Here is a 72,089-nt window from a genome sequence, read left to right on the forward strand (position 1 = left end):
CCCCACCTCCTATGATCCAGACAGAACAGGGATTTATGACTCCTCTCTGATAAACACCCGGTCAGGAAAAAGGAAATGAAAACTGTGCAATGCAGGACTGTCTGTGCTATGAGAAAAAGCACGCCAAACTTGTAAGATGCACAGATCTCAAAGTGAAAGTGAAACCTGTATAGTCCATAACAGCCTATGAGCCCATAACATCTCACATAAAAGCAGCATAAAATCAAATAAACATAAGATTATTCCTCACTGTTCAATAATCCCCCTCAGGAGATATTAACCCTTAATTCTATACAGATAAAAGGAGTTATACTGTGACCCTGTCTTCTTGCGTTATCATACATGTATAAAAAAAATGAAACTATCTTACCAGAATCTATGCCGTGGAACAGAAACACGGCCTTTCAAGTGTGACAGGGTTGTAGCATCGCTCCCGACATGGACTTGAGAGCAGAAAAGCAGGCAGCGAAACTCGTCAACACTGATTGCTTATGGAGCTGTTAATCTGAGTCCGGATGGTTTCGCAGAAAGACTCTCCCTGCATCTCCGGACTCTAACATTCATCCATGCTCTCACTGAGAGGCTGACAGGACTACTTAAAACTCCAGTCCCATTTTGAAGAGTACTACCCTTCATAAGAGACTATTCCGAAATCTTCTGACACTTCTCTGCCAACCTCCTGTGACGAAAGGCAAAGAATGACTGGGGTTATGAGGAAGTGGGGGAGGTATTTAAGCCTTTGGCTGGGGTGTCTTTGCCTCCTCCTGGTGGCCAGGTTCAGTATTTCCCACAAGTAAGGAATGCAGCTGTGGACTCTTCCCATATTAAGAAGGAAAAAGCAGCTTTTTTTCTTTTTTTATGACACGATGAGTCCACAGATCATCTTAATTACTAATGGGATATTCACCTCCTGGTCAGCAGGAGGAGACAAAGAGCACCACAGCAGAGCCGTTAAATAGCTCCTCCCTTCCCTCCCACTCCAGTCATTCTCTTTGCCTACGTTAGTGATAGGAAGAGGTCAAGTGAGATTCTTCAATCAAGAGATTTTTTATTTTTAAAGTAGTGCAAGATTGTGCTGCTTTGTTCTAGGGTGTAGCCGTAGTCCATATCAGTCTCTTTAGTAGAGCTCTTGGTGGCTTTAGAGCAATGGAAACAGGTGGGACATAATTCTCACTGCGCCTCCCATATATTTATGCTGCCCTTATCCTGATGGCCTAAGTAAGATAACTCAGGCTTTATCTTTATCCACAGTGCTATGGGAGAGGATCTCCTAAATCTGCTGAGCTGCCCTGCTCAGGCAGGCAGATTTTAAAGGTAAGTGCTGACTTTTTTATTCTGGGTCTGAAGGAAGAGAAATTCAGGACAGAAGAAGTGTGGCACTTTAGTGGGACATATATCTCCTATTTATATATGTAAAGGGGATCATGTGACAGCATAGTTTTACCCGGCACTGGGGCTGAGGAGAGTGGCTTATCTGGGAGCTTTAATGAAAAGTATGTCATTCCTTGGACCGGGCTGAACAGGGCTCAGGAGGGGTGTTTGCTTGGTGTACTGACATCAAAATAACATAATTTATGTAAGAACTTACCTGATAAATTCATTTCTTTCATATTGGCAAGAGTCCATGAGCTAGCGACGTATGGGATATACAATCCTACCAGGAGGGGCAAAGTTTACCAAACCTCAAAATGCCTATAAATACACCCCTCAACACACCCACAATTCAGTTTAACAAATAGCCAAGCAGTGGGGTGATAAAGAAAGGAGTAGAAAGCATCAACAAAAGAAATTTGGAAATAATTTTGCTTTATACAAAAAATCATAACCACCATAAAAAAGGGTGGGCCTCATGGACTCTTGCCAATATGAAAGAAATGAATTTATCAGGTAAGTTCTTACATAAATTATGTTTTCTTTCATGTAATTGGCAAGTGGGAGTCCATGAGCTAGTGACGTATGGGATAGCAATACCCAAGATGTGGATCTCCACTCAAGAGTCACTAGAGAGGGAAAAAATAAAAACAGCCATTTTCCGCTGAAAAAATTAATCCACAAACCAAAAAAATAAGTTTATTTTCATAATTGAAAGAAAAAAACTTAAATCAAAAGCAGAAGAATCAAACTGAAACAGCTGCCTGAAGAACTTTTCTACCAAAAACTGCTTCCGAAGAAGCAAATACATCAAAACAGTAGAATTTAGTAAATGTATGCAAAGAGGACCAAGTTGCCGCTTTGCAAATCTGATCAACTGAAGCTTCATTCTTAAAAGCCCACGAAGTGGAGACTGATATAGTAGAATGAGCTGTAATTCTCTGATCGGGGTCTGACCCGACTCCAAATAAGCTTGATGAATCAAAAGTTTCAACCAAGAAGCCAAGGAAATAGCAGAAGCCTTCTGACCTTTCCTAGGACCAGAAAATAAAACAAATAGACTGGAAGTCTTCCTGAAATCTTTAGTAGCTTCCACATAATATTTCAATGTTATGTCTTTTGGGATTTAGATAATTGGGTCAAATTGAAATGATAGCTGTTCATGAAATAGTTAATCAGTACGATAGAGACAGGAACTTCCTGTAAAACCGCCCAATAAGACAGGTGTATGTAAGGTATTTAAGGTGAGATAATGTTTTGTAAAGCACAGCCTGATGAAACGGCCATCCAGCCGAGAAACGCGTTGCTATTATTGTTTTTAACAATAAATCACCTTTTTATGATATACTTTGCTGCCTTGTGATTCTATCACTTATTTGCTACATTTATTCAATTGGAACTACAGCGTCTCATCCACCCGACACCAGTTACTATTACCTTCAGTGACGTACGGGTGATCGGAGCTCTACAGAACCACTCGCCTGTGATTGGAGTATTGGAGATCACGTGTACCGGCTCCTGGGCGTGTCTGTCGGGCAACTCCTAACAGTCCCGACTTGCGGTTATAGGCACCGAACGTGTGCCGCATCGCTTGTGAGTATATCCATCACGGGGAGACACCAGTGTTTCAACGATACTGTTTTATGGTTGGCGCCTCTATTTTTCTTCTTTGTACACATAATATTTCAAAGCTCTTACCACATCGAAAGAATGTAAGGATCTTTCCAAAGAATTCTTAGGATTAGGACATAAGGAAGGGACAACAATTTCTCTATTAATGTTGTTAGAATTCACAACCTTAGGTAAAAATTGAAAAGAAGTCCGCAAAACTGCCTTATCCTGATGAAAAATCAGAAAAGGAGACTCACAAGAAAAAGCAGATAGCTCAGAAACTCTTCTAGCAGAAGAGATGGCCAAAAGGAACAACACTTTCCAAGAAAGTAGTTTAATATCCAAAGAATGCATAGGTTCAAATGAAGGAGCCTGTAAAGCCTTCAAAACCAAATTAAGACTCCAAGGAGGAGAAATTGATTTAATGGCAGGCTTAATACAAACTAAAGCCTGTACAAAACTGTATATCAGGAAATATAGCAATCTTTCTGTAAAATAAAACAGAAAGAGCGGAGATTTGTCCTTTCAAGGAACTTGCAGACAAACCCTTATCCAAACCATCCTGAAGAAACTGTAAAATTCTAGGAATTCTAAAAATGCCAGGAGAATTTATGAGAAGAATACCATGAAATGTAAGTCTTCTAAACTCTATAATAAATCTTTCTAGAGACAGATTTACGAGCTTGTAACATAGTATTAATCACTGAGTCAGAGAAACCTCTATGACTTAGTACTAAGCGTTCAATTTCCATAACTTCAAATTTAATAATTTGAGATCCTGATGGAAAAACGGACCTTGAGATAGTAGGTCTGGCCATAAAGAAAGTGGCCAAGGCGGGCAACTGGACATCCAAACCAGATCCGCATACCAAAACCTGTGTGGCCATGCTGGAGCCACCAGCAACACAAATTATTGTTCCATGATGATTTTGGAGATCACTCTTGGAATGAGAACTAGAGGCGGGAAAATGTAAGCAGGATGATAACACCAAGGAAGTGTCAGTGCATCCACTGCTTCCGCCTGAACATCCCTGGACCTGGACAGGTATCTGGGAAGTTTCTTGTTTAGATGAGAGGCCATGAGATCTATCTCTGGAAGACCCCACATCTGAACAATCTGAGAAAATACATCTGGATGGAGAGACCACTCCCCTGGATGTAAAGTCTGGCGGCTGAGATAATCCGCCTCCCAATTGTCTATACCTGGGATATGCACCGCAGAGATTAGACAGGAGCTGGATTCCGCCCAAGCAAGTATCCGAGATACTTCTTTCATAGCTTGGGGACTGAGAGTCCCACCCTGATGATTGACATATGCCACTGTTGGGATATTGTCTGTCTGAAAACAAATGAACGGTTCTCTCTTTAACAGAGGCCAAAACTGAAGAGATCTGAGAATTGCAAGGAGTTCTAAAATATTTATTGGTAATCTCGCCTCTTGAGATTTCCAAACCCCTTGTGCTGTCAGAGATCCCCAAACAGCTCCCCAACCTGAAAGACTTGCATCTGTTGTGATCACAGTCCAGGTTGGCCGAACAAAAGAAGCCCCTTGAACTAAACAATGGTGATCTATCCACCACATCAGAGAGTGTCGTACATTGGGATTTAAGGATATTAATTGTGATATCTTTGTATAATCCCTGCACCATTAGTTCAGCATAGAAAGCTGTAGAGGTCTCATGTGAAAACGAGCAAAGGGGATCGCGTCCGATGCTGCAGTCATGAGACCTAAAACTTCTATGCACATAGCCACTGAAGGGAATGACTGAGACTGAAGGTGCCGGCAGGCTGCAACCAATTTTAAACGTCTCTTGTCTGTTAGAGACAGAGTCATGGACACTGAATCTATCTGGAAGCCTAAAAAGGTGACCCTTGTCTGAGGAATCAAGAAACTTTTTGGTAAATTGATCCTCCAACCATGTTTCCGAAGAAACAACACTAATTGATTTGTGTGAGATTCTGCAGTACGTAAAGACTGAGCTAGTACTAAGATATCGTCCAAATAAGGAAACACCGCAATACCCTGTTCTCTGATTACAGAGAGTAGGGCACCCAGAACCTTTGAAAAGATTCTTGGAGCTGTTGCTAGGCCAAATGGAAGAGCAACAAATTGGTAATGCTTGTTTAGAAAAGAGAATCTCAGAAACTGATAGTGTTCTGGATGAATCGGAATATGAAGGTATGCATCCTGCAAGTCTATTGTGGACATATAATGTCCTCGCTGAACAAAAGGCAGAATAGTCCTTATAGTCACCATCTTGAAAGTTGGTACTCTTACATAACGATTCAAATTTTCAGATCCAGAACTGGTCTGAATAAATTTTCCTTTTTTGGGACAATGAATAGATTTGAATAAAACCCCAAACCTTGTTCCTGAAAAGGAACTGGCATGATTACCCCTGAAGACTCCAGGTCTGAAACGCACTTCAGGAAAGCCTGAGCTTTTACTGGATTTGCTGGGATACATGAGAGAAAAAATCTTCTCACAGGAGGTCTTACTCTGAATCCTATTCGATACCCTTGAGAGACAATGCTCTGAATCCATTGATTTTGGACAGATTTGATCCAAATATCGTTGAAAAAACTTAATCTGCCCCCTACCAGCTGAGCTGGAATGAGGGCCGCACCTTCACGCGGACTTAGGGGCTGACTTTGGTTTCCTAAATGGCTTGGATTTATTCCAATTTGAGGAAGGCTTCCAATTGGAAGCAGATTCCTTGGGGGGAGGATTGAGTTTTTGTTCCTTATTCTGATGAAAGGAACGAAAACGGTTAGAAGCCTTAGATTTACCCTTAGTTTTTTTTATCCTGAGGCAGAAAAAACTCCCTTTCCCCCGGTGACAGTTGAAATAATAGAATCCAACTGAGAACCAAATAAATTATTACCTTGGAAAGAAAGAGATAGTAATCTAGATTTAGATGTCATATCAGCATTCCAAGATTTAAGCCACAAAGCTCTTCTAGCTAATATAGCTAAGGACATGGATCTAACATCAATTTTGATAATATAAAAAATGGCATCACAAATAAAATGATTAGCATATTGCAGTAAGCGAATAATGCTAGATAAGTCAGAATCCAATTCCTGTTGCGCTAAATTCTCCAACCAGAAAGTTGATGCAGCCGCAACATCAGCCAAAGAAATTGCGGGTCTGAGAAGATGACCTGAATATAAATAGGCCTTCCTTAGATAAGATTCAAGCTTCCTATCTAAAGGATCCTTAAAGGAAGTACTATCTTCCATAGGAATAGTGGTACGTTTAGCAAGAGTAGAAATAGCCCCATCAACTTTGGGGATTTTTTCCCAAAACTCTATAGATTTTGCTAGTAAAGGATACTATTTTTTAAACCTTGAAGAAGGAATAAAAGTAGTACCTGGCTTATTCCATTCCTTAGAAATCATATCAGAAATAGCCTCAGGAAAAGGAAAACCCCTGGAGAAACCAAAAGAGGTTTAAAAACAGCATTTAAACGTTTATTAGACTGAACGTCAAGAGGACTGGTTACCTCAATATCCAAAGTAATTAACACTTCTTTTAATAAAAAACGCATATACTCTATTTTAAATAAATAAGTAGATTTGTCAGTGTCAATGTCTGAGGAAGGATCTTCTGTATCAGATAGATCCTCATCAGAAGAGGATAAACTATTATGTTGTTGGTCATTTGAAATTTCATCAACTAAATGAGAAGTTTTAAAAGACCTTTTATGTTTATTAGAAGCTGGAAATGCAGACAAAGCCTTCAGGATAGAATCAGAAACAAATTCTTTAAAATTTACAGGTATACCATGCACATTAGAAGTTGAAGGAACTGCAACTGGCAATGTACTATTACTGATGGATACACTATCTGCATGTAAAAGTTTATCATGACAACTATTACAAATGACATTCGGTGAAATAATTTCTACAATTTTACAACAAATGCACTTAGCTTTGGTAGAACCGATGCCAGGCAGCAATGTTCCAGCAGAAACTTCTGAGGCAGGATCTTGCAAAATGTAAGAGAAAAAACAACATATAAAGCAAAATTATCTATTTTCTTATATGACAGTTTCAGGAATGGGAAAAAATGCAAATAGCATAGCCCTCTGATAGAGAAAAAGGCAAGAGGCAAACATCAATGGGGTATTGAAATAATGAAAAAGTTTGGCGCCAAATATGACACACAACGTAACAAACTTTTTTGGCGCCAAAAATAATATTATTTATGTAAGAATTTACCTAATAAATTAATTTCTTTCATATTGGCAAGAGTCCATGAGCTAGTGATGTATGGGATATACATTCCTACCAGGAGGGGCAAAGTTTCCCAAACCTCAAAATGCCTATAGATACACCCCCACCACACCCACAATTCAGTTTAACGAATAGCCAAGAAGTGGGGTGATAAGAAAGGAGCGAAAGCATCAACAAGGAATTGGAATAATTGTGCTATATACAAAAAAATCATAACCACCACAAAAAGGGTGGGCCTCATGGACTCTTGCCAATATGAAAGAAATTAATTTATCAGGTAAATTCTTACATAAATGATGTTTTCTTTCATGTAATTGGCAAGAGTCCATGAGCTAGTGACGTATGGGATAGCAAATACCCAAGATGTGAAACTCCACGCAAGATTTACTAGAGAGGGAGGGATAAAAATAAACACAGCCAATTCCGCTGAAAAAATAATCCACAACCCAAATCAAAAGTTTTAATCATGTAATGGAAAAAACTGAAAATATAAGCAGAAGAATCAAACTGAAACAGCTGCCTGAAGTATTTTTCTACCAAAAACTGCTTCTGAAGAAGAGAAAACATCAAAATGGTAGAATTTAGGAAAAAGTAAGCAAAGAAGACGAAGTTGCTGCTTTGCAAATCTGATCAACAGAAGCTTCATTCTTAAAAACCCAGGAAGTGGAAACTGACCTAGTAGAATGAGCCATAATCCTCTGAGGCGGGGAATTACCCGACTCCAAATAAGCATGATGAATCAAAAGCTTTAACCAAGATGCCAAAGAAATGGCAGAAGCCTTCTGACCTTTCCTAGAACTGGAAAATATAACAAATAGATTAGAATTCTTCCTGAAAACTTTAGTAGCTTCAACATAATATTTTGAAGCTCTTACCACATCCAAATAATGTAAGGATCTCTCCAGAGAATTCTTAGGATTAGGACACAAAGAAGGGACAACAATTTCTCTACTAATATTGTTAAAGTTCATAACTTTAGGTAAAAATTTAAACGAAGTCCGCAAAAACCGCCTTATCCTGATGAAAAATCAGAAAAGGAGACTCACAAGAAAGAGCAGATAAAACAGAAATTATTCTAGCAGAAGAGATGGCCAAAAGGAACAACACTTTCCAAGAAAGTAATTTAATGTCCAGAAAATGCATAGGCTCAAACGGAGGAGCCTGTAAAGCCTTCAAAACCAAATTAAGACTCCAAGGAGGAGAAATTGATTTAATGACAGGCTTGATATGAACCAAAGCCTGTACAAAACAATAAATATCAGGAAGTTTAGAAATTTTATGTGGAACGAACAGAAAAAGCAGAGATTTGTCCTTTCAAAGACCTTGCAGACAAACCCTTATCTAAACCATCCTGAAGAAACTGAAAAATTCTAGGAATTCTAAAAGAATGCCAAGAGAATTTATGAGAAGAACACCATGAAATGTAAGTCTTCCAAACTCGATAATAAATCTTTCTAGACACAGATTTACGAGCCTGCAACATAGTTTTAATCACTGAGTCAGAGAAACTTCTATGACTAAGCATTCAATCTCCATACCATCAAAATTAATTATTTGAGATCCTGATGGAAATACAAACCTTGAGATATAAGGTCTGGCCTTAATGGAAATGGCCAAGGTTGGCAACTGAACATCCGAACAAGATCCACATACCAAAACCTGAGCGGCCATGCTGGAGCCACCAGCAGCACAAACAATTGCTCCATGATGATTTTGAAAATCACTCTTGGAAGAAGAACTAGAGGCGGAAAAATATAGGCAGGTTGATAACTCCAAGGAAGTGTCAATGCATCCACTGCTTCCGCCTGAGGATCTCTGGACCTAGATAGGTACCTGGGAAGTTTCTTGTTTAGATGTGTTGCCATCAGATCTATTTCTGGAAGCCTGCACATCTGAACAACTTGAAAAAAAGACATCTGGGTGAAGAGACCATTCTCCCGGATGTAAAGCTTGATGACAAAGATAATCCGCTTCCCAATTGTCTATACCTGGGATATGGACCGCAGAAATTAGACAGGAGCTGGATTTTGCCCAAGCAAGTATCCAAAATACTTCTTTCATAGCCTGAGGACTGAGAGTCCCACCCTAATGATTGACATATGCCACAGTTGTGACATTGTCTGTCTGAAATCCAATAAACGTCTCTCTCTTCAAATAGAAGCCAAAACTGAAGAACTCTGAGAATCGCACAGAGTTCCAAAATATTGATAGATAATCGCACCTCTTGAGATTTCCAACCCCTTGTGCTGTCAGAGATCCCCAGGCAGCTTCCCATCCTAAAAGACTCGCATCTGTTGTGATCACGGTCCAGGTTGGATGAACCAAAGAGACCCGTAGAACTATACGATGGTGATCTAACCACCAAGTCAGAGATAGTTGAATAATGGGATTCAAGGATATTAAATGTGATATCGTAGAATAATCCCTGCACCATTAATTCAGCATTAAAAACTGGAGAGGTTTCATATGAAAATGAGCAAAGAGAATCGAATCCAATGCTGCAGTCATGAGACCTAAAACTTCCATGCATATAGCTACTGAAGGAAAAAAGAGAGACTAAAGGTTCCGACAAGCTGAACCCAATAAAAATAGTCTCTTTTCTGTTAGAAACAAAGACATTGACACAATCTATCTGGAAACCTAAAAAAGGTGACCCTTGTCTTGAGGAATCAAGGAACTTTTGGTAAAATGATCCTCCAACCAAGTTGAAACGTATGAGATTCTGCAGAACGAAAAGACTGAGCAAATACCACGATATCGTCCAAATAAGGAAACACTGAGAACCTTTTGAAAAGATTCCTAGAGCTGTCGCTAGGCCAGAAAGGAAAAGCAACAAATTGGTAATGCTTATCTAAAAAAGAGAATCTCAGAAAATGAAAATAATCTGAATGAAAACAGAATATGAAGATATGCATCTTGTAAGTCTATTGTAGGCAAATAATGCCCTTGCTGACTAAAAGGCAGAATAGACCATCATATAAACACCATTCTGAAAGATGGTACTCTTACATGACAATTCAAAAAGATTTTCTATCTTTGGGACAATGAATAGTTCTGAACAAAACCCCAGACCCCGTTCCTGAAATGGAACTGGTATGAATACCCCAGATAACTCCAGGTCTGAAACACACTTCAGGAAAGTCTGAGCCTTTACTGGAATAGCTGGAATATGCTAGAGAGAAAAAGACTTCTTACAGGCGGTCTTACTTTGAATCCTATTCTGTACCCCAATTTAAGAAGTTTGGACCGATTTGAACCAAACAAATTTAGAAAAGTCTTAACCTGTCCCTTACCAGCTAAGCTGGAATAAGGGCCGCACCTTCATGCGAATTTGGGGGCTGACTTTGATCTTTTAAATGGCTTGAATTCATTCCCTTTTGAAGAAAGCATCCAATTAGAAACATGTTACTTGGAGAAGAATTAGGATTCCGTTCCTTATTAAGAACAAAAACTAATATAAGCTTAAGATTTACTCTTAGAACTTAATCTTGAAGCAAAAAAAAACCCCTTCTCCAGAGTAACAGTTGAAAGTATTGAATCCAATTGTGAACCAAATAATTTATTACCTTGGAAAAAAAAAGAAATCTGGATTTTAGAAATCAAATTAGCATTCCAAGATTTAAGTCAAAGTTCTTCTAGCTAAAATAGCTAAAGACATAGATTTAACCTCAATTGTGAAAATATCAAAAAATGACATCACAAATGAAATTATTAGCATGGTGAATCAATTTAACAATGCTAAATAAATCATAATCTGATACTTGTTGCGCTAAAGTATCCAACCAAAAAGTTGAAGCAGTTGCAACATCAGCCAAATAAATTGCAGGCCTAAGAAAAGGACCTTAAAATAAAATAATTTTCCTTAGATAAGACACAAGTTTCCCATCTGAAGGAACTTAAAAATAAATACTATTTTCCATAGGAATAGTAGTATGTTTAGCAAGAGTAGAGATAGCCCCATTAACTTTGGGGATCTTTCCCCAAAACTCCAAATTAACTTCTGGCAAAGGATACAATTTAAAAACCTTAAAGAAGGAATAAAAGAAGTTCCAGGCCTATTCCATTTCAGGGTTAGGGCAGCATCAATATATGGGAGGCACAGTGAGAATTATGTCCCACAAGTTCCCATTGCTCTAAAGCCACCACTGCTCTACTGAAGAGACTGATAAGGACTACAACTACACCCTAGGACAAAGCAGCACCATCTTGCACTACTTTAAAAATAATAAACTCTTGACTGAAGAATCTAATCTAACACCTCACGTTACCACTTCCTATCACTAATGTAGGCAAAGAGAATGACTGGGGTGGGAGGGAAGGGAGGAGCTATTTAACAGCTTTGCTGTGGTGCTCTTTGCCGCTTCCTGCTGACCAGGAGGTGAATATCCCATTAGTAATTAAGATGATCCGTGGACTTATCGTGTCATTAAAAAGAAAGTCAATTTTGAAGAAAAGACAGGTAAGAAAAAATAACTTCCTAAATATGTTTTCCCAATTTTGAAACCGATAGTCTGCAAAAGGAAATATACATAAACCTGACTCATGGCAAATATAAGTATAATACATATATTTAGAACTTTACATTAATACATAAAGTGCCAAACCATAGCTGAGAGTGTCTTAAGTAATGAAAACATACTTACCGAAAGACAACCATCCACATATAGCAGATAGCCAAACCAGTACTGAAACAGTTATCAGTAGAGGTAATGGAATATGAGAGTATATAGTCGTTCTGAAATGGGAGGTAGGAGATGAATCTCTACGACCGATAACAGAGAACCTATGAAAAGATTTCCTACGAGGAAAACCACAGAATTCAATAGGTGATACTCCCTTCACATCCCTCTGACATTCACTGTACTTAGAGGAACCAGGCTTCAAAATGCTGAGAAGCACATATCACAGAAGAAAATCAAGCACAAACTTACTTCAAAACCTCCATAGGCAAACAAAGTTTGTAAAACTGAATTGTGGGTGTGGTGAGGGGTGTATCTATAGGCATTTTGAGGTTTGGGAAACTTTGCCCCTCCTGGTAGGATTGTATATCCCATACGTCACTAGCTCATGGACTCTTGCCAATATGAAAGTAGTACGTTTAGCAAGGGCGAAGATAGCGCCATCCCTTTTAGGAACGGAACCTCACAACTCCATAGAGAGTCCAGGACCGGGAACAATTTGTTAGAAGGGAGAAGAGGGGAAAAAAGAATCCAATCCTGTCCCAATCATTCTTAATAATGTTTGCCATCTAACAGGAGCAGGGAAGGATAAGGTACCACCCTGTCCTCAAACTCTATCCAATTTAGGAATTAAAGGTTCATCAGGCAATTTGGCCTCTGGAACCTCTAAATTCGCCAAAACTTCCTTTAGAAGAAAACGCTAATACCTAAAATTAAAGTCTGGTTCCTCCGCAGCCGAAGGTTTAGAAGCAGCAGACTCCAATCCAGAATGTTCATACTCTGAAATCTCAGAAAAAACTTCATCCTCAGATAACCTTATAAGTTAAATCCAATAAATGATCTTATCTTGGCAGGGCGAGGTAAAGCATTAAAGGCCGCAGAAACCACCATCTGAACTGTGCAGTAACGTCTGGTGAAAAAAAGGCCCCCTCCAGATGGAGAATCAGCAATGCTACTGGAAACTGCAAGTGAAGAGATAGAAGAATGTAGGGTACGCACCTCACTGGACGACAACTCCTCAGAGGTGGACGGCTCAGTGGTATCAAACATGTTTGAATTTATCACATTATCAAGGAATATGGAACATAATTGAGAGGGCAGATCTAAGGCCTCCTCACAATATAAAAAGGAATTACCCTTTAGGAATAGAGGAAGTACACTCTAAACTAACAGAGTCCTCCGTCGCTAGTGCAATAAGCGGAGAACTATAGAAAATAAAAATCTTATTTTATTCACAAAACCGGCACCCTTATACCCCAACGGCTGGGGCATTCCCCACCTCCTATGATCCAGACAGAACAGGGATTTATGACTCCTCTCTGATAAACACCCGGTCAGGAAAAAGGAAATGAAAACTGTGCAATGCAGGACTGTCTGTGCTATGAGAAAAAGCACGCCAAACTTGTAAGATGCACAGATCTCAAAGTGAAAGTGAAACCTGTATAGTCCATAACAGCCTATGAGCCCATAACATCTCACATAAAAGCAGCATAAAATCAAATAAACATAAGATTATTCCTCACTGTTCAATAATCCCCCTCAGGAGATATTAACCCTTAATTCTATACAGATAAAAGGAGTTATACTGTGACCCTGTCTTCTTGCGTTATCATACATGTATAAAAAAAATGAAACTATCTTACCAGAATCTATGCCGTGGAACAGAAACACGGCCTTTCAAGTGTGACAGGGTTGTAGCATCGCTCCCGACATGGACTTGAGAGCAGAAAAGCAGGCAGCGAAACTCGTCAACACTGATTGCTTATGGAGCTGTTAATCTGAGTCCGGATGGTTTCGCAGAAAGACTCTCCCTGCATCTCCGGACTCTAACATTCATCCATGCTCTCACTGAGAGGCTGACAGGACTACTTAAAACTCCAGTCCCATTTTGAAGAGTACTACCCTTCATAAGAGACTATTCCGAAATCTTCTGACACTTCTCTGCCAACCTCCTGTGACGAAAGGCAAAGAATGACTGGGGTTATGAGGAAGTGGGGGAGGTATTTAAGCCTTTGGCTGGGGTGTCTTTGCCTCCTCCTGGTGGCCAGGTTCAGTATTTCCCACAAGTAAGGAATGCAGCTGTGGACTCTTCCCATATTAAGAAGGAAAAAGCAGCTTTTTTTCTTTTTTTATGACACGATGAGTCCACAGATCATCTTAATTACTAATGGGATATTCACCTCCTGGTCAGCAGGAGGAGACAAAGAGCACCACAGCAGAGCCGTTAAATAGCTCCTCCCTTCCCTCCCACTCCAGTCATTCTCTTTGCCTACGTTAGTGATAGGAAGAGGTCAAGTGAGATTCTTCAATCAAGAGATTTTTTATTTTTAAAGTAGTGCAAGATTGTGCTGCTTTGTTCTAGGGTGTAGCCGTAGTCCATATCAGTCTCTTTAGTAGAGCTCTTGGTGGCTTTAGAGCAATGGAAACAGGTGGGACATAATTCTCACTGCGCCTCCCATATATTTATGCTGCCCTTATCCTGATGGCCTAAGTAAGATAACTCAGGCTTTATCTTTATCCACAGTGCTATGGGAGAGGATCTCCTAAATCTGCTGAGCTGCCCTGCTCAGGCAGGCAGATTTTAAAGGTAAGTGCTGACTTTTTTATTCTGGGTCTGAAGGAAGAGAAATTCAGGACAGAAGAAGTGTGGCACTTTAGTGGGACATATATCTCCTATTTATATATGTAAAGGGGATCATGTGACAGCATAGTTTTACCCGGCACTGGGGCTGAGGAGAGTGGCTTATCTGGGAGCTTTAATGAAAAGTATGTCATTCCTTGGACCGGGCTGAACAGGGCTCAGGAGGGGTGTTTGCTTGGTGTACTGACATCAAAATAACATAATTTATGTAAGAACTTACCTGATAAATTCATTTCTTTCATATTGGCAAGAGTCCATGAGCTAGCGACGTATGGGATATACAATCCTACCAGGAGGGGCAAAGTTTACCAAACCTCAAAATGCCTATAAATACACCCCTCAACACACCCACAATTCAGTTTAACAAATAGCCAAGCAGTGGGGTGATAAAGAAAGGAGTAGAAAGCATCAACAAAAGAAATTTGGAAATAATTTTGCTTTATACAAAAAATCATAACCACCATAAAAAAGGGTGGGCCTCATGGACTCTTGCCAATATGAAAGAAATGAATTTATCAGGTAAGTTCTTACATAAATTATGTTTTCTTTCATGTAATTGGCAAGTGGGAGTCCATGAGCTAGTGACGTATGGGATAGCAATACCCAAGATGTGGATCTCCACTCAAGAGTCACTAGAGAGGGAAAAAATAAAAACAGCCATTTTCCGCTGAAAAAATTAATCCACAAACCAAAAAAATAAGTTTATTTTCATAATTGAAAGAAAAAAACTTAAATCAAAAGCAGAAGAATCAAACTGAAACAGCTGCCTGAAGAACTTTTCTACCAAAAACTGCTTCCGAAGAAGCAAATACATCAAAACAGTAGAATTTAGTAAATGTATGCAAAGAGGACCAAGTTGCCGCTTTGCAAATCTGATCAACTGAAGCTTCATTCTTAAAAGCCCACGAAGTGGAGACTGATATAGTAGAATGAGCTGTAATTCTCTGATCGGGGTCTGACCCGACTCCAAATAAGCTTGATGAATCAAAAGTTTCAACCAAGAAGCCAAGGAAATAGCAGAAGCCTTCTGACCTTTCCTAGGACCAGAAAATAAAACAAATAGACTGGAAGTCTTCCTGAAATCTTTAGTAGCTTCCACATAATATTTCAATGTTATGTCTTTTGGGATTTAGATAATTGGGTCAAATTGAAATGATAGCTGTTCATGAAATAGTTAATCAGTACGATAGAGACAGGAACTTCCTGTAAAACCGCCCAATAAGACAGGTGTATGTAAGGTATTTAAGGTGAGATAATGTTTTGTAAAGCACAGCCTGATGAAACGGCCATCCAGCCGAGAAACGCGTTGCTATTATTGTTTTTAACAATAAATCACCTTTTTATGATATACTTTGCTGCCTTGTGATTCTATCACTTATTTGCTACATTTATTCAATTGGAACTACAGCGTCTCATCCACCCGACACCAGTTACTATTACCTTCAGTGACGTACGGGTGATCGGAGCTCTACAGAACCACTCGCCTGTGATTGGAGTATTGGAGATCACGTGTACCGGCTCCTGGGCGTGTCTGTCGGGCAACTCCTAACAGTCCCGACTTGCGGTTATAGGCACCGAACGTGTGCCGCATCGCTTGTGAGTATATCCATCACGGGGAGACACCAGTGTTTCAACGATACTGTTTTATGGTTGGCGCCTCTATTTTTCTTCTTTGTACACATAATATTTCAAAGCTCTTACCACATCGAAAGAATGTAAGGATCTTTCCAAAGAATTCTTAGGATTAGGACATAAGGAAGGGACAACAATTTCTCTATTAATGTTGTTAGAATTCACAACCTTAGGTAAAAATTGAAAAGAAGTCCGCAAAACTGCCTTATCCTGATGAAAAATCAGAAAAGGAGACTCACAAGAAAAAGCAGATAGCTCAGAAACTCTTCTAGCAGAAGAGATGGCCAAAAGGAACAACACTTTCCAAGAAAGTAGTTTAATATCCAAAGAATGCATAGGTTCAAATGAAGGAGCCTGTAAAGCCTTCAAAACCAAATTAAGACTCCAAGGAGGAGAAATTGATTTAATGGCAGGCTTAATACAAACTAAAGCCTGTACAAAACTGTATATCAGGAAATATAGCAATCTTTCTGTAAAATAAAACAGAAAGAGCGGAGATTTGTCCTTTCAAGGAACTTGCAGACAAACCCTTATCCAAACCATCCTGAAGAAACTGTAAAATTCTAGGAATTCTAAAAATGCCAGGAGAATTTATGAGAAGAATACCATGAAATGTAAGTCTTCTAAACTCTATAATAAATCTTTCTAGAGACAGATTTACGAGCTTGTAACATAGTATTAATCACTGAGTCAGAGAAACCTCTATGACTTAGTACTAAGCGTTCAATTTCCATAACTTCAAATTTAATAATTTGAGATCCTGATGGAAAAACGGACCTTGAGATAGTAGGTCTGGCCATAAAGAAAGTGGCCAAGGCGGGCAACTGGACATCCAAACCAGATCCGCATACCAAAACCTGTGTGGCCATGCTGGAGCCACCAGCAACACAAATTATTGTTCCATGATGATTTTGGAGATCACTCTTGGAATGAGAACTAGAGGCGGGAAAATGTAAGCAGGATGATAACACCAAGGAAGTGTCAGTGCATCCACTGCTTCCGCCTGAACATCCCTGGACCTGGACAGGTATCTGGGAAGTTTCTTGTTTAGATGAGAGGCCATGAGATCTATCTCTGGAAGACCCCACATCTGAACAATCTGAGAAAATACATCTGGATGGAGAGACCACTCCCCTGGATGTAAAGTCTGGCGGCTGAGATAATCCGCCTCCCAATTGTCTATACCTGGGATATGCACCGCAGAGATTAGACAGGAGCTGGATTCCGCCCAAGCAAGTATCCGAGATACTTCTTTCATAGCTTGGGGACTGAGAGTCCCACCCTGATGATTGACATATGCCACTGTTGGGATATTGTCTGTCTGAAAACAAATGAACGGTTCTCTCTTTAACAGAGGCCAAAACTGAAGAGATCTGAGAATTGCAAGGAGTTCTAAAATATTTATTGGTAATCTCGCCTCTTGAGATTTCCAAACCCCTTGTGCTGTCAGAGATCCCCAAACAGCTCCCCAACCTGAAAGACTTGCATCTGTTGTGATCACAGTCCAGGTTGGCCGAACAAAAGAAGCCCCTTGAACTAAACAATGGTGATCTATCCACCACATCAGAGAGTGTCGTACATTGGGATTTAAGGATATTAATTGTGATATCTTTGTATAATCCCTGCACCATTAGTTCAGCATAGAAAGCTGTAGAGGTCTCATGTGAAAACGAGCAAAGGGGATCGCGTCCGATGCTGCAGTCATGAGACCTAAAACTTCTATGCACATAGCCACTGAAGGGAATGACTGAGACTGAAGGTGCCGGCAGGCTGCAACCAATTTTAAACGTCTCTTGTCTGTTAGAGACAGAGTCATGGACACTGAATCTATCTGGAAGCCTAAAAAGGTGACCCTTGTCTGAGGAATCAAGAAACTTTTTGGTAAATTGATCCTCCAACCATGTTTCCGAAGAAACAACACTAATTGATTTGTGTGAGATTCTGCAGTACGTAAAGACTGAGCTAGTACTAAGATATCGTCCAAATAAGGAAACACCGCAATACCCTGTTCTCTGATTACAGAGAGTAGGGCACCCAGAACCTTTGAAAAGATTCTTGGAGCTGTTGCTAGGCCAAATGGAAGAGCAACAAATTGGTAATGCTTGTTTAGAAAAGAGAATCTCAGAAACTGATAGTGTTCTGGATGAATCGGAATATGAAGGTATGCATCCTGCAAGTCTATTGTGGACATATAATGTCCTCGCTGAACAAAAGGCAGAATAGTCCTTATAGTCACCATCTTGAAAGTTGGTACTCTTACATAACGATTCAAATTTTCAGATCCAGAACTGGTCTGAATAAATTTTCCTTTTTTGGGACAATGAATAGATTTGAATAAAACCCCAAACCTTGTTCCTGAAAAGGAACTGGCATGATTACCCCTGAAGACTCCAGGTCTGAAACGCACTTCAGGAAAGCCTGAGCTTTTACTGGATTTGCTGGGATACATGAGAGAAAAAATCTTCTCACAGGAGGTCTTACTCTGAATCCTATTCGATACCCTTGAGAGACAATGCTCTGAATCCATTGATTTTGGACAGATTTGATCCAAATATCGTTGAAAAAACTTAATCTGCCCCCTACCAGCTGAGCTGGAATGAGGGCCGCACCTTCACGCGGACTTAGGGGCTGACTTTGGTTTCCTAAATGGCTTGGATTTATTCCAATTTGAGGAAGGCTTCCAATTGGAAGCAGATTCCTTGGGGGGAGGATTGAGTTTTTGTTCCTTATTCTGATGAAAGGAACGAAAACGGTTAGAAGCCTTAGATTTACCCTTAGTTTTTTTTATCCTGAGGCAGAAAAAACTCCCTTTCCCCCGGTGACAGTTGAAATAATAGAATCCAACTGAGAACCAAATAAATTATTACCTTGGAAAGAAAGAGATAGTAATCTAGATTTAGATGTCATATCAGCATTCCAAGATTTAAGCCACAAAGCTCTTCTAGCTAATATAGCTAAGGACATGGATCTAACATCAATTTTGATAATATAAAAAATGGCATCACAAATAAAATGATTAGCATATTGCAGTAAGCGAATAATGCTAGATAAGTCAGAATCCAATTCCTGTTGCGCTAAATTCTCCAACCAGAAAGTTGATGCAGCCGCAACATCAGCCAAAGAAATTGCGGGTCTGAGAAGATGACCTGAATATAAATAGGCCTTCCTTAGATAAGATTCAAGCTTCCTATCTAAAGGATCCTTAAAGGAAGTACTATCTTCCATAGGAATAGTGGTACGTTTAGCAAGAGTAGAAATAGCCCCATCAACTTTGGGGATTTTTTCCCAAAACTCTATAGATTTTGCTAGTAAAGGATACTATTTTTTAAACCTTGAAGAAGGAATAAAAGTAGTACCTGGCTTATTCCATTCCTTAGAAATCATATCAGAAATAGCCTCAGGAAAAGGAAAACCCCTGGAGAAACCAAAAGAGGTTTAAAAACAGCATTTAAACGTTTATTAGACTGAACGTCAAGAGGACTGGTTACCTCAATATCCAAAGTAATTAACACTTCTTTTAATAAAAAACGCATATACTCTATTTTAAATAAATAAGTAGATTTGTCAGTGTCAATGTCTGAGGAAGGATCTTCTGTATCAGATAGATCCTCATCAGAAGAGGATAAACTATTATGTTGTTGGTCATTTGAAATTTCATCAACTAAATGAGAAGTTTTAAAAGACCTTTTATGTTTATTAGAAGCTGGAAATGCAGACAAAGCCTTCAGGATAGAATCAGAAACAAATTCTTTAAAATTTACAGGTATACCATGCACATTAGAAGTTGAAGGAACTGCAACTGGCAATGTACTATTACTGATGGATACACTATCTGCATGTAAAAGTTTATCATGACAACTATTACAAATGACATTCGGTGAAATAATTTCTACAATTTTACAACAAATGCACTTAGCTTTGGTAGAACCGATGCCAGGCAGCAATGTTCCAGCAGAAACTTCTGAGGCAGGATCTTGCAAAATGTAAGAGAAAAAACAACATATAAAGCAAAATTATCTATTTTCTTATATGACAGTTTCAGGAATGGGAAAAAATGCAAATAGCATAGCCCTCTGATAGAGAAAAAGGCAAGAGGCAAACATCAATGGGGTATTGAAATAATGAAAAAGTTTGGCGCCAAGTATGACACACAACGTAACAAACTTTTTTGGCGCCAAAAATAATATTATTTATGTAAGAATTTACCTAATAAATTAATTTCTTTCATATTGGCAAGAGTCCATGAGCTAGTGATGTATGGGATATACATTCCTACCAGGAGGGGCAAAGTTTCCCAAACCTCAAAATGCCTATAGATACACCCCCACCACACCCACAATTCAGTTTAACGAATAGCCAAGAAGTGGGGTGATAAGAAAGGAGCGAAAGCATCAACAAGGAATTGGAATAATTGTGCTATATACAAAAAAATCATAACCACCACAAAAAGGGTGGGCCTCATGGACTCTTGCCAATATGAAAGAAATTAATTTATCAGGTAAATTCTTACATAAATGATGTTTTCTTTCATGTAATTGGCAAGAGTCCATGAGCTAGTGACGTATGGGATAGCAAATACCCAAGATGTGAAACTCCACGCAAGATTTACTAGAGAGGGAGGGATAAAAATAAACACAGCCAATTCCGCTGAAAAAATAATCCACAACCCAAATCAAAAGTTTTAATCATGTAATGGAAAAAACTGAAAATATAAGCAGAAGAATCAAACTGAAACAGCTGCCTGAAGTATTTTTCTACCAAAAACTGCTTCTGAAGAAGAGAAAACATCAAAATGGTAGAATTTAGGAAAAAGTAAGCAAAGAAGACGAAGTTGCTGCTTTGCAAATCTGATCAACAGAAGCTTCATTCTTAAAAACCCAGGAAGTGGAAACTGACCTAGTAGAATGAGCCATAATCCTCTGAGGCGGGGAATTACCCGACTCCAAATAAGCATGATGAATCAAAAGCTTTAACCAAGATGCCAAAGAAATGGCAGAAGCCTTCTGACCTTTCCTAGAACTGGAAAATATAACAAATAGATTAGAATTCTTCCTGAAAACTTTAGTAGCTTCAACATAATATTTTGAAGCTCTTACCACATCCAAATAATGTAAGGATCTCTCCAGAGAATTCTTAGGATTAGGACACAAAGAAGGGACAACAATTTCTCTACTAATATTGTTAAAGTTCATAACTTTAGGTAAAAATTTAAACGAAGTCCGCAAAAACCGCCTTATCCTGATGAAAAATCAGAAAAGGAGACTCACAAGAAAGAGCAGATAAAACAGAAATTATTCTAGCAGAAGAGATGGCCAAAAGGAACAACACTTTCCAAGAAAGTAATTTAATGTCCAGAAAATGCATAGGCTCAAACGGAGGAGCCTGTAAAGCCTTCAAAACCAAATTAAGACTCCAAGGAGGAGAAATTGATTTAATGACAGGCTTGATATGAACCAAAGCCTGTACAAAACAATAAATATCAGGAAGTTTAGAAATTTTATGTGGAACGAACAGAAAAAGCAGAGATTTGTCCTTTCAAAGACCTTGCAGACAAACCCTTATCTAAACCATCCTGAAGAAACTGAAAAATTCTAGGAATTCTAAAAGAATGCCAAGAGAATTTATGAGAAGAACACCATGAAATGTAAGTCTTCCAAACTCGATAATAAATCTTTCTAGACACAGATTTACGAGCCTGCAACATAGTTTTAATCACTGAGTCAGAGAAACTTCTATGACTAAGCATTCAATCTCCATACCATCAAAATTAATTATTTGAGATCCTGATGGAAAAACAAACCTTGAGATATAAGGTCTGGCCTTAATGGAAATGGCCAAGGTTGGCAACTGAACATCCGAACAAGATCCACATACCAAAACCTGAGCGGCCATGCTGGAGCCACCAGCAGCACAAACAATTGCTCCATGATGATTTTGAAAATCACTCTTGGAAGAAGAACTAGAGGCGGAAAAATATAGGCAGGTTGATAACTCCAAGGAAGTGTCAATGCATCCACTGCTTCCGCCTGAGGATCTCTGGACCTAGATAGGTACCTGGGAAGTTTCTTGTTTAGATGTGTTGCCATCAGATCTATTTCTGGAAGCCTGCACATCTGAACAACTTGAAAAAAAGACATCTGGGTGAAGAGACCATTCTCCCGGATGTAAAGCTTGATGACAAAGATAATCCGCTTCCCAATTGTCTATACCTGGGATATGGACCGCAGAAATTAGACAGGAGCTGGATTTTGCCCAAGCAAGTATCCAAAATACTTCTTTCATAGCCTGAGGACTGAGAGTCCCACCCTAATGATTGACATATGCCACAGTTGTGACATTGTCTGTCTGAAATCCAATAAACGTCTCTCTCTTCAAATAGAAGCCAAAACTGAAGAACTCTGAGAATCGCACAGAGTTCCAAAATATTGATAGATAATCGCACCTCTTGAGATTTCCAACCCCTTGTGCTGTCAGAGATCCCCAGGCAGCTTCCCATCCTAAAAGACTCGCATCTGTTGTGATCACGGTCCAGGTTGGATGAACCAAAGAGACCCGTAGAACTATACGATGGTGATCTAACCACCAAGTCAGAGATAGTTGAATAATGGGATTCAAGGATATTAAATGTGATATCGTAGAATAATCCCTGCACCATTAATTCAGCATTAAAAACTGGAGAGGTTTCATATGAAAATGAGCAAAGAGAATCGAATCCAATGCTGCAGTCATGAGACCTAAAACTTCCATGCATATAGCTACTGAAGGAAAAAAGAGAGACTAAAGGTTCCGACAAGCTGAACCCAATAAAAATAGTCTCTTTTCTGTTAGAAACAAAGACATTGACACAATCTATCTGGAAACCTAAAAAAGGTGACCCTTGTCTTGAGGAATCAAGGAACTTTTGGTAAAATGATCCTCCAACCAAGTTGAAACGTATGAGATTCTGCAGAACGAAAAGACTGAGCAAATACCACGATATCGTCCAAATAAGGAAACACTGAGAACCTTTTGAAAAGATTCCTAGAGCTGTCGCTAGGCCAGAAAGGAAAAGCAACAAATTGGTAATGCTTATCTAAAAAAGAGAATCTCAGAAAATGAAAATAATCTGAATGAAAACAGAATATGAAGATATGCATCTTGTAAGTCTATTGTAGGCAAATAATGCCCTTGCTGACTAAAAGGCAGAATAGACCATCATATAAACACCATTCTGAAAGATGGTACTCTTACATGACAATTCAAAAAGATTTTCTATCTTTGGGACAATGAATAGTTCTGAACAAAACCCCAGACCCCGTTCCTGAAATGGAACTGGTATGAATACCCCAGATAACTCCAGGTCTGAAACACACTTCAGGAAAGTCTGAGCCTTTACTGGAATAGCTGGAATATGCTAGAGAGAAAAAGACTTCTTACAGGCGGTCTTACTTTGAATCCTATTCTGTACCCCAATTTAAGAAGTTTGGACCGATTTGAACCAAACAAATTTAGAAAAGTCTTAACCTGTCCCTTACCAGCTAAGCTGGAATAAGGGCCGCACCTTCATGCGAATTTGGGGGCTGACTTTGATCTTTTAAATGGCTTGAATTCATTCCCTTTTGAAGAAAGCATCCAATTAGAAACATGTTACTTGGAGAAGAATTAGGATTCCGTTCCTTATTAAGAACAAAAACTAATATAAGCTTAAGATTTACTCTTAGAACTTAATCTTGAAGCAAAAAAAAACCCCTTCTCCAGAGTAACAGTTGAAAGTATTGAATCCAATTGTGAACCAAATAATTTATTACCTTGGAAAAAAAAAGAAATCTGGATTTTAGAAATCAAATTAGCATTCCAAGATTTAAGTCAAAGTTCTTCTAGCTAAAATAGCTAAAGACATAGATTTAACCTCAATTGTGAAAATATCAAAAAATGACATCACAAATGAAATTATTAGCATGGTGAATCAACTTAACAATGCTAAATAAATCATAATCTGATACTTGTTGCGCTAAAGTATCCAACCAAAAAGTTGAAGCAGTTGCAACATCAGCCAAATAAATTGCAGGCCTAAGAAAAGGACCTTAAAATAAAATAATTTTCCTTAGATAAGACACAAGTTTCCCATCTGAAGGAACTTAAAAATAAATACTATTTTCCATAGGAATAGTAGTATGTTTAGCAAGAGTAGAGATAGCCCCATTAACTTTGGGGATCTTTCCCCAAAACTCCAAATTAACTTCTGGCAAAGGATACAATTTAAAAACCTTAAAGAAGGAATAAAAGAAGTTCCAGGCCTATTCCATTCCCTAGTATCAGGAACTGGAAAAAACCTCTGATGAAACCACAGGAGGTTAATAAGCAGAAGTTAAATGTTAGTTAGTCTTAAAATCAAAAGGACTAGTCTCCCCAATATCCAATATAAACAACACCTTTTCAACAAAGAACGAATGTACTCTATTTAAAAGTAAAAAAGTAGATTTGTTAGTGTCAATATCTGATGAAGGATATTCTGAATGAGATAAATCATCATCAGAGAAGGAAAATTCAGTATGTTGTCGGTCATTTAAAAATTCATCAACTAAATGAGAAGTTTAAAAAAGACCTTTACATTTTATTAGAAGGCGGGATGGCAGACAAAGCCTTTAGAATAGAATCAGAAAAATATTCTTATAAATTCCTAGGTATATCTTGTACATTAGATGTTAAAAGAATATCAATAGATAATGCATTAATACTGATGGACTCTGCATGTAAAAGTTTATCAGGATAACTTATTACAAACCATAGCTAAAGATAAAAATTCATAACATTAAAATAAATGAACTTAGCTTTGGTAGGACTGATATCAGTCATCAGGAATCCAACAGTGTTTTCTGATACAGGAACAGTTTTTGAGATATCTTGCAAATGTAAGAGAAAAAACAACATATAAAGCAAAATATCAATTTCCAGTGTCAGGAATGGGGAAAAATGCAAACAAAATAAGCCTCTGAAAACCAGAAGCAGAATGAACTTAAATGGACTTAAATAATGTTAGAAATCTGGCGCCAAGTATGACGCCCACAACTGACAAAATATTTTTTATGGTGCCAAGAACGTCTGTAACAAACACAAGCGTCATAGATGACGCAACTATGTGAAAATTCTCGGCGCCAACTAAGACGCCGGAAATGACGAAAATACGTCAACAAACGTAATTCTCGCGCCAAGAATGACGCAATAAATTATAGCATTTTGCGCACCCGCGAGCCTAACAACCCGCAATTTAGAAAGAAAGTCAATTTTCAAAATTCCAGGTAAGAATTTTTTTTTTTTAATATGCATTTCCCCAAAATGAAACTGACAGTCTGCAAAAAGGAAATATACTGATAAACCTGAATCATGGCAAATATAAGTAGAAACATTATATATAGAACTTTACAAATACAGGGAGTGCAGAATTATTAGGCAAATGAGTATTTTGACCACATCATCCTCTTTATGCATGTTGTCTTACTCCAAGCTGTATAGGCTCGAAAGCCTACTACCAATTAAGCATATTAGGTGATGTGCATCTCTGTAATGAGAAGGGGTGTGGTCTAATGACATCAACACCCTATATCAGGTGTGCATAATTATTAGGCAACTTCCTTTCCTTTGGCAAAATGGGTCAAAAGAAGGACTTGACAGGCTCAGAAAAGTCAAAAATAGTGAGATATCTTGCAGAGGGATGCAGCACTCTTAAAATTGCAAAGCTTCTGAAGCGTGATCATCAAACAATCAAGCGTTTCATTCAAAATAGTCAACAGGGTTGCAAGAAGCATGTGGAAAAACCAAGGCGCAAAATAACTGCCCATGAACTGAGAAAAGTCAAGCATGCAGCTGCCAAGATGCCACTTGCCACCAGTTTGGCCATATTTCAGAGCTGCAACATCACTGGAGTGCCCAAAAGCACAAGGTGTGCAATACTCAGAGACATGGCCAAGGTAAGAAAGGCTGAAAGACGACCACCACTGAACAAGACACACAAGCTGAAACGTCAAGACTGGGACAAGAAATATCTCAAGACTGATTTTTCTAAGGTTTTATGGACTGATGAAATGATAGTGAGTCTTGATGGGCCAGATGGATGGGCCCGTGGCTGGATTGGTAAAGGGCAGAGAGCTCCAGTCCGACTCAGACGCCAGCAAGGTGGAGGTGGAGTACTGGTTTGGGCTGGTATCATCAAAGATGAGCTTGTGGGGCCTTTTCGGGTTGAGGATGGAGTCAAGCTCAACTCCCAGTCCTACTGCCAGTTTCTGGAAGACACCTTCTTCAAGCAGTGGTACAGGAAGAAGTCTGCATCCTTCAAGAAAAACATGATTTTCATGCAGGACAATGCTCCATCACACGCGTCCAAGTACTCCACAGCGTGGCTGGCAAGAAAGGGTATAAAAGAAGAAAATCTAATGACATGGCCTCCTTGTTCACCTGATCTGAACCCCATTGAGAACCTGTGGTCCATCATCAAATGTGAGATTTACAAGGAGGGAAAACAGTACACCTCTCTGAACAGTGTCTGGGAGGCTGTGGTTGCTGCTGCACGCAATGTTGATGGTGAACAGATCAAAACACTGACAGAATCCATGGATGGCAGGCTTTTGAGTGTCCTTGCAAAGAAAGGTGGCTATATTGGTCACTGATTTGTTTTTGTTTTGTTTTTGAATGTCAGAAATGTATATTTGTGAATGTTGAGATGTTATATTAGTTTCACTGGTAAAAATAAATAATTGAAATGGGTATATATTTGTTTTTTGTTAAGTTGCCTAATAATTATGCACAGTAATAGTCACCTGCACACACAGATATCCCCCTAAAATAGCTATAACTAAAAACAAACTAAAAACTACTTCCAAAACTATTCAGCTTTGATATTAATGAGTTTTTTGGGTTCATTGAGAACATGGTTGTTGTTCAATAATAAAATTAATCCTCAAAAATACAACTTGCCTAATAATTCTGCACTCCCTGTAAAGTGCCAAACCATAGCTGAGAGTGTCTAAATAAAGAAAAACCTACTTACCAAAAGACACTCATCTACATAAAGTAGATAGCCAAACCAGTACTGAAACGAGAATCAGCAGAGGTAATGGTATATAAGAGTATATCGTCGATCTGAAAAGGGAGGTAGGAGATGAATCTCTACGACCGATAACAGAGAACCTATGAAATAGATCCCCGTTAGGATGACCATTGCATTCAATAGGTAAAACTCCCTTCACATCCCTCTGTCATTCACTGCACTCTGAGAGGAACTGGGCTTCAGCATGCTGAGAAGCGCATATCAACGTAGAAATCTAGCACAAACTTACTTCACCACCTCCCATAGGAGGCAAAGTTTGTAAAACTGAATTGTGGGTGTGGTGGGGGGTGTATTTATAGGCATTTTGAGGTTTGGGAAACTTTGCCCCTCCTGGTAGGAATGTATATCCCATACGTCACTAGCTCATGGACTCTTGCCAATTACATGAAAGAAAACCGGAAATGACACACTCGCGTCACTAATGATCAGTAGAGGTAATGGTAAATTGAGAGTATATCGTCGATCTGAAAATGGAGGTAGGAGATGAATCTCTATGACCGATAACAGAAAACCTATGAAATAGACCACCGTTAGGGAAATCATCGTATTCAATAAGTGATATTCCCTTCACGTCCCTCTAACATTCGCTGTACTCAGAGAAATCGGGCTTCAACAATGCTGAGAAGCGCATATCAACGTAGAAATCTTAGCACAAACTTACTTCACCACCTCCATAGGAGGCAAAGTTTGTAAAACTGAATTGTGGGTGTGGTGAGGGGTGTATTTATAGGCATTTTGAGGTTTGGGTAACTTTGCATATCCCATACGTCACTAGCTTATGGACTCTTGCCAATTACATGAAAGAAATGGTATTTCTATTTGCCCCCAGGCTTACTATGAAGGGTTCAGTGTTCTCCCGTGGCCTACCTTTAAAAATATTATGGCGACCGGGAGATAGTGAGTGACAACGCCCACGATGGGCGAGGTTATTTTTGGCACCTTTTGTGAGCGGCGCGAAGTTAACCTGGGCTCCTTTCTTATGATAATCTGTATGAGTGGTATCACGCCCACGAAAGGCGGAGCTATGTAGCGCAGTACTGAATTTTGTCATTTATGCGGTTCCGGATATCGCTACAGCAAATGCGCTCCACATCTGTAGACTCATTATGTGTTAAATGTGAATGAGCTGTAGGTCATTTAAAGGGACAGTCTACACCAGAATTGTTATTGTTTTAAAAGATAGATAATCCCTTTATTACCCATTCCCAAGTTTTGCATAACCAACACAGTTATATTAATATACTTTTAACCTCTGTGATTACCTTGTATCTAAGCCTCTGCAAACTGCCCCTTTATTTCAGTTCTTTTGACAGACTTGCAGTTTAGCCAATCAGTGCCTGCTCCCAGATAACTTCACATGCACGAGCCCAGTGTTATCTATAGGAAATACGTGAACTAACAACCTCTAGTGGTGAAAAACTGTTAAAATGCATTCTGAAAAGAGGTGGCCTTCAAGGTCTAAGAAATTAGCATATGAACCTCCTAGGTTAAACTTTCAACTAAGAATACCAAGAGAACAAAGCAAAGTTGGTGATAAAATTAAATTGGAAAATTGTTTAATATTACATGTTCTGAATCATGAAAGTTTATTTTGGCCTAGACTGTCCCTTTAAGTATCGGCACCTCAGCAAGTTATTCACTGAGGTGTAAGCGGGCACTTCATTATTTTGCTCGTTAATCTTGCTTATTTCTCACTGACAAAATACAATGTTGCTGTTTAAAATTTAAGGTGACAGTAACGTTTTTTTTTTCTGATAATCTTTATTATAAGAATTTCTACTGTTTATTTGTTTAATTCATGTTTGTGACTTTGAAAGTGCACACAAGGAATAAAGTTGCTTTTAAAGCAGTTAAAGAGACAGAAAAAATTGTATTGAATTTTTTGTTATTTAAAATCTGAACCTACTCCTTCCAAGGCATTCACTGTTTAGGAGTCTGTTGAGTATGGTCAATCTATGCCACAAATTTCTCCTATAGTGTCCCACAAACTTTTATGGCCCACATGCAGTGCCCTGCGCTTCCTCTCACACTCCACCTGGAGTTGCTCTGCATTTCATACATTATATGTTTTTCCCACGAGGTAGAAAACATTTCTAAGGGGATTATTTTCATTCATTTAGAAATTGATTCAATAGTTGCTATTGCGAATGGTTTTTCCCTGTTACCTGAGAGGAAGATAATTCGGGATTATTTGAGAGAGAATTATCAGACTCAGATGGAATAATGTTTCTATTTGATGCTGAGGTTGTTTTATTCCCTGAAGTTTACAGTGGAAGATACTTCGGTAATAGATAAGGGAAATATCTCAGATTTAGTCTGGGTAATTGTTTTGTCTGATATTAAAGTGTTTTTTTCTGGATCACCTCCGTTTGCTACCTAAGGAGGTTTTAGTTACCCTGAAGGACTCCAGTATGGCCCTTTTTTCTCTATCTACTATATTTGAAAAGTTGTTTCCCATAGCAGACGCGGGTAAGGAGGCTTGGCAAACAGTCCCCAAAAGGGATGGAGCTGTTTCCATCTTAGCTAAGAGAACTACTATACCCATAGAGGATAATTGTGTTTTCAAGAATGGAATGGAGATCTAAAGATTAGTGGGGTTAATCAAAAAATATGTACTACAGAGCTTACAATTGCAGCCAGCTGTGTGCATTGTGGTCTGATGCTATTAGGAAAGAAACTCCCCTGGATGAAATCCAGGATAGGATAAAAGCTCTTAAATTGGCTAATTCCTTGATTACGGATGCTTCCCTTCAAGTTATCAATCTAGGAGCATAGATTTCAGGTTTCTCAGTTCTAGCTCGCAGAGCCTTATGAGTAAAACCTTGGTCTGCGGATGTATCCTCTAAGTCTAAGCTTTTAGCGATTCCTTACAAGGGAAGGACCTTGTTTGGACCTGGATTGACGGAAATTATCTCTGAGATTACGGGAGGTAAGGGTCATTTTCTCCCTCAGGATAAGAGAAACAACCAAAAGGGAGTAATTTTCGATCTTTTCAAAATTTCAAAGGAATTTCTTCTGTTTCCTCCTCCAAGCAGGATCAACCTAAACCTTCCTGGAGACCCGATCTGTCTTGACATAAGGGAAAATAATCCAAGAAGCCTGCTCTTGAATCAAAGACAGTATGAAGGGTCTGTCCTCGATCCGGGACTGGATCTTGTAGGGGGGCAGACTCCTTCGCTCAGGCTTGGGTTTGAGATGTTCAGGATTTCTGGGCAATCAAAATAGTGTCACAGGGATACAAACTAGAGTTCAGTTTCTCTCCCAAAGGCAGGTTTCTGCTTTCAAGTTTATCTGTAGATCAGACAAAAGAGAGGCGTTCTTATATGTATTAAAGACCTCTCCGACCTGGGAGTGTGAATTCCTGTTCCGAATCAGGAACAGTGTCTGGGATTTTATTCCAATCTGTTTGTGGTTCCCAAAAAAGAAGGAATTTTTCAGGACAATTTTAGATCTTGAGTCTAATCAAATTTCTCAGAATACCGTCCTTCAAGATGGAAGCTATTCGTTCCATTCTTCCTTCGATCTAAGAGGGTCACTTTATAACAGTGGATTAAAGGACGCGTACCTGCATGTTCCCATTCAGGGATCATCACAATTTCCTAAGGGTTACCTTACTGGACAAACACTTCCAGTTCGTGGCAATTCTCTTCGGTCTTGCCACAACTCCCAGAATTTTCACAAGGGTTCGGGGGTTCACTGCTGGTGGGCTTCCTATCTGGACGACATCTTAGTCCAGGCACCATCCTTTCAACAAGCCAGGTCCCACAGGGACTGGGTGTTAGCCTTCTTGCGATCTCACGGGTGGAGGGTAAATTTGAAAAGGCGTTTCTTGGTCCCAAATGCAAGGGTCATTTTATTGGGAACCATTATAGATTCCCTATTAATGAAGATTTTTCTGATCATAGTCAGGAAATCAAAGAGTTCCGATACAGGTCTAGCCCTTCAGTCCACTTCTCGGCCATCAGTGGCTCAGTGCATGGGGGTAATCAGACTGATGGTGGCGGCAAAGGTCATCATTCCGTTTGCTAGGTTTTCTTCTCAGACCTCTGCAGTTAAACAGGCTCGGGCAATGGAATGGAGATTATGCAGACTTGTCTCTTCAAATACTTCTCAGGAGACAAGGGACTCTCTACAATGGTGGTTGTCTCTGGATCATCTCTTCCAGGGAACCTGCTTTCACAGTCCATCTAGGGTGACGGTGAAACAAATGCCAGCCTTCTAGGGTGGGGAGCAGTCTGGGGCTCTCTAAAGGTTCAGGGCACATGGACTCAGTCAGAGTCTGTTCTACCCATAAACATTCTGGAACTATGAGCGATCTACAATGCACTTCTGGCCTGGACCCAGTTAGCATTGGTACAGTTTATTAGTTTTCCAGTCGAACATAACGTCGGTGGTTTACATCAATCATCAGGGAAAAATGAGAAGTTCCTTGGCGATGACTGAGGTATCTAAAATACTTCACTGGGCGGAGGCTCATTCTTGCTGCCTGTCGGCAATCCACATCTCGGGGGTGGACTAACTGGGAAGCGGAGTTCCTGAGCAGGCAGACCTTTCATCTGGGGGAGTGGAAACTCCATCCGGAAGTCTTCTCCAGCCCGATTCTCAAGGGGGCTCTCAGGCAGAACTGATAGATGTTCTGGCGGCCCTTTGGGCGTTCAATCTAGCATACCTGTTATCCTCAGGTTACTCTTCTTCCTCGAGTACTTGCTTGAATCAGACAGGACAGGGTCTCGGTGATTCTGATAACACTGGCCTGGACTCGCAGGATTTGGTATGCAGATCTGGTGGAGATGACATCTCTTCCCCCTTGGAGATTTCCATTGCGGAAGGACCTTCTGATTCAGGGGCCCTTCCTTCACCCAAATCTAGTTTCTCTGAAGCGGACTGTTTGGAGATTGAACGCTTGATTTCATCCAAGCGGGGGATTTCTAATTCGGTCATAGAGACCATGATTCAGGCTCGTAAATCTGTAACTAGAAGGATTTACCATAAGATTTGGTGTAAATATGTTTATTGGTGTGAATCCTAGGACTACTCATGGAGTAGAGTTAGGATTCCTAGGATTTTGTCTTTCTCCAGGAAGGTTTGGAGAAAGGTTTATCGACTAGCTCCCTAAAGGGTCAAATCTCAGCTTTATCCATCTTATTTCACTAACGTCTGGCGGATGTCCCAGATGTTCAGTCTTTTGTCAGGCCTTGGTCAGGATCAGGCCTGTGTTCAAACCAGTTACTCCTCCATGGAGTCTAAATTTAGTTCTCAATGTTCTTCAAAGGGCTCCGTTTGAGCCTATGCATTCCTTAGATATTAGGTTGTTATCCTGGAAGGTTTTGTTTCTTGTTGCTATTTCATCTGCTCGTAGAGTGTCAGAGCTCTCAACATTGCAGTATGAGTTTCCTTACCTTATTTTTCATTCGGATAAGGTAGTTTTTCGTACAAAATTAGGATTTCTTCCTAAGGTAGTTTCTGACGGGAACATTAACTAGGAGATTGTTGTTCCTTCCTTGTGTCCTAATCCTTCTCAGAAGGAACGGCTTCTGCACAATTTAGATGTGGTATGTGCGCTATACTTTACCTACAGGCGACTAAGGATTTTCGTCAGTCTTCTGTCTTATTTGTGTTTTTTTTGGGAAAACGTAAGGGAGAGAAAGCTAAGGCTACTTCTCTTTCTTTTTGGCTGAAGAGCATCATACGTTTTGCATATGAGACTGCTGGACAGCAGCCTCCTGAGAGGGTTACGGCTCATTCCACGAGGGCTGTTGCTTCCTCATGGGCATTCAAAAAACTAAATTTATGCTTACCTGATAAATTACTTTTTACGATATGACGAGTCCACAGGAAGTGGCAAAGAGCACCACAGCAGAGCTGTATATATAGCCCCTTCTCCTCAGTCATTCAGCCGAAGGTATAGGAAGAGAAAAAGGAAAGGCTAAAAAGGTGCAGAGGTGACTGAAGTTTACAAAAAATATAAAGAAAAACTGTCTTAAAAAGAACAGGGTGGGCCGTGGACTCATCATATCGTAAAAGAAAGTAATTTATCAGGTAAGCATAAATTTAGTTTTCTTTTACAAAGATATGACGAGTCCACGGATTTCATCCTTACTTGTGGGAAACCAATACCAAAGCAATAGGACACGGATGAAAGGGAGGGACAAGACAGGAACCACTGCTTGAAGAACCTTTCTCCCAAAAATAGCCTCAGAAGAAGCAAAAGTATCAAATTTGTAAAATTTGGAAAAAGTGTGAAGGGATGACCAAGTCGCAGCCTTACAAATCTGTTCCACAGATGCATCGTTTTTAAAAGACAATGTGGAAGCCACAGCCCTAGAAGAATGAGCCGTAATTCTTTCAGGAGGCTGCTGTCCAGCAGTCTCATATGCCAGGCGGATGATACTTCTCAGCCAAAAAGAGAGAGGTAGCCGTAGCTTTCTGACCCCTACGCTTTCCAGAATAAACAATGAATAATGAAGATGATTGACGGAAATCCTTAGTTGCCTGTAAGGAAAACTTTAAGGCACGGACCACGTCCAAGTTATGTAACAGATGCTCCTTCTTAGAAGAATTAGGACACAAGGAAGAAACAACAATTTCCTGATTAATATTCTTATTCGAAAAAATCTTAGGAAGGAACCCAGGTTTGGTACGTAAAAACCACCTTATCAGAATGAAATATGAGATAAGGCGAATCACACTGTAATGCTGAAAGCTCAGAAACTCTTCGAGCAGAAGAAATAGCAACCAAAAACAGAACTTTCCAAGATAATAGTTTAATATCTATGGAATGCATAGGTTCAAACGGAACCCCTTGCAGAACTCAAACTACTAAATTCAAACTCCAGGGAGGAGTAATAGGTCTAAATACAGGCTTAATTCTAGATAGAGCCTGACAAAAAGACTGAACATCTGATATATTTGCAAAACGTTTGTGAAACAGAATTGACAAAGCTGAAATTTGTCCCTTTAAGGAACTTGCTGATAACCCTTTCTCCAATCCTTCTTGGAGAAAAGACAAAATCCTAGGAATCCTAACTTTACTCCATGAGTAACCCTTGGATTCACACCAAAAAGATATTTACGCCATATCTTATGATAGATTTTTCTAGTGACAGGCTTTCTAGCCTGTATCAAAGTATTGATAACTGAACCAGAGAATCCTCGCTTCGATAAAATCAAGCATTCAATCTCCATGCAGTCAGTTGCAGAGAAATTAGATTTGGATGTTGGAAAGGACCTTGAATGAGAAGGTCCTGTCTCAACGGAAGCTTCCACGGTGGCAGAGAGGACATGTCCACTAGATCCGCACACCAAGTCCTGCGTGGCCACACAGGCGCTATCAGGATCACTGAAGTTCTCTCCTGTTTGATTCGAGCAAACACGCGTGGGAGGAGAGGAAACGGCGGAAACACAAGCTAGGCTGAACAACCAATGTACTGCCAAGGCATCTATCAGTTCGGCCTGAGAATCCCTTGACCGTATCTTGGAAGCTTGGCATTCTGACAAGATGCCATCAAAACCAATTCCGGTCTGCCCCATCTGAGAATCAATGAGGCAAATACCTCCGGGTGAAGTTCCCACTCCCCTGGATGAAAAGTCTGTCGACTTAGAAAATCTGCTTCCCAGTTCTCTACCCCTGGGATGTAGATCGCTGACAGATGACAAGAGTGGGCCTCTGCCCAACTGATTATATTGGATACTTCTATCATCGCTAAGGAACTCCTTGTTCCCCCCTGATTATTGACATATGCCACAGTCGTTATGTTGTCTGACTGGAATCTGATGAATTTGGCCGAAGCTAACTGAGGCCACGCCTGAAGCGCATTGAATATTGCTCTCAGTTCCAGAATATTGATTGAAAGTAGAGAGTCCAAACACCCTGAGCCTTCAGGGAGTTCCAAGCTGCACCCCAGCCCAGAAGGCTGACATCTGTTGTCACTATCACCCACGAGGGTCTGCGGAAACAAGTCCCCTGGGACAGATCTGGCGATAACCACCAAAGAAGAGAGTTTCTGGTCTCTTGATCCAGAATTATCTTTTGAGATAAATCTGCATAATCCCCATTCCACTGACCGAGCATGCACAGTTGCAGTGGTCTGAGATGAAAGCAAGCAAACGGAACAATGTCCATTGCCGCTACCATTAATCCGATTACCTCCATACACTGAGCCACTGATGGCCAAGGAATGGACAGAAGTGCTCGGCAAGTATTCAAAATCTTTGATTTCCTGACCTCCATCAGAAATACTTTCATGGCTACCGAGTCTATCAGAGTTCCCAGAAAAGGAACCCTTGTCTGTGGAACAAGTGAACTCTTCTCTATGTTCACCTTCCAGCCGAGAGTTCTCAGAAAAGACAACACTGTGTCCGTGTGAGATTTTGTCAGATGATATGTTAACGCCTGAATCAGAATATCGTCCAGATAAGGCGCCACCGCTATTCCTTGCAGTCTGAGAACCGCCAAAAGAGACCCTAGAACCTTTGTGAAGATTCTGGGTACTGTGGCCAACCCGAAGGGAAGAGCCACAAACTGATAATGTTTGTCCAAGAAGGCAAACCTTAGAAACCAATGATGATCGTTGTGGATTGGAATATGAAGGTAAGCATCCTTCAAATCCATGGTAGTCATATACTGACCCTCCTGGATCATTAGCAAAATCGTTTGAATTGTCTCCATCTTGAATGATGGAACTCTTAGAAATTTGTTTAGACACTTGAGGTCCAAAATGGGTCTGAACGTTCCCTCTTTTTTGGGGACCACAAATAGGTTTGAGTAAAACCCCTGTCCCTGTTCCAATTTTGGAACAGGACAGATTACTCCCATAGTAAAAAGGTCTTTTACACAGCATAAGACCGCCTCTCTCTTTATCTGGTTTGCAGATAATTTTGAAAGATGAAATCTCCCTCTTGGGAGAAAATTCTTGAATTCCAATTGATAACCATGGGTCACTATTTCTAGTGCCCAGGAATCCTGAACATCACTTGCCCAAGCATGAGCAAAGAAAGAAAGTCTGCCCCCTACTAGATCCGGTCCCGGATCGGGGGCCACCCCTTCATGCTGCTTTGTGGAAGAAGAAGCAGCGGGGGGGGGGGGGGTCCTCCTTTAAAGTTCGAAACGAAAATTATTCTGTTTACCCCTCATTTTAACTGACCTATCCTGAGGTAGGGCATGGCCCTTACCTCCTGTAATATCAGAAATGATCTCCTTCAATTCTGGCCCAAAAAGGGTCTTACCTTTAAAGGGAATAGCTAAAAGCTTATGTTTTGATGATACATAAGCAAACCAAGATTTGAGCCACAATGCTCTACGTGCTAAAATAGCAAATCCTGCATTTGAAAAGCGGCATCAGTAATAAAATAATTAGCTATCTTAAGAGCCTTAATTCTATCTAGAATGTCATCTAATGGAGTCTCAACCTTGAGACTCTTCTAGAGCCTCAAACCAAAAAGCTGCTGCAGTAGTTACTGGAACAATGCAAGCCGTAGTTTGTAAAAGAAATCCCTGATTAACAAATAATTTCTTTAGTAGACCCTCTAATTTCTTATCCATAGGATCCTTGAAAGCACAACTATCCTCAATGGGTATAGTAGTATGCTTAGCTAGGGAAGATATAGCTCCCTCTACCTTAGGGACCGCTTGCCATGAGTCCCGAATGGTATCTGATATAGGAAACATTTTCTTAAAATTAGGAGAGGGAGAAAACGGTATACCTGGTCTATTCCCTTCCTTACTAATAATTTCCGAAATTCTCTTAGGAACTGGAAAAAAATAAGTGTAAGTAGGAACTTCCAAATATTTATCCATTTTACACAATTTCTCTGGAGGCATCACAATAGGATCACAATCATCCAGAGTCGCTAAAACCTCCCTAACAGGCAGAGGTGTTCAAGCTTAAATTTAAATGACATAGCATCCGAATCTGTCTGAGGCAAAACATTCCCTGAATCAGAAATTTCACCCTCAGACAGTAATTCCCTAATCCCCAACTCAAAGCACTGTGAGGGAACATCGGAAATGGCTAATAAAGCATCAGAGGATTTAGTATTTACATTAATACTTGACCTACTGCGTTCACCCTGCAACACTGGTAATTTAAACAATACCTCCTGCAGAGTAAAGGAATTAGACGCACTAGAAGTACTAGGCGTCGCTTGTGTGGGCATAAAAGGTTGTGACACTTGGGAAGAATTGGATGGCATATCTTGATTCTCTTCAGACTGAGAATCATCCCTAGGTACACTTACTTTATTTAAAATATGATTTTTACATTGTAAAGCCCTTTCAGTACAAAAGTTACACAATGTTAGAGGGGGTTTCACAATAGCTTCTAAACACATAGAACAATGAGAAACCTCAATGTCAGACATGTTGAACAGACTAGTAATACCACAAAAGTCGTTTAAACATTTATTTATAGCATAAAATAAACATTAGAAAAAACGTGTACTGTGCCTTTAAGAAAAGAAAAAGTGAACAATTTTTCCAAAATGCACAAAAAACGTTAAATTATTCCCAAATTTAACTTAATATCGTTGGTTAATTCAAAAATTACTGCACTCAGAAGCAAGGGCAGAAATAAGTCTTAGAAGTACTTAAATCAACATGTAGTCAAAAGATAGATAAAAACACGCTCTGCTGTGGCAACTTCCTGCCACCAGGGTACTTCGAATCAAGTTTCCAAACCCTTCAGATCAGCTACACAGTCCAGGAGCCACAGAGTTACTGTTTGCTGCTGCTAAGCCTGAAGAAATTGCGCCAAAATAGGCTCCGCCCCTTAAAGTCAAAAGTTGGAGTAGGCCCAAACAACACCGCATGGAAATGCAGTTTTGCACTAAAGTAAAAATACACACACAATATAACCATCAAGCATAAAACCAATAAATTTTAAGTGCCAAAAATAAAAAACATAAAAACATAATTTATGAAAGAACTTACCTGATAAATTCATTTCTTTCATATTAGCAAGAGTCCATGAGCTAGTGACGTATGGGATATACATTCCTACCAGGAGGGGCAAAGTTTCCCAAACCTCAAAAAGCCTATAAATACACCCCTCACCACACCCACAAATCAGTTTAACGAATAGCCAAGAAGTGGGGTGATAAGAAAAAAGTGCGAAAGCATAAAAAATAAGGAATTGGAATAATTGTGCTTTATACAAAAAAATCATAACCACCTCAAAAAAGGGTGGGCCTCATGGACTCTTGCTAATATGAAAGAAATGAATTTATCAGGTAAGTTCTTACATAAATTATGTTTTCTTTCATGTAATTAGCAAGAGTCCATGAGCTAGTGACGTATGGGATAATGAATACCCAAGATGTGGATCTTCCACACAAGAGTCACTAGAGAGGGAGGGATAAAATAAAGACAGCCAATTCCGCTGAAAAATAATCCACACCCCAAAACAAAGTTTAAATCTTATAATGAAAAAAACTTAAATCAAAAAGCAGAAGAATCAAACTGAAACAGCTGCCTGAAGTACTTTTCTACCAAAGACTGCTTCAGAAGAAGAAAACACATCAAAATGGTAGAATTTAGTAAAAGTATGCAAAGAAGACCAAGTTGCTGCTTTGCAAATCTGATCAACCGAAGCTTCATTCCTAAATGCCCAGGAAGTAGAGACTGACCTAGTCGAATGAGCTGTAATCCTTTGAGGCGGAGTTCTACCCGACTCAACATAAGCATGATGAATCAAAGACTTTAAACACGATGCCAAAGAAATGGCAGAAGCCTTCTGACCTTTCCTAGAACCAGAAAAGATAACAAATAGACTAGAAGTCTTTCGGAAATCTTTAGTAGCTTCAACATAATATTTCAAAGCTCTAACTACATCCAAAGAATGCAACGATCTTTCCTTAGAGTTCTTAGGATTAGGACACAATGAAGGAACCACAATTTCTCTACTAATGTTGTTAGAATTCACAACCTTAGGTAAACATTTAAATGAAGTTCGCAACACCGCCTTATCCTGATGAAAAATCTGAAAAGGAGACTCACAAGAAAGAGCAGATAATTCAGAAACTCTTCTAGCAGAAGAGATGGCCAAAAGAAACAAAACTTTCCAAGAAAGTAATTTAATATCCAGCGAATGCATAGGTTCAAACGGAGGAGCTTGAAGAGCCCCCAGAACCAAATTCAAACTCCAAGGAGGAGAAACTGACTTAATGACAGGTTTTAAACAAACCATAGCCTGTGCAAAACAATGAATATAAAGAAGATTAGCAATCTTTCTGTGAAAAAGAACAGAAAGAGCAGAGATTTGTCCTTTCAAGGAACTTGCAGACAAACCTTTATCCAAACCATCCTGAAGAAACTGTAAAATTCTAGGAATTCTAAAAGAATGCCAAGAAAAATGATGAGAAGAACACCAAGAAATGTAAGCCTTCCAGACTCGATAATATATCTTCCTAGATACAGATTTACGAGCCTGTAACATAGTATTAATTACGGAGTCAGAGAAACCTCTATGACTGAGAATCAAGCGTTCAATCTCCATACCTTCAAATTTAAGGATTTGAGATCCTGATGGAAAAAAGGACCTTGCGATAGAAGGTCTGGTCTTAACGGAAGAGTCCACGGTTGGCAAGTAGCCATCTGGACAAGATCCACATACCAAAACCTGTGAGGCCATGCTGGAGCCAGCAGCAGAACAAACGAACGCTCCTTTAGAATCTTGGAAATCACTCTTGGAAGAAGAACTAGAGGCGGAAAGATATAGGCAGGATGATACTTCCAAGGAAGTGACAATGCATCCACTGCTTCCGCCTGAGGATCCCTGGATCTGGACAGATACCTGGGAAGCTTCTTGTTTAGATGAGAAGCCATCAGATCTATTTCTGGAAGTCCCCACATTTGAACAATCTGACGAAATACCTCTGGGTGAAGAGACCATTCGCCCGGATGTAATGTTTGGCAACTGAGATAATCCGCTTCCCAATTGTCTATACCTGGGATATGAACCGCAGAAATTAGACAGGAGCTGGATTCCGCCCATACAAGTATTCGAGATACTTCTTTCATAGCCAGAGGACTGTGAGTCCCTCCTTGATGATTGACATATGCCACGGTTTGTCCGTCTGAAAACAAATGAACGACTCTCTCTTTAGAAGAGGCCACGACTGTTCCAAACAGACAGTTCCAAAATGTTGATTGGTAATCTCGCCTCCTGAGATTCCCAAACCCCTTGTGCTGTCAGAGACCCCCATACAGCTCCCCAACCTGTCAGACTTGCATCTGTTGAGATCACAGTCCAGGTCGGAAGAACAAAAGAAGCCCCCTGAACTAAACGAAGGTGGTCTGTCCACCACGTCAGAGAGTGTCGAACAATCGGTTTTAAAGATATTAATTGTGATATCTTTGTATAATCCCTGCACCACTGGTTCAGCATACAGAGCTGAAGAGGTCGCATGTGAAAACGAGCAAAGGGGATCGCGTCCGATGCAGCAGTCATAAGACCTAGAATTTGCATGCATAAGGCTACCGAAGGGAATGATTGAGACTGAAGGTTTCGACAAGCTGAAACCAATTTCAGAAGTCTCTTGTCCGTCAGCGATAGAGTCATGGACACTGAATCTATCTGGAAACCTAAAAAGGTTACCCTTGTCTGAGGAATCAACAAACTCTTTGGTAAATTGATCCTCCAACCATGTTCTCGAAGAAACGATACAAGTCGATTCGTATGAGATTCTGCTAAATGTGAAGACTGAGCAAGTACCAACATATCGTCCAAATAAGGAAATACCACAATACCCTGTTCTCTGATTACAGATAGAAGTGCACCGAGAACTTTTGTAAAAATCCTTGGAGCTGTTGCTAAGCCAAACGGCAGAGCCACAAACTGGTAATGCTTGTCTAGAAAAGAGAATCTGAGAAACTGATAGTGATCTGGATGAATCGGAATATGTAGATATGCATCCTGTAAATCTATTGTGGACATATAATGCCCTTGCTGAACAAAAGGCAGAATAGTCCTTATAGTTACCATTTTGAATGTTGGAATCCTTACATAACGATTCAATATTTTTAAATCCAGAACTGGTCTGAAGGAATTCTCCTTCTTTGGTACAATGAAGAGATTTGAGTAAAACCCCAGCCCCTGTTCCAAAACTGGAACTGGCACAATTACTCCAGCCAACTCTAGATCTGAAACACATTTCAGAAATGCTTGAGCCTTCACTGGATTTATTGGGACATGGCAAAGAAAAAATCTTTTTGCAGGAGGCCTTATCTTGAAGCCTATTCTGTACCCTTGTGAAACAATATTCTGAATCCAAAGATTGTGAATCGAATTGATCCAAATTTCTTTGAAAAATCGTAATCTGCCCCCTACCAGCTGGGCTGGAATGAGGGCCGCACCTTCATGTGGACTTGGGAGCTGGCTTTGGCTTTCTAAAAGGCTTGGATTTATTCCAGACTGGAGATGGTTTCCAAACTGATACCGCTCCTGTAGGGGAAGGATCAGGTTTTTGTTCCTTATTGTGACGAAAGGATCGAAAACGATTAGCAGACCTAAATTTACCCTTAGATCTTTTATCCAGTGGTAAAAAAGTTTCTTTCCCCCCAGTAACAGTTGAAATAATAGAATCCAACTGTGAACCAAACAATTTATTACCCTGGAAAGAAAGGGAAAGCAAAGTTGACTTAGAAGACATATCAGCATTCCAAGTTTTAAGCCATAAAGCTCTTCTAGCTAAAATAGCTAAAGACATATACCTGACATCAACTCTAATGATATCAAAGATGGCATCACAAATAACATAATTTATGTAAGAACTTACCTGATAAATTCATTTCTTTCATATTAGCAAGAGTCCATGAGCTAGTGACGTATGGGATATACATTCCTACCAGGAGGGGCAAAGTTTCCCAAACCTTAAAATGCCTATAAATACACCCCTCACCACACCCACAAATCAGTTTAACGAATAGCCAAGAAGTGGGGTGATAAGAAAAAAGTGCGAAAGCATAAAAAAATAAGGAATTGGAATAATTGTGCTTTATACAAAAAAATCATAACCACCACAAAAAAAGGGTGGGCCTCATGGACTCTTGCTAATATGAAAGAAATGAATTTATCAGGTAAGTTCTTACATAAATTATGTTTTCTTTCATGTAATTAGCAAGAGTCCATGAGCTAGTGACGTATGGGATAATGACTACCCAAGATGTGGATCTTTCCACGCAAGAGTCACTAGAGAGGGAGGGATAAAATAAAGACAGCCAATTCCTGCTGAAAATAATCCACACCCAAAATAAAGTTTAATGAAAACATAAGCAGAAGATTCAAACTGAAACCGCTGCCTGAAGTACTTTTCTACCAAAAACTGCTTCAGAAGAAGAAAACACATCAAAATGGTAGAATTTAGTAAAAGTATGCAAAGAGGACCAAGTTGCTGCTTTGCAAATCTGATCAACCGAAGCTTCATTCCTAAACGCCCAGGAAGTAGAAACTGACCTAGTAGAATGAGCTGTAATCCCTTGAGGCGGAGTTTTACCCGACTCGACATAGGCATGATGAAATAAAGATTTCAACCAAGATGCCAAAGAAATGGCAGAAGCTTTCTGGCCTTTTCTAGAACCGGAAAAGATGACAAATAGACTAGAAGTCTTTCGGAAAGACTTAGTAGCTTCAACATAATATTACAAAGCTCTAACAGCATCCAAAGAATGCAATGATTTCTCCTTAGAATTCATAGGATTAGGACATAAAGAAGGAACCACAATTTCTCTACTAATGTTGTTAGAATTCACAACCTTAGATAAAAAATTCAAAAGAAGTTTGCAGCACCGCCTTATCCTGATGAAAAATCAGAAAAGGAGACTCACAAGAAAGAGCAGATAATTCAGAGACTCTTCTGGCAGAAGAGATGGCCAAAAGAAACAAAACTTTCCAAGAAAGTAATTTAATGACCAAAGAATGCATGGGTTCAAAAGGAGGAGCTTGAAGAGCCCCCAGAACCAAATTCAAACTCCAAGGAGGAGAAATTGACTTAATGACAGGTTTTATACGAACCAAAGCTTGTACAAAACAATGAATATCAGGAAGATGAGCAATCTTTCTGTGAAAAAGAACAGAAAGAGCAGAGATTTGTCCTTTCAAGGAACTTGCAGACAAACCTTTATCTAAACCATCCTGAAGAAACTGTAAAATTCTCGGTATTCTAAAAGAATGCCAAGAAAAATGATGAGAAAGACACCAAGAAATATAAGTCTTCCAGACTCTATAATATAACTCTCTAGATACAGATTTACGAGCCTGTCACATAGTATTAAACACAGAGTCAGAGAAACCTCTTTGACCAAGAATCAAGCGTTCAAACTCCATACCTTAAAATTTAAGGATTTGAGATCCTGATGGAAGAAAGGACCTTGCGACAGAAGGTCTGGTCTTAACGGAAGAGTCCACAGCTGGCAAGAGGCCATCCGGACAAGATCCGCATACCAAAACCTGTGAGGCCATGCTGGAGCTACCAGCAGAACAAACGAGCATTCCTTCAGAATCTTGGAGAATACTCTTGGAAGAAGAACTAGAGGCGGAAAGATATAGGCAGGATGATACTTCCAAGGAAGTGATAATGCATCCACTGCCTCCGCCTGAGGATCCTGGGATCTGGACAGATACCTGGGAAGTTTCTTGTTTAGATGAGAAGCCATCAGATCTATTTCTGGGAGTTCCCACATTTGAACAATCTGAAGAAATACCTCTGGGTGAAGAGACCATTCGCCCGGATGCAACGTTTGGCGACCGAGATAATCCGCTTCCCAATTGTCTATACCTGGGATATGAACCGCAGAGATTAGACAGGAGCTGGATTCCGCCCAAACCAAAATTCGAGATACTTCTTTCATAACCAGAGGACTGTGAGTCCCTCCTTGATGATTGATGTATGCCACAGTTGTGACATTGTCTATCTGAAAACAAATGAACAACTCTCTCTTCAGAAGAGGCCAAGACTGAAGAGCTCTGAAAATTGCACGGAGTTCCAAAATAATGATCGGTAATCTCACCTCCTGAGATTCCCAAACCCCTTGTGCCGTCAGAGACCCCCACACAGCTCCCCAACCTGTAAGACTTGTATCTGTTGAGATTATAGTCCAGGTCGGAAGAACAAGAAGCCCCCTGAACTAAACGATGGTGATCTGTCCACCACGTCAGAGAGTGTCGTATAATCGGTTTAAAGATATTAATTGAGATATCTTTGTGTAATCCCTGCACCATTGGTTCAGCATACAGAGCTGAAGAGGTCGCATGTGAAAACGAGCAAAGGAGATCGCGTCCGATGCAGCAGTCATAAGACCTAAAATTTCCATGCATAAGGCTACCAAAGGGAATGATTGTGACTGAAGGTTTTGACAAGCTGATATCAATGTTAGACTTCTCTTGTCTGACAAAGACAGAGTCATAGACACTGAATCTATCTGGAAACCTAAAAAGGTTACCCTTGTCTGAGGAATCAATGAACTTTTTGGTAAATTGATCCTCCAACCATGATCTTGAAGAAACAACACAAGTCGATTCGTATGAGATTCTGCGAAATGTGAAGACTGAGCAAGTACCAAGATATCGTCCAAAATAAGGAAATACCAATACCCTGTTCTCTGATTACAGACAGAAGGGCACCGAGAACCTTTGAAAAAATTCTTGGAGCTGATGCTAGGCCAAACGGTAGAGCCACAAAACTGGTAATGCTTGTCTAAAAAGAGAATCTCAGAAACTAAAAGTGATCTGGATGAATCGGAATATGCAGATATGCATCCTGTAAATCTATTGTAGACATATAATGCCCTTGCTGAACAAAAGGCAGGATAGTCCTTACAGTTACCATTTTGAATGTTGGTATCCTTACATAACGATTCAATATTGATAGATCCGGAACTGGTCTGAAGGAATTGACCTTCTTTGGTACAATGAAGAGATAGAATAAAACCCCAGCCCCTGTTCCAGAACTGGAACTGGCATAATTACTCCAGCCAACTCTAGATCTGAAACACATTTCAGAAATGCTGAGCCTTTGCTGGGTTTACTGGGACACGGGAAAGAAAAAAATCTCTTTGCAGGAGGCCTTAACTTGAAGCCAATTCTGTACCTTTCTGAAACAATGTTCTGAAACCAGAGATTGTAAACGGAATTGATCCAAATTTCTTTGAAAAAAACGTAATCTGCCCCATACCAGCTGAGCTGGAATGAGGGCCGCACCTTCATGGGCACTTAGGAGCTGGCTTTGGGTTTCTATAAGGCTTGGATATATTCCAAACTGGAAATGGTTTCCAAACTGATACCGCTCCTGAGGATGAAGGATCAGGCTTTTGTTCCTCGTTGTGAGGAAAGAAACGAAAACGATTATTAGACCTAAATTTACCTTTAGATTTTTTATCCTTTGGAAAAAAAGTTCCCTACCCTCCAGTAAAAGTTGAGATAATAGACTCCAACTGAGAACCGAATAATTTATTATCCTGGAAAGAAAGGGATAGCAAAGTTGACTTAGAAGACATATCAGCATTCCAAGTTTTAAGCCATAAAGCTCTTCTAGCTAAAATAGCTAGAGACATATACCTGACATCAACTCTAATGATATCAAAAGATGGTATCACAAATAAAATTATTAGCATGTTATAGAATAATAATAATGCTATAAGAATTATGATCTGTTACTTGTTGCGCTAAAGCTTCTAACCAAAAAGTTGAAGCTGCAGCAACATCCGCTAAAAATATAGCAGGAGTAGAGACAGCCCCATTAACCTTAGGAATTTTGTCCCAAAACTCTAATCTGTCAGATGGCACAGGATATAATTGCTTAAAACGTTTTAGAAGGAGTAAATGAATTACCCAAATTATTCCATTCCCTGGAAATTACTTCAGAAATAGCATCAGGGAGAGAAAACACTTCTGGAATAACTACAGGAGATTTAAAAACCTTATTTAAACGTTTAAATTTAGTATCAAGAGGACCAGAATCCTCTATTTCTAATGCAATTAATACTTCTTTAAGTAAAGAACGAATAAATTCCATCTTGAACAAATACGAAGATTTATCAGCATCAACCTCTGAGACAGAAACCTCTGAACCAGAAGAACCATTATCAGTATCAGAATGATGATGTTCATTTAAAAATTCATCTGAAAAAAGAGAAGTTTTAAAAGACTTTTATGTATACTAGAAGGAGAAATAACAGACATAGCCTTCTTAATGGATTTAAAAATAAAATCTCTTATGTTATCAGGAACACTCTGAGAATTAGATGTTGACAGAACAGCAACAGGTAATGTAACAGTACTAAAGGAAATTTTATCTGCATTAACAAGTTTGTCATGAGATTCAATACAAACAACAGCTGGAGAAACAAATACCAAAAGTTTATAGCAGATACACTTAGCTTGGTAGCTCCAGCACCGGGCAGCGATTTTCCTGAAGTATCTTCTGACTCAGTTGCAACGTGGAACATCTTGCAATATGTAATAGAAAAAACAACATATAAAGCAAAATTGATCAAATTCCTTAAATGACAGTTTCAGGAATGGGAAAAAAATGCCAGTGAACAAGCTTCTAGCAACCAGAAGCAATAAATAATGAGACTTAAATAATGTGGAGACAAAAATGACGCCCATATTTTTTAGCGCCAAATAAGACGCCCACATTATTTGGCGCCTAAATGCTTTTGGCGCCAAAAATGACGCCACATCCGGAACACCGACACTTTTGACGCAAAAAAACGTCAAAAAATGACGCAACTTCCGGCGACACGTATGACGCCGGAAACAGAAAAAAAAATTTGCGCCAAAAAAGTCTGCGCCAAGAATGACGCAATAAAATGAAGCATTTTCAGCCCCCGTGAGCCTAACAGCCCACAGGGAAAAAATCAAATTTTTTAAGGTAAGAAAAAATGATTGATTCAAATGCATTATCCCAAATATGAAACTGACTGTCTGAAAATAAGGAATGTTGAACATCCTGAGTCAAGGCAAATAAATGTTTGAATACATATATTTAGAACTTTATAAAAAAGTGCCTAACCATAGCTTAGAGTGTCACAGAAAATAAGCTTACTTACTTACCCCAGGACACTCATCTACATGTTGTAGAAAGCCAAACCAGTACTGAAACGAAAATCAGCAGAGGTAATGGTATATATATAAGAGTATATCGTCGATCTGAAAAGGGAGGTAAGAGATGAATCTCTACGACCGATAACAGAGAACCTATGAAATAGACCCGGTAGAAGGAGATCATTGCATTCAAATAGGCAATACTCTCCTCACATCCCTCTGACATTCACTGCACGCTGAGAGGAAAACCGGGCTCCAACCTGCTGCGGAGCGCATATCAACGTAGAATCTAGCACAAACTTACTTCACCACCTCCATAGGAGGCAAAGTTTGTAAAACTGATTTGTGGGTGTGGTGAGGGGTGTATTTATAGGCATTTTAAGGTTTGGGAAACTTTGCCCCTCCTGGTAGGAATGTATATCCCATACGTCAGTAGCTCATGGACTCTTGCTAATTACATGAAAGAAAAAGTTATTAGCATGTTGAAGAAGATTAACAATGCTATGAGTATTATGATCTGTTACTTGTTGTGCTAAAGCTTCCAACCAGAAAGTTGAAGCTGCAGCAACATCCGCCAAAGATATAGCAGGTCTAAGAAGATTACCTGAACATAAGTAAGCTTTTCTTAGAAAGGATTCAATTTTCCTATCTAAAGGATCCTTAAAGGAAGTACTATCTGCCGTAGGAATAGTAGTACGTTTAGCAAGAGTAGAGATAGCCCCATCAACCTTAGGGATTTTGTCCCAAAACTCTAATCTGTCAGATGGCACAGGATATAATTGCTTAAACCGTTTAGAAGGAGTAAATGAATTACCCAAATTATTCCATTCCCTGGAAATTACTTCAGAAATAGCATCAGGGACGGGAAAAACCTCCGGAATAACTACAGGAGGTTTAAAAACCGTATTCAAACGTTTAGATTTAGTATCAAGAGGACAAGATTCCTCTATTTCTAATGCAATTAAGACTTCTTTAAGTAAAGAGCGAATAAATTCCATTTTAAATAAATATGAAGATTTATCAGTATCAACCTCTGAAACAGAATCCTCTGAACCAGAAAAATCATTATCAGAAACAGTATCAGAAAGATGATGTTCATTTAAAAATTCATCTGAAAAATGAGAAGTTTTAAAAGACCTTTTACGTTTACTGGAAGGAGGAATAACAGACATAGCCTTCTTAATAGATTTAGAAACAAAATCTCTTATGTTAACAGGTAATGGAACATTACTAAAGGAAATATTATCTGCATTAACAAGTTTGTCATGACATTCATTACAAACAACAGCCGGAGGAACAGTTACCACAAGTTTACAACAAATAAACTTAACTTTGGTAGATCCAGCATCAAGCAGCAATTTTCCAGAAGTATCTTCTGATTCAGGGTCAATCTGAGACATCTTGCAATATGTAATAGAAAAAACAACATATAAAGCAAAATTGATCAAATTCCTTAAATGACAGTTTCAGGAATGGGAAAAAATGCCAATGAACAAGCTTCTAGCAACCAGAAGCAAATAAACAATGAGACTTAAATAATGTGGAGACAATAATGACGCCCATATTTTTTAGCGCCAAAAAAGACGCCCACATTATTTGGCGCCTAAATGCTTAAAGCGCCAAAAATGACCCCACATCCGGTGACGCCGACATTTTTGGCGCAAAAAACGTCAAAAAAATGACGCAACTTCCGGCGACAAGTATGACGCCGGAAATGACAAAGAAAATTTTTGCGCCAAAAAAGTCTGCGCCAAAAGTGACGCAATAAAAACAGAATTTATGCTTACCTGATAAATTACTTTCTCCAACGGTGTGTCCGGTCCACGGCGTCATCCTTACTTGTGGGATATTCTCTTCCCCAACAGGAAATGGCAAAGAGTCCCAGCAAAGCTGGTCACATGATCCCTCCTAGGCTCCGCCCACCCCAGTCATTCGACCGACGGACAGGAGGAAATATATATAGGAGAAACCATATGATACCGTGGTGACTGTAGTTAGAGAAAATAATTCATCAGACCTGATTAAAAAAACCAGGGCGGGCCGTGGACCGGACACACCGTTGGAGAAAGTAATTTATAAGGTAAGCATAAATTCTGTTTTCTCCAACATTGGTGTGTCCGGTCCACGGCGTCATCCTTACTTGTGGGAACCAATACCAAAGCTTTAGGACACGGATGAAGGGAGGGAGCAAATCAGGTCACCTAAACGGAAGGCACCACAGCTTGCAAAACTTTTCTCCCAAAAATAGCCTCCGAAGAAGCAAAAGTATCAAATTTGTAAAATTTGGCAAAAGTGTGCAGTGAAGACCAAGTCGCTGCCTTACATATCTGATCAACAGAAGCCTCGTTCTTGAAGGCCCATGTGGAAGCCACAGCCCTAGTGGAGTGAGCTGTGATTCTTTCAGGAGGCTGCCGTCCGGCAGTCTCATAAGCCAATCGGATAATACTTTTTTTTTTTTTGATATGTTCATTTTTATTGAAAATAATATTGATCATACATTACAACAATATAAACATATGCAAAATATCTATGTCAAACAATGTAAATAAAAGTATAACAATGTATTTCAGCTATATAGCGTGAATTTGTAAGTCAGAGAGTCCATTGCTATGATTAAGAGTGTCCTTTGTCATGTAAACAGTAGTAACCGTATTGTATACCTTGCTTGTAGTAGTATGAAGCAAAAATTGCTTATTGTAACTTACTGAAGTTCTTAGTTTAAATGAATAAATATGTGAATTGGCATTGTATGACTATACAGGTCTGATTCATAGAAAATATATTGTACATAACCATTTGAGAAATTTATGTATATAAAGAAAAAAAATAAAGACAACATTAACAAAAAAACAGGATTTAAACAAAAACAAAAAATTTCTCCTCCAGGGTGTATCCACGGTAAAGAGCATAAATATCTAACTTTTCTATCATTCATACATAACACAATAATCAAGAAAGTCGCCTTACAAGTATCATGAAGTATATTTACCTCCCTGCAGATATCAGATGATCTACCCCTTTATCCATTGTTGCTGTGCTTATACTGTTCCCATAGAAATACTATGTCATGATATAGATTTAAATTGCCCTGGGATAGGTAAAAATATCTCTCCATTGCAATAACATGATCCACCTGTTGTCTCCATTTGTCTAAACTGGGGATCACTGATGACTTCCAAAAATTGGGGATCAATTTCTTAGCTACATTAAGCATAATCTGCGCAATGCAGCGTCTTATCTTGCATTGGATACCAGAAAGGTCGTTAAATAGAGGAATCATGGGATCAAAAGCTAGAGTTATACCTGTGGTGATCTTAACCGCTTCAAAAATATGCTTCCAAAAGGGGTAAAGACGTGGGCATTCCCACCATATATGAGATAGAGTCCCAATCTGGCCACACCCCCTCCAACATTTGTCACTTGCTTTTGGGAACATATACTTTAGTCTGTGTGGCGTAAGATACCACCTTGTTAGAATCTTTATATTCGTCTCTAGGTAATGTGCCGAGCGCGCAGAACCTGCTGTAAATCTAGCCCATTTTTTCCACTGTTGTGTACTAATTTGTATCTTTAGATCATCCTCCCACTTCCTTATATATTTTGGTTTGTCTGGTAGTTCTAACGACAAAATGAGTTGATATATCGAAGACATAATACCCCTTTTTGTTGTTTTACCTTTTAAGCATAGGTCTTCAAAAGGTGTAAGGTTTCGTATAAAATTATTTCTGTCTCTATGTGTTAAAATGTAATGTCTGGCCTGATGTAGGTTCAACCAATTCGAGAAACCATCAAATCCTTTGTCCAGCAGCGTTTGTTTATCACTAATCTTCCCATCCTCCATCATTGCATGGATGGGGACCAAGTCATGAAACTCGTTCACTTTCCCATCTATAAGATTATTCTGGGGCCAGGTTGCGCCAATCTCTCTGTTATCTGACAATGTAGTGAGGGGTGAGTATGTTGTGGATAATCTGGGGAATTTGTTTCTAAGGCTTTTTAAGGTGTTCCAAGTTTCACTAATAATGGTATAGGGTTTGCTCTCCAGAAGTATGCTTGGGTGTAGGGGTGTCCAACATAGCCCCCCCATGTGAGTGGTTTTCAGTAACTGTGATTCTAGGGTTGTTACCTTTTTAAAAGCATGCTTGCCCTGTCCAACCCAATCCACTACCCTGCATAGGGATATAGCAAGTTTATACCAATTCAAATTGGGTACTCCTAGGCCTCCGTCTACTTTGGGTGTGTAGATAGTGGCTTGTGATAGTCTGGGTTTTTTCCCTTGCCATATGTAAGTATTTATTATCCTCTGTAACTTCTGAATATATGTAGATACCCCAGTTATGGGGAGGGCTTGCATTATATACAATGCCTTGGGCAGGAGTGTCATCTTCGTTGCCGCTATCCTTCCTAGCCATGATATATTATTTTTAGGCATCCATTTGGAGGTTAAAGATTGAAACTCCTCTAGTAGTTTCCCATAGTTTAAGCTCCTTAATTTTTCGCTGTTAGAGGTTAGGTATATCCCAAGATATTTTAGGGCTTTAGTATTAATTTTAAAGGGACATTTAGCCTTGATCTCCCCTATTGTGGCAGGTGGGATATGGATTGGGTACAGTTCTGATTTAGTGGGATTGACTAGAAAATTTGATACTGCACCGTATACCTGAAGTTCATTCTGGACATGATATAGGGATTCGACTGGATTTGATAGTGTCATTAGAACGTCATCAGCAAACATAGCCAATTTGTGTGACTTACCCGCAACCTCTATGCCTTTAATATTGGGGTTGTTTCGCAAACTAACTGCAAGTGGCTCTAATGCCATAACAAATAACAAGGGGGACAGAGGGCAGCCCTGTCTTGATCCATTACGAATTACAAATTCTTCCGATAGGTGGCCATTCACTCTAATACGGGCGGTGGGGTTAGAATACAAAGCAAATACTAGGGAAATAAATTTGGAGGGAAGGCCGAATTTGATCAGTGTAGCATGTAAGAATGTCCAATCTAGTCTATCGAAAGCTTTTTCAGCATCTGTCGATAGTAACACAGCTGGGGTCTTTGTATTTTTGATATAATCTATAAGGGTGATGACTTTACTAGTATTATCCCTTGCTTCCCTATTCTGGACAAAACCCACTTGATCCCCATCCAACAATGCCGGCAGTAACTTATTTAATCTTTCTGCTAAGATTTTTGCATAGATTTTTAGGTCTACATTTAGTAAAGATATTGGCCTAAAATTTGCTGGCGTAGAAGCTGGTTTTCCAGGTTTCGGAAGAACCGTTATATGTGCCTGGAGCATAGTATCCGGGAATGTGTGTTCACTGGCTATGTATGAGAACAGATTAGCTAGCTGTGGGCTCAATAAAGTTTTAAATGTTTTATAGTATAAGGCTGTAAAGCCATCTGGGCCGGGTGCCTTATTGGGTTTAATATCTATTATGGCTGTCATGACTTCTTCTACTGATATAGGTGCCTCTAATGCAGACGCCTCTTCATTAGAAATGCAAGGAAGTTCTATATTGTGTAGATATTTATCGCATGTTTCTTTATGCGTTTTAAATGATCTATCAGGGTAGATGTTATATAATCTATGATAGAAGTCGTGAAATAGTTTCGCAATACCCACTGTGTCTTCTACTTTTTTGCCTGTATGTGAATGTAATGCATGAATGTAAGATTTTAACTGCTGTTTTTTAAGGGCTCTTGCCAAAAGTCTCCCAGGTTTGTTACCCTCTCCATAGAACTTCTGTTTTAGAAACAGTTGTTTTCGTTGTGTTTCTATAAGTAGTAATTTATTCAAATTGTTCCTTTTTTCGGTAAGTAGTTGTTGGTATTGAGTATTTACCGGGTGCGTCTTGACTAGATAATCTAATTCTGAGACTTCCCTAGCCATGTTAGAATAGGTCTTCCTATTTTCTCTCTGTTTAATTGCCCTAGATTTTATAAATTCGCCTCTCATATAAGCCTTATGGGCTTCCCAGAGCATACCTGGCGTCGTGTCGTTGGTGTTGTTTATATCAAAGTACGTCTTTATGTGCTTTGTGTAGTTTTCTAAATTAGCCGAATCCAGTAATAAAGCATCTTCTAATTTCCAGCTAAATGATCTAATGGGCATAGAGGGCCATCGTAATGTGCATTCCACCATGGAATGATCTGACCAAGTAGTATGCTTTATGTTGCATTGGGTGATGTAATAAAGGGCGCTATGGTCAACTAGCAGATAATCTATTCTCGAATGAATGTTATGTGGGTGAGAGAAGAAAGTAAAGTCCTTTTTATCTGGGTGTAGGTACCTCCAAGCATCGTGTAGGGCTAACAACTTAAAATTTTTCCAAAGAGATTTGAGGGTTTTCTGGGGGACATTGGATTTGTTACTAGAGCAGTCCACTTCAGGGACTAGTGGGGTGTTCAAATCCCCCCCTACTATAAATGGTCCTTTCAGTATTTCTAGAATTTTTGTACTGACTTTGTTCATAAAACCCTCTTGGTGTCTATTGGGGGTATACAGGTTGACTATTGTGACAGGTTTTCCATATAACAACCCCATGATACCCAGGTATCTACCTTCATTATCCTTACTAATCTGTAATGCTTTAAATGGAATAGATTTGTGTAATAGGATGCTTACTCCATTAGTTTTTTTTTTACAATTAGTGCTATGGAAATGTTGTGTGTATTGTGATGAGAGATATTTTGGAATTCTGCCTGCCTTAAAATGTGTTTCTTGTAATAGTACAATCTGTCCTCCCCGTTTATAGATATCACGTAGTGCCATGGCCCTCTTGTTTGGGCAGTTGAAACCCTGGACATTTTGGGTGACTATGCGGAGTTGTGGATCACCAGTACCCTTTAACATTAGGATTGGATATGGGATTGTCCCCTCTATTCATTAGGTATGACATGAAATGTATAGGTTTGTGGATACACCCCTGGAGTAACAAAAATAAAAACCTTAAACCAAAAACATTGCAATTGCATAGAAGCATAAAGCTTCAAAGTAGTGAGGGAGAACATACTTTGGAGCTACGAATAACATTGAAACTTAAATTAAATTACATCCTGTTGCGTTATCAACACATTAACAAAAAAAGGGATAAAGAAAGAAGAAGAGAAACAGGGAAAAGACATTATCATAAACACATTTCTCTTAAAAATACAAGAAAAGAGAGCAATGTTTAGCCCCCGCTTGATCTGTTAATTGCCACATGGTGAGTATACTCACCCTCCTTTCGCCTCTGGCTGGGGGATATGTCACCCCAGGGATTACTCATATGGTTCCTGCAAAAAACCACCTGAAAAGAGAGGGAAGAAAGACAAAAAGAGAGCCTTATAGTCACTTTCAAATAACTTCTCTTGAGGTGGATTCTTTGGGTAACAGCTTAGAGAGTTTATCGTTCTTTTTCACAGGAACCTTCCTCCACTCCGTTCTTTGTGGTAGAGGGGTATCTCCTTGTAGTGATCTATCCGGCCGAGGTCTGTTGATATCAGTCTGCAGAGGGAGTTCTAGGTGTAACTCTCTACAAACTGAAGATATATCATCTGGATTGTCACATACAAGGCGCCTGCCTTTCCATTGGATCTGTAGGTTGAAGGGGTGACCCCATCTATATGGGATATTCTGCTTGCGGAGTGCATTCGTCAACGGTCTCATTTCTCTCCTCTTTTGGAGTGTTCTTGAGGACAAGTCTTCAAATAATTGCAGATCTGTGCCTTTAAATTTAATCGGGTGCTTCATTCTGGCCTTTTTCATTAAAGTTTCTTTAATTGGATAGCTTGATACTTTCACAATCACATCTCGTGGAGGTTGGTTCTCAGCAGGTCTTGCTCTTAGAGCCCTGTGTATTCTGTCTAAGGCATATGAGGAATCATCCCCTGTATCAGTTAAATAAGCGAATAGGCTTTGCACATAAGGTTCAAGTTCTTGGGGGGAGACCTCCTCAGGGATTCCTCTCATCCTGATATTTTGCCTGCGGCTTCTATTCTCCAAATCGTCTATTTTATTTTCTAGTTGGAGGATTGTGTTGTCTTGCTGGGAGAATTTATTTGAAAAGTTGGAGATTACTGTGTGGTGTGCTTCTGTTGTTTCCTCCAATTTTACTACTCTTTCCCCCACTTCTGAGAGGTCTTTCTTGATGTCTGCGATTTCTTCGCGTATACATTCTCTGACTTGCTGTATTAAAGAAGAAAAGTCCTTTTTTGAAGGTAGAGAATCTAGCAGTGCTTTAGGAATTGTCACTGCCTGTTGCATATCCTCTTGTTCTGAGTCTGAGGTTGTTGAATCTTGCCTTGCTCTGGGTTCTATATCCAGTTCAGTATGTGCTTGTGAAGAATCAAGGCTTTTGAAAAATTTATTTACTGATGGCGTTGTATTATTTTTTTTCTTCCTAACTGGATTCTCTCCCTTGTTGCCCTTTTTTGGGGACATAATTGCTGTTATCTTCAGTATTCAAACTAATAAGCTCGCAGAGAATATTTGGGCCTAACACACAGAATTGTCCTTGGCACAGTTCTGAATCTGTTGTAAATATTTAAGCAGGGTCTCACAGTAAAATGCACCGCTGTGTTGCGTGGCTGCTATGCAGCTCTGTTTTATTTAGGGTGCTTTCCAAAAAACTTGTGGTGCAACCGTCTCTAGAGTCCAAATGATCTATCAACTGTATGTGAAAGCCTGCTAAGTAAGGCATCAGTAATCCCTGCTTCTCAATTGCATGAAATCACTTTACATTTAATTAGCCGAGGTTCCTCTCTCCATTCAGTTACAGCGTGTGCGGGAATATGCCGCGTGGCTATTGTGAAGGGCCATATTGATTATAAGAATGTTTTGGGTTATCTTTCCCGGCCATTAAAGATCCATCTGTGGTTATAACTTGAGAGTAGTGTTCCTGTCCCTTCTCCTGTCTATGTGTTATCAAAAACAAACTGTCTCATGTGTGGGATTACTCACGATCTCCGAGGCCATGCTCTTTCTCCTCTGTTCCGGAGCGGCCTCTCTGATGGCTTACACAAGTTGTTAGCGGTCTGTTCCAGAGAGGTTTGGCACCCCTGTATCACCTCTATCCGATAGGGTCATGAGGATTAATCGCCCTCGCGCCGTCTCTGATTTAGTGATGGCGGCCGCCGCCTGTTGCTCCGTGGCGTTGTTGTAAATGGAGCCGAGTGAGATGTGTCGCCAGTCTTAGTGCCCATAAGTGTCTGCCCACACTGAGACGATGTTTTGAGCTGTTTATCTTTACTTAGGCAGCAAGAATAATGAAAGTAGCTCCCTGGTACTAGCGGAGCTCACACAAGTGCAGCCATCTCGTTTGAGCGCTGGCTCCGCCCCCCCGGATAATGCTTTTAAGCCAAAAGGAAAGAGAGGTAGAAGTCGCTTTTTGACCTCTCCTTTTACCAGAATAAACAACAAACAAGGAAGATGTTTGTCTGAAATCTTTAGTAGCCTCTAAATAGAACTTTAGAGCACGGACAACGTCCAAATTGTGTAACAAACGTTCCTTCTTTGAAACTGGATTCGGACACAAAGAAGGTACAACTATCTCCTGGTTAATATTTTTGTTAGAAACAACTTTAGGAAGAAAACCAGGCTTAGTACGCAAAACCACCTTATCTGCATGGAACACCAGATAAGGAGGAGAACACTGCAGAGCAGATAACTCTGAAACTCTTCTAGCAGAAGAAATTGCAACCAAAAACAAAACTTTCCAAGATAGTAACTTAATATCTATGGAATGTAAGGGTTCAAACGGAACCCCTTGAAGAACTGAAAGAACTAGATTTAGACTCCAGGGAGGAGTCAAAGGTCTGTAAACAGGCTTGATCCTAACCAGAGCCTGAACAAATGCTTGAACATCTGGCACAGCTGCCAGTCTTTTGTGTAGTAAGACAGATAACGCAGAGATCTGTCCCTTTAGAGAACTTGCAGATAATCCTTTCTCCAAACCTTCTTGAAGAAAGGAGAGAATCTTAGGAATTTTTATCTTATTCCATGGGAATCCTTTGGATTCACACCAACAGATATATTTTTTCCATATTTTATGGAAAATTTTTCTAGTTACAGGTTTTCTGGCCTGAACCAGAGTATCTATCACCGAATCTGAAAACCCACGCTTTGATAGAATCAAGCGTTCAATCTCCAAGCCGTCAGTTGGAGGGAGACCAGATTTGGGTGTTCGAATGGACCTTGAACAAGAAGGTCCTGTCTCAAAGGTAGCTTCCATGGTGGAGCCGATGACATATTCACCAGGTCTGCATACCAAGTCCTGCGTGGCCACGCAGGAGCTATCAAGATCACCGAGGCCCTCTCCTGATTGATCCTGGCAACCAGCCTGGGAATGAGAGGAAACGGTGGGAATACGTAAGCTAGGTTGAAAGTCCAAGGAGCTACTAGTGCATCTACTAGAGTCGCCTTGGGATCCCTGGATCTGGACCCGTAGCAAGGAACCTTGAAGTTCTGACGAGACGCCATCAGATCCATGTCTGGAATGCCCCATAATTGAGTTATTTGGGCAAAGATTTCCGGATGGAGTTCCCACTCCCCCGGATGAAATGTCTGACGACTCAGAAAATCCGCTTCCCAATTTTCCACTCCTGGGATGTGGATCGCAGACAAGTGGCAGGAGTGATCCTCCGCCCATTGAATTATTTTGGTCACTTCTTTCATCGCCAGGGAACTCTTTGTTCCCCCTTGATGATTGATATAAGCAACAGTCGTCATGTTGTCTGATTGGAACCTTATGAATTTGGCCTTTGCTAGTTGAGGCCAAGCTCTGAGAACATTGAATATCGCTCTCAGTTCCAGAATGTTTATCGGGAGAAGAGACTCTTCCCGAGACCATAGACCCTGAGCTTTCAGGGATTCCCAGACCGCACCCCAGCCCACTAGACTGGCGTCGGTCGTGACAATGACCCACTCTGGCCTGCGGAAGCTCATTCCCTGGGACAGATGGTCCAGGGTCAGCCACCAACGGAGTGAATCTCTGGTCTTTTGATCTACTTGAATCATTGGAGACAAGTCTGTATAATCCCCATTCCACTGTTTGAGCATGCACAGTTGTAATGGTCTTAAATGAATTCGTGCAAAAGGAACTATGTCCATTGTTGCAACCATCAATCCTATTACTTCCATGCACTGCGCTATGGAAGGATGAGGAACAGAATGAAGCACTTGACAAGAGCTTAGAAGTTTTGATTTTCTGACCTCTGTCAGAAAAATCCTCATTTCTAAGGAATCTATTATTGTTCCCAAGAAGGGAACTCTTGTTGACGGGGACAGAGAACTCTTTTCTTTGTTCACCTTCCATCCGTGAGATGTGAGAAAGGCTAGAACGATGTCCGTATGAGCCTTTGCCTTTGACAAGGACGACGCTTGTATTAGAATGTCGTCCAAGTAAGGTACTACTGCAATGCCCCTTGGTCTTAGAACCGCTAGAAGGGACCCTAGCACCTTTGTGAAAATCCTTGGAGCAGTGGCTAATCCGAATGGAAGAGCCACAAACTGGTAATGTTTGTCCAGAAAAGCGAACCTTAGGAACTGATGATGTTCCTTGTGGATAGGGATATGTAGGTACGCATCCTTTAGATCCACGGTAGTCATAAATTGACTTTCCTGGATGATGGGTAGAATTGTTCGAATAGTTTCCATTTTGAACGATGGTACCCTGAGAAATTTGTTTAGGATCTTCAAATCCAAAATTGGTCTGAACGTTCCCTCTTTTTTGGGAACTACGAACAGATTGGAATAAAATCCCATTCCTTGTTCCTTTATTGGAACTGGGTGTATTACTCCCATCTTTAACAGGTCTTCTACACAATGTAAGAATGCCTGTCTCTTTTTTTGGTTTGAGGATAAGTGAGACTTGTGGAACCTTCCCCTTGGGGGTAGTTCCTTGAATTCCAGGAGATAACCTTGAGAAACTATTTCTAGCGCCCAAGGATCCTGAACATCTCTTGCCCAAGCCTGAGCAAAGAGAGAGAGTCTGCCCCCCACCAGATCCGGTCCCGGATCGGGGGCTACTCCTTCATGCTGTCTTGTTAGCAGTGGCAGGCTTCTTGGCCTGCTTACCCTTGTTCCAGCCTTGCATTGGTTTCCAGGCTGGTTTGGGTTGTGAGGCATTACCCTCTTGCTTAGAGGATGCAGAATTAGAGGCTGGTCCATTTCTGCGAAAAGGACGAAAATTAGGCTTATTTTTAGCCTTAAAAGACCTATCCTGTGGAAGGGCGTGGCCCTTTCCCCCAGTGATGTCTGAAATAATCTCTTTCAAATCAGGTCCAAATAAAGTTTTACCTTTGAAAGGAATGTTAAGTAATTTTGTCTTGGATGACACATCCGCTGACCAAGACTTTAGCCAAAGCGCTCTGCGCGCCACAATAGCAAACCCTGAATTTTTCGCCGCTAATTTTGCTAATTGCAAAGCGGCATATAAAATAAAAGAGTTAGCCAATTTAAGTGCGTGAACTCTGTCCATAACCTCCTCATATGGAGTTTCTCTACTGAGTGACTTTTCTAGTTCCTCGAACCAGAACCACGCTGCCGTAGTGACAGGAACAATGCATGAAATTGGTTGTAGAAGGTAGCCTTGCTGTACAAAAATCTTTTTAAGCAAACCTTCCAATTTTTTATCCATAGGATCTTTGAAAGCACAACTATCTTCGATAGGAATAGTAGTGCGTTTGTTTAGAGTAGAAACTGCCCCCTCGACCTTGGGGACTGTCTGCCATAAGTCCTTTCTGGGGTCGACCATAGGAAATAATTTCTTAAATATAGGGGGAGGAACAAAAGGTATGCCGGGCTTTTCCCACTCTTTATTTACTATGTCCGCCACCCGCTTGGGTATAGGAAAAGCGTCGGGGGGCACCGGAACCTCTAGGAACCTGTCCATCTTGCATAATTTCTCTGGAATGACCAAATTGTCACAATCATCCAGAGTAGATAACACCTCCTTAAGCAGTGCGCGGAGATGTTCTAATTTAAATTTAAATGTCACAACATCAGGTTCAGCTTGATGAGAAATTTTTCCTGAATCTGAAATTTCTCCCTCAGACAAAACCTCCCTCATGGCCCCTTCAGATTGGTGTGAGGGTATGACAGAACAATTATCATCAGCGTCCTCTTGCTCTTCAGTGTTTAAAACAGAGCAATCGCGCTTTCTCTGATAAGTAGGCATTTTGGATAAAAGATTTGCTATGGAGTTATCCATTACAGCCGTTAATTGTTGCATGGTAATAAGTATTGGCGCACTAGATGTACTAGGGGCCTCCTGCATGGGCAAAACTGGTGTAGACACAGTAGGAGATGATGTAGTATCATGTTTACTCACCTCATTTGAGGAATCATCTTGGGCAATATCATTATTTGTGGCAGTACTGTCCTTACTTTGTTTGGACGCTATGGCACAATTATCACATAAATTTAAATGGGGAGACACATTGGCTTTCATACATATAGAACATAGCTTATCTGAAGGTACAGACATGTTAAACAGGCTTAAACTTGTCAACAATGCACAAAAAACGTTTTAAAATAAAACCGTTACTGTCACTTTAAATTTCAAACAGAAACACTTTATTACTGAATATGTGAAAAAGTATGAAGGAATTGTTCATAAATTACCAAATTTTCACCACAGTGTCTTAAAGCCTTAAAAGTATTGCACACCAAATTTCAGAGCTTTAAACCTTAAAATAACGGAACCGGAGCCGTTTTTCAATTTAACCCCTATACAGTCCCAGATACAGTCTTTGCTAAGACCCTGAGGGGAATACGATACCAAATGATTACAATAAATATACCGAATATCACAAAGAAAAAAATGTGAAATAAATGTGATAACAAAAATCATAAAAGGAAAACCAAATAAAATTCTGAATCAAGGATATGTCTGTGTCCTCTGGATGAGTTTTTCAGCTTGTTAGCATTCCTCAGTGAGATCCCATAAAAAAGGAAACAGAAAATTGCAACATAGTGTGAATCTGTAATGGCACTTTGAGGAAGTAGTTGTTTTGTAACAAATGACTACTCACATTTGTTGGAGCTTTCCACTAAGCTCAAGGATATGCGCACTCCCACTTTATACTGATGGGAAAACAGTACACTAGGCAAAACTTGGATACAAATTTATTTTAAAATATATAAAAGCATCACATAAGCCTTGATAACACCACAATGTAAGGGTACAAAAGCAGATATGCTGTAACAAATGCTTCAAATCGCCAAACTTGCAAAGAGGTAAATGGATCAGCAGGAGTGTGACCGCTGAAACCAAAACCTTTTTAGTAGCAAGACAATAGCGCTAAGCCCCCAGGTGTCCTGGCTAGTGTAGAGACGCAATAAAACTCAATATAGAACAGTTCAGTTCCGACGTACGTTTCGCTGGTATGCTTTGTCAAGGAATGTTAGTGCGCATGTCCAAGAGTCCTTTTAAACAATCCATTGATGAGTTTCTGCCAGGTTTGTGGTTACATCCTCCATTTTGGAAGTTGGCATTTAGGTAATTTGTCATTAAACAACTAGTATGTTTTTCAAATTCTTTCAGTTTTATACATTTTGTTGATATATGCATAGATGTTAAGATGGATAACCAGAATTGGTAAATTATGCATTATAATGTTATAGCATTATACATATATGCAAAACTTCAAAAAGCATAATCACATTGTGCCTGCAATTAGTGTCTATACTGATGACAGATGACATATGTAGGTATTTGTTTTCTTTAACCCCTTAATGTGAAGGTATTAGTTATATATTTTTTTTTTTTTTTTGTGATGTTACTGACTATATGTCCTACGGACCATAATTAAACTACTAGCCTTATCATAAACCTAGTTGTGTTGCAATGTTTTTAAAAATAGATTTTATTTGTTAGCATGTAACATGTTTAAAAACATATATTGTACTTTTGTGTGTTTGCGCTGAAAAGTTATGATAGGATGTTGAGGTTACTGTTTCTAACTATGTGTTTAATTTTACATTTGGGGTTCCATATATTGAAAATAAGTTCGTGAAACATTCTAAAACTATTTAGCACTGATAATATAAGTGTGGACAACAACAAAAAAAAAAATTAAGAAAAAAAAAAAAAAAAAAAAAAAAAAAATTAAATTAAAAAAAAAAAAAAAAAATTTATTAAAAAAAAAAATAAAAAAAAAAAAAAAAAAAAAAAAAATTAAAAAAAAAAAAAAAATTATTAAAAAAAAAAAAAAATTACAATTAAAAATTAAAAAAATTAATAAAAAAAAAAAAAATTAAAAAAAAAATAAAAAATTTAAGAAAAATTAAAAAAAAAAAAAATAAAATTTTTTTTTTTTTTTAAAAAATGAAAAAAGACATATAGATTTTATAGCCTTCGTAGCTGTACTTATAAATAACTTTCACAAAAAGTGATGGATTTCAAAATCTTTATTAAGACCATTGGGTATGAAGCTATCCATAATATGGATCCACTTCATTTCCAATTGTCCCAATCTATTCTGTGTGTCTCCTCCCTTCCAATTCTGTTCTAATTTCCTAATGCCCAGAAATTCCAAATCCTTTACATTTCTATTGTGCTTTTTATCAAAGTGAGACGATACTGTATGATTAGCATAACCCTTTTCAATATTGTAAATATGCTCATTCATCCTAATTTTTAGAAGTCTAGAGGTACGCCCTATATAGATTAAATTGCATGAGCATCGTAACATGTAAATTACGTTTTTGCTATTGCAAGTAATAAATTGATCTATACTGTACTCCCTTTTGTTATCTCCAGAAAAAATTTTTTTACAGAATTTTGGAGTTTTTTTCATAAATTTACAAGCATTGCAGAATTGACACTTTCTAAAACCCATTTCAGATGGTAGCAACCAATTTTTTACTTTGTTGTTGTCTACTTCTTTAATACATTGGGATAGTTGAAACTTAAGATTGGGAACCTTTCTAAAAATTATGTTAGGTCCATCGCCTAAAAATTCATTTAATGCTGCATCTCTTGTGAGAATTCCCCAGTGTTTTTGTATGATGTTCCTAAGTTCTCCACTCTGCGTGCTATGTTGGAAGATAAGTCTATTTGCTAGTTTATCATCAGTGAATTTCTTATTTTTGATTTTATATTTTAATAAATCTGACCTGTCCATGTTGGTTACTTCTTCTATTTTTTCATCTAGAAAATTAGCTGGATAATTTTTCTCTAAAAAACGTTTTTTTAGGATTTGAGATTGAACCTTATACATATCTTGTTCTTTACAATTACGTCTCAGTCGAACGAATTGACCTTTGGGGACATTTTTAAGCCAATGTTTTTGATGACAACTTTCGAGGCTTATGTAATTGTTTACGTCTATGCTTTTAAAAAAGTTTTTCGACTTCAACATTTCATTCTCAATGTATATTTCAAGGTCTAAAAATTCTACCTTGGTTTGACTATAATTCCAAGTTAGAGCTACTTTGAACTCATTTGTTTTCAAATATTCCATGAATTCAAGTAATTGGTTCTCACTTCCTGACCATATGAAGAAAAGGTCATCTATGTAGCGATGATAAGACACCAGATATTGCGCCCAGCTAGAGTTGTAAATATATTGATTTTCCCAATTGGCCATATATAAATTGGCATAGCTGGGCGCAAATCTGGTGCCCATCGCTGTGCCTCCTACTTGCAAATAGTATTGGTGGTTGAACCAAAAGTAGTTGGTTTCTAGAATTATAGCTATGCTGTCTAATATAAACTCAAGTTGTTTTTTATCCAAAGAGTCATCTTTTTCTAGGATGTTTTTTACTGAAGCTATGCCAAGATTTTTGTCTATTATGGTATAAAGTGACGTGACATCACTAGTCACCAACCACCAATTTGGATTCCACTCGAGTTTTTCTAAATGGTTAAGGATACTTAAGGTATCTTTCAGATATGATTTTGTCTTTACGACATAAGTCTGTAAAAATTGGTCTATATATGCCGATAAGTTGCTAGTGATGGAATTAACCCCTGACACTATGGGTCTACCCGGGGGGTTAGATGGATCCTTGTGTATTTTCAGCAGTATATAAAAAGTGGGAGTTTTTGGAAATTGGTTGTAGATATATTGATATTCTTTTTTATTCACAATGCCTGTTTTTAAGCCTTTTTCCAAGTGAAGTTCAAGTCTTTTTTTAAATTTTATTATTGGATTACTGTCAAGTTCGATATATACCTCAGTGTTTTTAAGTTGTCTAAGACATTCCTCATTGTATTTAGTTTTATCCATGATAACTGTCCCTCCGCCCTTGTCCGCGGGCTTTATGACTATCTTATCATTCATTTTTAAATCTGCCAAGGCTGTTTGTTCTAGTTTAGTGAGATTGGAACCATAATTAATTTTCATATTTTTAATATCCCTATGTACTAGTTCTAAGAATGTCTCCATAGGTGCTGATTTGCACTGTGTGGGATTAAAGGAGGACTTTTTATGTACCTCTATATGTTTATATTTATTTATTTCTATAGAACTGTTACTGATTATGAGATTGTTAGTAAAAAAACTTTTTTATGCATAGATTTCTAATAAACTTCTGAATTCCTATAAAGGCTTCAAATTTATTCATTCTGTAACTGGGAGCAAAATTTAGCCCTTTGTTTAAGACAGAGGTTTGGGCTTCTGATAGTGTGGTACTCGACAGATTGAAAATACCATTATCTTTTTTATTTATTTGTTTATTATTGTGTTTATTACTTAGTAATCCGTTCTGTCCATGTTTTTGCGTCTTTTGTTGAACAGATCTGAATCCGTTCTTGTGTATTTTCTTTTTCCAGCCTCTATAAAAACCTCCTCCTCTTCTGAGTTATATCTTGCTAAAGCTCCAAATCTATTATGGGTGGTGGTTTCTTTTGGATATTGTTCTTTATGATTTTTAAAAGGATTTCTAGGTTGTTGCCAATTATTTTCTTCTCTTTCCCACTGTTCAGATCTATCCTGATTGTTCCTATAATTCATATTTTTATTATAAGTCATATAATTTTTCTGTGGATATCTGTGATCTGCGTAGGAAATATCTTCCTTTCTTTTATTATAGTAGCTCTCTCTTTCTCTATGTGCTAAAGAATTATGTTGGCGTTGATTTGATGTATTGCCATAATAATTATTTCTATGTGTGTATCTAAAGTCTTGATCTTTATATTGTAAACGCTCCTTGTTGGAATTACTAGTATTTTGAATATGTGTTCTTCTATTTTTAGCTCTATAATTTCTTTCTTTCCTTTCTTTATAATCCTCATAGTCTCTAAAGTATTTCTTTCTCTTAGTGTCTGATCTCTTTTTTTAAACAATCTAAATTTTCTGCCACTTTTTGTGAAAGTTCCCCATATTGTTTGCTCTCCATATGGGGAGTTATTTTTTGTTCCAGCATGTTAATTTCTATATTTGCCTCATCCAATAATTTTTTCTTTTCACTAATAATAAGATTCATAAGTTTTCTTGTGCATTCTTCTAAAATATGATTCCACTTGGTCATAAACATAAGGTTATCCTGACCAAATGTGGGATTTTTTAGAATTCGTAATCCTCTAGGGGTAATTTGTTCTTTCAAATATTTTTCTAAGGTTACTATCTCAAGGTGATATTTGGTTTCTTTAATCATATATTTTTCAACTTCCTTTAAGAGGTTTGCTAGTGAGTCATCTGTGTGTTCAGAATCATTAAAAAAATCATCAGCACCTGATGCTAGGGTGCGTCTACTTTGAAACAAAGACATAGTGAAAAAATCTCCCAAATTGACAAAAATATAATATATATATATAATGTGTTCTATATGTGGAGTCTGTGAGTATGGGTAAAAGGTTAAAAACTATGTGAATGGTGTGAACTGCTAATTAATTAACAAGGTGTGCTTAGCTTTGATACACCTATAAACAAAACTCTGTGCTAAAGGAATACCCAAATATAGCTGGTTTGCTGCAGAAAAATCAGTGTGTGAACAGAAAAACAGTGCTAGTGACAAAAACTGATAAAAGTCCAAAATTTTAAAGGCTATCAGTTAAAAATAAACAGTAAACAGTGCTTACCAAACATAAGTGCTAATACAATTGCTTACATTAATCCATAATTACAGGATATAAATATTACTTATATCTTAGTGCACTAATAAAATAGGTATAACAACAAGATAAAATTACAATAAATATACCGAATATCACAAAGAAAAAAATGTGAAATAAATGTGATAACAAAAATCATAAAAGGAAAACCAAACAAAGTTCTGAATCAAGGATATGTCTGTGTCCTCTGGATGAGTTTTTCAGCTTGTTAGCATTCCTCAGTGAGATCCCATAAAAAAGGAAACAGAAAATTGCAACATAGTGTGAATCTGTAATGGCACTTTGAGGAAGTAGTTGTTTTGTAACAAATGACTACTCACATTTGTTGGAGCTTTCCACTAAGCTCAAGGATATGCGCACTCCCTTTATACTGATGGAAAAACAGTACAATAGGCAAAACTTGGATACAAATTTATTTTAAAATATATAAAAGCGTCACATAAGCCTTTATAACACCACAATGTAAGGGTACAAAAGCAGATATGCTGTAACAAATGCTTCAAATCACCAAACTTGCAAAGAGGTAAATGGATCAGCAGGAGTGTGACCGCTGAAACCAAAACCTTTTTAGTAGCAAGACAATAGCGCTAAGCCCCCAGGTGTCCTGGCTAGTGTAGAGACGCAATAAAACTCAATATAGAACAGTTCAGTTCCGACGTACGTTTCGCTGGTATGCTTTGTCAAGGAATGTTAGTGCGCATGTCCAAGAGTCCTTTTAAACAATCCATTGATGAGTTTCTGCCAGGTTTGTGGTTACATCCTCCATTTTGGAAGTTGGCATTTAGGTAATTTGTCATTAAACAACTAGTATGTTTTTCAAATTCTTTCAGTTTTATACATTTTGTTGATATATGCATAGATGTTAAGATGGATAACCAGAATTGGTAAATTATGCATTATAATGTTATAGCATTATACATATATGCAAAACTTCAAAAAGCATAATCACATTGTGCCTGCAATTAGTGTCTATACTGATGACAGATGACATATGTAGGTATTTGTTTTCTTTAACCCCTTAATGTGAAGGTATTAGTTATATTTTTTTTTATTTTTTATTTTTTTATTTTTTTTGTGATGTTACTGACTATATGTCCTACGGACCATAATTAAACTACTAGCCTTATCATAAACCTCATAAACCTAGTTGTGTTGCAATGTTTTTAAAAATAGATTTTATTTGTTAGCATGTAACATGTTTAAAAACATATATTGTACTTTTGTGTGTTTGCGCTGAAAAGTTATGATAGGATGTTGAGGTTACTGTTTCTAACTATGTGTTTAATTTTACATTTGGGGTTCCATATATTGAAAATAAGTTCGTGAAACATTCTAAAACTATTTAGCACTGATAATATAAGTGTGGACAACAAAAAAAAAAAAAATTAAGAAAAATTAAAAAAAAAAAAAAAAATTAAAATTAAAAAAAATGTAAAAAAATTAAAAAAAATAAAAAAAATAAAAAAATAAAAAAAAAAAATTTAAGAAAAATTAAAAAAAAAAAAAAAAATTTTTTTTTTAAAAAATGAAAAAAGACATATAGATTTTATAGCCTTCGTAGCTGTACTTATAAATAACTTTCACAAAAAGTGATGGATTTCAAAATCTTTATTAAGACCATTGGGTATGAAGCTATCCATAATATGGATCCACTTCATTTCCAATTGTCCCAATCTATTCTGTGTGTCTCCTCCCTTCCAATTCTGTTCTAATTTCCTAATGCCCAGAAATTCCAAATCCTTTACATTTCTATTGTGCTTTTTATCAAAGTGAGACGATACCAAATGATGCCTTCTAAAAGCTTTTTCAGAGATTCTTAGATCCTCACACATGCATCTGCATGCCCTGCTCTCAAAAAACAACTGCGCATTAGTGGCGTGAAAATGAGGCTCAGTCTATGACTAGAAAGGCCCCCTGACTGAAAAAGGTGTCCAATACAGTGCCTGCCGTTTTATAAACGTTCCCCAAGATTATAAATGTCAATTGTTAGCCTAAATTTGAATAATATGCATAAATAAAGCAATCGATTTAGCCCATAAAAATGTCTACCAGTTTTTTAGCCCATAATAAGCCCTTTATTCTGTTTGTTTTTGACTAAGAAAATGGCTTACCGGTCCCCATGAGGGGAAATGACAGCCCTCCAGCATTACACAGTCTTGTTAGAAATATGGCTAGTCATACCTTAAGCAGAAAAGTCTGCTAACTGTTTCCCCCAACTGAAGTTACTTCATCTCAACAGTCCTATGTGGAAACAGCAATCGATTTTAGTTACTGTCTGCTAAAATCATCTTCCTCTTACAAACAGAAATCTTCATCCTTTTCTGTTTCAGAGTAAATAGTACATACCAGCACTATTTTAAAATAACAAACACTTGATAGAAGAATAAAAAACATAATTTATGCTTACCTGATAAATTCCTTTCTCCTGTAGTGTAGTCAGTCCACGGGTCATCATTACTTCTGGGATATTAACTCCTCCCCAACAGGAAGTGCAAGAGGATCACCCAAGCAGAGCTGCTATATAGCTCCTCCCCTCTACGTCACACCCAGTCATTCGACCGAGAACCAAACGAGAAAGGAGAAACTATAGGGTGCAGTGGTGACTGGAGTATAATTTAAAAATTTAGACCTGCCATAAAAAACAGGGCGGGCCGTGGACTGACTACACTACAGGAGAAAGGAATTTATCAGGTAAGCATAAATTATGTTTTCTCCTGTTAAGTGTAGTCAGTCCACGGGTCATCATTACTTCTGGGATACCAATACCAAAGCTAAAGTACACGGATGACGGGAGGGACAGGCAGGATCTTTATACGGAAGGAACCACTGCCTGAAGAACCTTTCTCCCAAAAACAGCCTCCGAAGAAGCAAAAGTGTCAAATTTGTAAAATTTGGAAAAAGTATGAAGAGAAGACCAAGTTGCAGCCTTGCAAATCTGTTCAACAGAGGCCTCATTCTTAAAGGCCCAAGTGGAAGCCACAGCTCTAGTAGAATGAGCTGTAATTCTTTCAGGAGGCTGCTGTCCAGCAGTCTCATAGGCTAAACGTATTATGCTACGAAGCCAAAAAGAGAGAGAGGTAGCAGAAGCTTTTTGACCTCTCCTCTGTCCAGAATAAACGACAAACAGGGAAGAAGTTTGGCGAAAATCTTTAGTTGCCTGTAAATAAAATTTCAGAGCACGAACTACATCCAGATTGTGTAGAAGTCGTTCCTTCTTTGAAGAAGGGTTAGGACACAATGATGGAACAACAATCTCTTGATTGATATTCCTATTAGTGACTACCTTAGGTAAGAACCCAGGTTTAGTACGCAGAACTACCTTGTCTGAATGAAAAATCAGATAAGGAGAATCACAATGTAAGGCCGATAACTCAGAGACTCTTCGAGCCGAGGAAATAGCCATTAAAAACAGAACTTTCCAAGATAACAATTTGATATCAATGGAATGAAGGGGTTCAAACGGAACACCCTGTAAAACGTTAAGAACTAAATTTAAGCTCCATGGTGGAGCAACAGTTTTAAACACAGGCTTAATCCTGGCCAAAGCCTGACAAAAAGCCTGAACGTCTGGGACTTCTGACAGACGTTTGTGTAGAAGAATGGACAGAGCTGAGATCTGTCCCTTTAAGGAACTAGCAGATAAACCCTTTTCTAAACCTTCTTGTAGAAAAGACAATATCCTAGGAATCCTAACCTTACTCCATGAGTAACTCTTGGATTCGCACCAATGTAAGTATTTACGCCATATTTTATGGTAAATCTTTCTGGTAACAGGTTTCCTAGCCTGTATTAAGGTATCAATTACTGACTCCGAAAATCCACGCTTTGATAAAATCAAGCATTCAATTTCCAAGCAGTCAGCTTCAGAGAAATTAGATTTTGATGTTTGAAAGGATCCTGAATCAGAAGGTCCTGTCTCAGCGGCAGAGACCAAGGTGGACAGGATGACATGCCCACTAGATCTGCATACCAGGTCCTGCGTGGCCACGCAGGCGCTATTAGAATCACCGATGCTCTCTCCTGTTTGATCCTGGCAATCAATCGAGGAAGCATCGGGAAGGGTGGAAACACATAAGCCATCCCGAAGGTCCAAGGTGCTGTCAAAGCATCTACCAGAACCGCTCCCGGGTCCCTGGACCTGGACCCGTAACAAGGAAGCTTGGTGTTCTTGCGAGACGCCATGAGATCTATCTCTGGTTTGCCCCAACGTCGAAGTATTTGGGCAAAGACCTCCGGATGAAGTTCCCACTCCCCCGTATGAAAAGTCTGACGACTTAGGAAATCCGCCTCCCAGTTCTCCACGCCCGGAATGTGGATCGCTGACAGGTGGCAAGAGTGAGACTCTGCCCAGCGAATTATCTTTGATACTTCCATCATCGCTAGGGAGCTTCTTGTCCCTCCTTGATGGTTGATGTAAGCTACAGTCGTGATGTTGTCCGACTGAAACCTGATGAACCTCTGAGTTGTTAACTGAGGCCAAGCCAGAAGGGCATTGAGAACTGCTCTCAATTCCAGAATGTTTATTGGAAGGAGACTCTCCTCCTGAGTCCATGATCCCTGAGCCTTCAGGGAATTCCAGACAGCCCCCAACCTAAAAGGCTGGCGTCTGTTGTTACAATTGTCCAGTCTGGCCTGCTGAAGGGCATCCCTTTGGACAGATGTGGCCGAGAAAGCCACCATAGAAGAGAATTTCTGGTCTCTTGATCCAGATTCAGAGTAGGGACAAATCTGAGTAATCCCCATTCCACTGACTTAGCATGCACAATTGCAGCGGTCTGAGATGCAGGCGTGCAAAGGGTACTATGTCCATTGCCGCTACCATTAAGCTGATTACCTCCATGCATTGAGCCACTGACGGGTGTTGAATGGAATGAAGGACACGGCAAGCATTTTGAATCTTTGTTAACCTGTCTTCTGTCAGGTAAATCTTCATTTCTACAGAATCTATAAGAGTCCCCAAGAAGGGAACTCTTGTGAGTGGAAAAAGAGAACTCTTCTCTTCGTTCACCTTCCACCCATGCGACCTTAGAAATGCCAGTACTAACTCTGTATGAGACTTGGCAGTTTGAAAGCTTGACGCTTGTATCAGAATGTCGTCTAGGTACGGAGCCACCGAAATTCCTCGTGGTCTTAGTACCGCTAGAAGAGAGCCCAGAACCTTTGTGAAGATTCTTGGAGCCGTAGCCAATCCGAATGGAAGAGCTACAAACTGGTAATGTCTGTCTAGAAAGGCAAACCTTAGATACCGGTAATGATCTTTGTGAATCGGTATGTGAAGGTAGGCATCCTTTAAATCCACTGTGGTCATGTACTGACCCTTTTGGATCATGGGTAAGATTGTCCGAATAGTTTCCATTTTGAACGATGGAACTCTTAGGAATTTGTTTAGGATCTTTAAATCCAAGATTGGTCTGAAGGTTCCTTCTTTCTTGGGAACCACAAACAGATTTGAGTAAAACCCCAGTCCGTGTTCCGACCGCGGAACCGGATGGATCACTCCCATTAGTAAAAGATCTTGTACACAGCGTAGAAACGCCTCTTTCTTTATTTGGTTTGTTGACAACCTTGAAAGATGAAATCTCCCTTTTGGGGGAGAGGATTTGAAGTCCAGAAGATATCCCTGAGATATGATCTCTAACGCCCAGGGATCCTGGACATCTCTTGCCCAAGCCTGGGCGAAGAGAGAAAGTCTGCCCCCCACTAGACCCGTTCCCGGATCGGGGGCCCTCAATTCATGCTGTCTTAGGG

The sequence above is a fragment of the Bombina bombina genome, chromosome 3 (assembly GCF_027579735.1).
Source record: "Bombina bombina isolate aBomBom1 chromosome 3, aBomBom1.pri, whole genome shotgun sequence".
NCBI lineage: Eukaryota > Metazoa > Chordata > Amphibia > Anura > Bombinatoridae > Bombina > Bombina bombina.